Source organism: Scardinius erythrophthalmus, assembly GCF_964197995.2.
Source record: "Scardinius erythrophthalmus genome assembly, chromosome: 2".
In the NCBI taxonomy this organism is placed as follows: Eukaryota; Metazoa; Chordata; class Actinopteri; order Cypriniformes; family Leuciscidae; genus Scardinius; species Scardinius erythrophthalmus.
In genome coordinates, this window is record NC_138222.1 from 7,130,368 (window position 1) to 7,202,456 (window position 72,089).

The window sequence follows — 72,089 nt, forward strand, 5'->3', positions numbered from 1 at the left end:
AATTTAGTTACACTAACTAACAATATTTTCTGATGGGACTGAAAACAACCCTGTGATAGCCATTGGTGATATTGAATTTGTCCCGTGTTATAATTTCTGTGGCAAATGTTTATTCTGTTTTTAGCCTACTAGCCTAGGTTTTTTTTTTTTTTTTTCGTATTGAAAAATAAGGAAGTATTATTTTGTTGTTTAAGTCTATATGTTTTTTGTTTTGTTTTACTATTATCCTTTTTTTTTTCCTCAGATTTTTTTTTTAATTGTAATTGTGTTTATATGTTCAAAATAAAGAAATCAAATCAAATTAAATATCAAATCAAAAACACTTATCACTTCAGCTATTATGGCCCCAGCACATCAACAATTAGTACATTTTTTAAATAAGTAATTACTCATCAAAATATCTCTCAAAAAGCATAAACACAATTAACAGAAAAAAAAAAACTTACTGTGTACGTCTCGTCGTCACTTGCCATTGGAAGCTCATTGAAGCAGCATACGTTTCTGCTGAATCCTGCAGCTTATCTGGCAACCTCGAGTCAGGGGGGAGGGGGAGGGGATACACGGCTCTACAGTATTTTTAAAGTGATTGCAGTACCAGTTTGGCCACAATCCTACATACGGTACCTTTAACAATTACTTGTTTACATAAAACTAGATCTTCAACCCGCGCGGGGAAAAAATCAGCCCACAGCAACAACCTAAAAGTATGGATTTTTTGGTTGCATGTAAATGTAGCTAGAAAATGTTTGATATGTGCTGTATGGATTGGATGCTGACTGAATCCCCTGAACAAAAGGTGAAATCAGGTAAATAGGGCGACATTTTGACTGTAGTGTAGTCTCAGATGGCAAAAATGGTCTAATTTAGACACTGCATCTAATGGTAAAGCTACTATGGCCTACTATATACACTATATGGACAATATTGGGACACACGTCTTAATTATTGAATTCAGGTGTTTCAATCTGACATTTACAAACATTTGTGGAAAAAATGGGTCGTTCTTAAGAGCTCAGTGAATTCAAGCATGGTACTGTGATAGGATGCCACCTTCACAATATACAGTATGCTAGATATTCCATGGTCAACCATAAGTGGTATTATTGGAAAGTGGATGCATTTAGGAACAGCAAAAAATCAGCCACATGGTGCGTAAAAGTCACCAGTGTTCTGCTGATTCCATAGATTTCATGGAACGGGTTTCCGTGACTGAGCAGCTGCAAGCAAGCCTCACATCACCAAGTACAATAGCAAGCGTCGGATGGAGTGTGTAAAGCATGTCGCTACTGAGTGGAAATGTGCTCTGTGAAGTGACGAATCTGGGTCTGAGTTTGGCGGATGCCAGGAGAACATTACCTGCCTGACTGCATTGTGCCAACAGTAAGGTTTTGTGGAGGATAATGGTGTTTCAGGGGTTGTGCTTGGCCCATTACTTCCAGTGAAGGGAAATCTTAATGCTTTCGCATACCAATACATTTTGGACAATGCTATGCTTCCAACTTTGTGGGAACAGTTGGAGAAACCCTGGAGAAAACCACATAAAGACATGCTTGGATGAGTTTGGTGTGGAAGAACTTGACTGGACGGCACAGAGCCCTAACCTCAACCCCATCGAACACCTTTGGGATTGAACTGGAACGGATTTTGTGAGCCAGGCCTTCTCGTCCAACATCAGTGCCTGACCTCACAAATGCTCTACTGGATGAATGGGCAAATATTTCCACAGGAATACTCCAAAATCTTGTGGAAAGCCTTCCCAGAAGAGTGGAAACTATTATAGCTGCAAAGGGGGGACCAACTCCAAATTAATGTCATATGTATTTAGAATGCTGTCATTACAGTCCCTGTTGGTGTAATGGTCAGGTGTCCCAATACATTTGTCCATAAAGTGTATAGGTAAACTGCTAAATAATATAGCCTAATAATAATAAATATGTCCTTGTGTTAGAGTAGACAGTCAGTAAACTTGGAATTAGTTCTCAATGGTGTGAGTATTGGGGGTCCAAATGGCACCATGGTCTTCCTTGAATCCACACTTTCATGATGTAATGCTGCTTTGACTGTCAGGTAGAAGTCTGCAGAAGTGCCATTGTATAAAGGCCAAAGTATGGGTCTATCCCAATACCCACACTTGCGGTCTTGGCCACTTGAGAACACGTACATGTTGGGCAGTAAGTGCACAAGACTGTCCCAGGTCTGGAAAATGCCAAAGCTCAGTGCTCTTAATGCACACTGAAACTAATCCACACTATCTCTATTACCACTTCAGAGTCAGTTCTGTCATTCATCATAAGCACATGTGCCCTGAAAATGCAAGATTTCAAGGGAAACTTTCCAGTGTAAGTTGAATGTATTATAAATCAAACTTGGCAGTAAAGCATAAAGTGTTGCACATTTTATTGATGAGAATGTGTTTTTGGTAAAACATTAGCAGCTGCTTTTTATCACTTAATTAGAAACACCACAATGAGTAAAATGTGATGTCAGTCTGTTACTGTTACATAGAGACTAACAGACATAAAGTGCAAGACCGCAAGTATTGAGTATGTACAGTGCATATACTGTATATTTCATTATCTGCATATTATGTGCATTGTACACACAAGCACACAGATTTTTCTAAGCCCAAATAGTTTATTAGTAAATAGTAAGTACAGTTTTTATGCGTACACTAAAGCATCTCAGCTCCACCCCCCTTAGGATGCGAGGGGAGGCTGCAAGGAAAGAAAATGAGGACGGGGGAGTCGAAGGAAAGCAAAGCAAGTATATTGAAATATTCTTGAACACTTGAGTGTCACTTCACAGCGTCATCAGCTACTCTCAAGGGATCTGCACTAATGTTGTTAAGGTTTGGTTATTTAAGAAATTCATAATAAATAGTAATAACACAAGATGCCCTGTTAAAATTTGTGAGATGTATGGTTTATTTAAACTGCAAAGGAAAAGCATAAATTAAAATACAGTAGTCAACATCTGAAGTGGATCAAAAAAGTTAATCAAAGTCCCAAGACAAGAAAAGGGGTATTGTTAAAAAATGTATCTATAACTTTGATGAAAGGTTTTGTTCCACTTCAAATGTTGACTACTGTAATTGTGACAAATGTGAAGGTGGAGGAGAATTTACACATGTGTAAAGAAAGACTTCCGCGTAGGATACAGCTGTGCATCCTCGCTCATAGCTCCTCTGAAGCTTCCTCACTCCTCATTCCTGATGTCCTTCAAGATGGCTAACTTTGATCGGTTTCCAGGAGGTCACGGGCTGGAGGATGGAGGACAAGGAAATGAGGAAGCATCAAGAGTATGGCTATTGAGAAGCACCCAGTAAGTTTTGAATGCTTACATATCTTCTAAATGCAAATGTTGTCATTGTTTTGGAGCACACTAGCTTATAGATAACAGTAAGACGAACATATTCATACTAAAAGCCAAAAATTAAATGTTGATGTCATGGGGACTTTAAAGATTATGAAGGCACATGAATTCAAATAAATTAATTAAAAATATTGATGCGGACGGATAAATAATTTATATTAAACGCTGCAATATTCCATAAAAAAATAAGATTAGTCCATTTTGATTTCATGGTGACTTTAACGAAGTAAATGATTCAATGACTCGCTCAAAAGACTCGTCGCCACCTACTGGCGAAACGATAACATGCAGAAAAAAGACCACTGAACAAATCTCAGCGGACGGGCTCTAAAGACATTGATGAATCAAAACCACTACTCAGCATCCTAATTTTGTTTTGTCAAGTGTGTAGGTGCATTGAAACTTGATGATGACGTGCCATCCAGCATGTTTGACTCGTCCCATGAATAAAGTTGCGGCTGTCCGTGACGTCAGGTCACACAGTTCTCCTCCTCACACCGGTGCGGCCAGTTATCTCAAGGCGCACTGTTCCCTAACCATATTATTATTAACGTTTAAGTACAAATCGTCTTCTTTTCTCACCTCTTTTCTTTTCCTTTTTGGTAACCCACCATCATCAAAGCTGAAGCTCTTTTAGAAAAGGTAAGATGTTTCTGACTTGCATTAGCCAGTGGGTTGCTGCTGTAAAATGGCTCCGATTGCTCTCCTGTTCTTGCTTTCTACCTTTACTAGACTATAACCGCTTCCAGTCAGTTATCCAGGCGATCTGACCGACGTTACCGGGTTAAACCTAGAGGTTTCGTGCTGTATGTGAGATACTGTGTGTTTATATGTTAATTGTTCGGCTGTACCGACTCGCTTTATTGTCGCTTATGAGAAAATGGCGTCTGGTTATTAAATCAGCTGTTTTCTCGCACCACCCTGCCGGTAAACCGCACATTTGACCATAAACTAGCGTGTATTTTAACACCAAGTGAACCGTTATCAAACTTGATGTCTAGTTTAAGTTTCCACTTGTTTATATCGCTGACTTTAAACGTTGGATCCCCGATCGTGGCTGTTTTGTTGTGTGTGTAATAATTAGCCTCAATGCTAATGGCACGAGAAGAGCTCTATGACAACAACTCAGTGTGATTTGTCTATCATCATCATCATCAACGTCGTCATACAATGTTAATTATTTTACTGCTCAGATGCCGTCTCTCTTAATTGATCATAAACCTTTAAGTGAACACAGTTATAATGCCGTTCAAATGTGTTGTTTAATAAATCAAGAGTCTTTTGTGAAATCTGATCTCATGGCAGAGGCCTTGTGCTTTGTTCAGATTTGATGGCAGTTCAGTTCTTTACATCTATCCTCGTCGTTTTTCTCAGTAACTGAAGAACCCTTTAATCTCTGACATGTTTTAGTTGATGTTCAATGCGTGTCATTTTCCTTTATCGTGTAAATCTACTAAATAAAGTGTTTTTTTCCTCTCTTAGGCCGTGTTTCTACACCCCCACCCTTTCACTCATTCTTTTTGAGGATCTTTCATTGTCAAGCCGCCAAAGTGGAGAGTGTGATTGCAGAGGGGGGTGCTTCTCGTTTCAGGTACAAATTTCAATGTTTTTCATGTACCTTATGCCATTTGAAAAGACTGTTAACTTAGCTAAGGTTAAATTAGTGAAGAGGTAAATATTTGAAGCTTATTAATTAAGCTGAGAACATATTAAATTCACATTTATTTGTGTAGCGCTTTTCACAATACACATCGTTTCAAAGCAGCTTTACAGAAAATCCATGCGTCTACATTATAATTTAGAGTGATCTGTTATCAGAGGTGACTGTTCAAGTTATATATTTCAGAAATGTACACAAATCATGCGGTTAGCTAACGATATATTACTTTAAACAATGTGTTAAGGCAGAAACAATGAGCTCATTGAAGTAAAGAGTGTGTTGTTAAAGATTAGGATATATAGAAAATTTTAGCATAACATGTACATACCACTTTCTGGGGATATAAGGAGTTGCAAGCATTTCAAATAAAATCTCTCAACCCCAATTTTCACTTTTATAGTGCTTCTTCGGCCGGAGGAGGAGGTAGGGGTGCACCTCAGCACTATCCCAAGTCTGTCGGCAACAGGTTAGTTTCAACCATGTAAACTTGGTTTATTTGGAAATTATTGTGCTGTAGACATTGGCTATGCTTCCATCCATGTGTTTTATGCGCATTTGGGATATCACATAAAAAAAAAAACTGCTTGATGAAGATGCCAAGATGTGTATAAATTCAAAATGTGCATGAAAAAACATATGCGCTCGCTTGAGTCAGATAAATGTATCCGATAAGAAAACGTGCATAAACTACAATGGAAAAACATTTACCGAATAAATCCCTAAAAAAAAAATTTACTGTGCGATGGGACTGCATGACTGGACTAACCAGCGGACCGATCTCATTGCGCAACATCTGAAATGCTGTATTGGTCATTCTGAAATAACTGAGCAAAGTGTGTCATCAAAGTCGTTGGGTATTTATAATTCCTGTGACAAAAGGAGATGGTACCCATTATAATCAGTGATGCGACACAACACATTTCTGACAGTAAACTCAAGCAACTGACACAAAGAACAAATGTATTTGCAGCGGTCGCTTTGCCACGTCCAGTGTAGACCGCCTCGAGCTGTTGCAGCACATTGCGACTTGACTAGCTGTCACTTCCAGTGTAGAGACGGTGTCAGAGAGAGGCAGAAACCTTTCTGTGTTCTTATCTACATCTAAGGGGGTCATTAAAACGGTGCCAGATTTACGTTCGCAACCGGTCCATGAACAGTTTGAACTAATTTCCTAGTAAACAAATAATTTGTTTGGACAAATCATCACTTTGGTTATGCACATCACTTTTATGTTGGAAAACAATTTAACTTTGAAAAGCTCCACCTCTACATCAGTGACCATCAATTACACCTGTGGTATTTACTAGATTTGTCAGATTCATTGACTCTTCTGAATAGCTGCCAGCAATGATTAACTGCACAAAACAAACATTTTACTGTGGTATTTTCTTTTAGTTTGAAGCATAAATAAGATTCTTAAATTTGAAGTCACCATGAAACCAAGAATGACAGTGATTTATTTTCTACAGGATATTGCAGTATAAATGATTTATCCATGAACATCATTATTATAATTGTTTTAAATGCATGGGCCCTCATAATCTTTAATCAAAATAACTTCCCCTTCCAATGACACTTCTGATGGTTTTACTGACACAAATTCAGGAAGCGGTTTTACTCATGTCACAACAGGAAAGAAAAGATTATCAAACTTGTTTCATGCCAACTTGAAAGTGCCCCTATTGTGCTTTTTCAGTTATTACCTTTCATGTATTCTGTAATAAAGCTGATTGTAAATGTAAAATGTCTGCAAAATTTCAACGAAAAAAAGTGTACAATAAATGGAGTTATTGTCTCCCAAAAAAAGTCTTCAGTAATGCCCGCCGATGGTCTTCACTGGTTGCCCTTGAACAAAGTCTACTTTGACCCGCCCTCAAACACAAAAGAATGAGGACTCTGGCTTGAATTGATATGATAAAACCAATGCCATTGTTCCTGTTCATATCACTGTGTATGCAAGGAAGAGCTGAAATTCAGATATGGGAATGAGCATTTCATTTTCAAAACGTGTTGTAAGCGGTAGACCAATCGCGACAAACTGAGCCATCTGACCAATCAGAGCGGAGGATGGTCACGGCAAGGCTGGTTTTAGAGAGACTATGAGAAAAGGGGTGATTCTGCAATGTATATAATAAGAGATTGAAAGTGTTTTTTGACCTTGGATGCATGTAAACTCTTGTAGGAGACCTCCAAAACAAAATTAGGAACCTTTAAAATGGCATAATAGGGGCACATTAATGTCTTGTTTACTAAGTCACAAACATTATTAGTAGCTTGTGTGGTAAAATGGTCTCGACCCCATGTGATGATAAATAAGAGAAGGCATTTAATTGTCTTAAAGTAGAAAGTAGAATCCTTTCTGATTGGCTGTTTTATGTCAGGCATTAATAAGTCATTGAAGCCTTTTCAAAACATTAAACATGTGGTTTTGTTTTCTAGCGAGTTCCTGGGGAAAACCCCAGGGCTTAGCGCTCAGAGATGGGTTCCTTCACGAAGCACTAGACGAGATGTCAACTCCTCCAACGAAAAAGAACGACACGATGCAATCTTCAGAAAAGTGAGAGGGTAAGGCACTGAAATGAATCGCTTCAGTAGAGTTTGCCCTGATTTACCTTTCAAGAATGATGTATTACGCTACAGAAAGCAGAATGCGCTCCCTAGTCCTACTCTAGACGTGTATAAAGATAAGCGTCTGGCATAGCAGAACTTTTCCTCTTAGATTTGAATATCCTTGCTTGCAAACATACTTGAATTGGCTTTTTTTAATACTGTTTGCAACAAAAGTTTCTGAATGACTGACTGTTTTGCTTCTGTGTCTTTCTAGCATACTTAATAAACTGACCCCTGAAAAGTTTGACAAGCTATGCCTTGAGCTCCTGAATGTGGGCGTAGATTCAAAGCTCGTCCTCAAAGGAATAATCTTGCTGGTGAGGATTTGGTTCATTTATACATGTAGACTAGAGTTGTAATAATTACTGATTTAATTAATCACTCTTTTTGTCTAGCATTGATTTTTAAAAGCTCTAAATTAAGTAAACTGTTTTTCCAAGCAATTCAAGTTAACCATTTGTAATAAAGAAACTAAGACCAGTCATTATATTAGTATTATGATTAAATTGAACATGGCTTGTCAGTTTGGCTGCATTTTATAATTTGAAGTTGCTTACCTAAAAGACACATGCTTTCAAATGATGTTGACTTTTCTACTTGTTCGCTTCAACTAGATTGTAGACAAAGCCCTCGAAGAGCCGAAGTATAGTTCGCTATATGCTCAGCTATGTCTGCGTTTGGCAGAGGATGCTCCAAACTTTGACGGCCCATCAACAGAGATCCAAACATCACAAAAACAGAGCACTGTAAGAATTTCCTATTTATTCATTAGCAAGAAGCTTTACAACACAGTGCTGTATGGGTACATTCATTTCACTATTTCATCCTGCTCCTGCAGACATTCAGGAGACTTCTGATTTCCAAACTTCAAGATGAATTTGAAAACCGCACCAGAAATGTTGACAGTAAGTAGTGGAAGTGCTAAAATGATTACTGCTGCTGTGCTAAATTGCCAGATATTTACTTGTGTATTTTTATTTTTTTAAGTCTATGATAAAAATGACAGCCCTCTCACCTCTGAGGAGGAGGAGCAGCGTGCCATTGCCAAGATCAAAATGCTTGGCAACATCAAATTCATTGGAGAACTTGGCAAACTCGATCTCATTCATGAGTCTATCCTTCATAAATGCATCAAAACAGTGAGTTATTCATAAATCCTCCATTTAAATACTTGTGGGCCGCTCAATTTCCATCCTAATGTTGCTACATGTGAACTCTTAATTAAAGCTTCTGGAAAAGAAGAAAAGAGTCCAACTTAAGGATATGGGGGAGGATTTGGAGTGCCTCTGTCAGATAATGAGAACTGTGGGGCCAAGACTAGATCATGACAAGGCCAAGGTAAGCTACTTTTAGACTACCAGGGCTTTGAATAGGTTAAGACGCATGTATTTCCTTAACACCCCTTTCTCTCGTAGTCTTTAATGGATCAGTACTTCGGCCGTATGCGATCCTTAATGAACAACAAGGACTTGCCTGCTAGGATTCGTTTCCTGCTTCAGGATACTGTGGAGTTGCGAGAGAACAACTGGGTGCCTCGGAAAGCTTTCATTGATAATGGACCTAAGACTATCAACCAGATCCGTCAGGATGCAGTAAAGGTGAGTTTTGGGTGTTACCATAGACACTGGTGTTGTTTCAAAGCAACCTTGCTAATATCAGAATTTTCTGAAACCATTTCAACCTCTGATTCCAAGAAATTAAGGAGAAAAATTCCCAATGCTGACATTGACCTGCCGGCTTAATAGTTATTTTTCTCTCAGGATTTGGGTGTTTTTATTCCACCGATGACTCAAGGAATAAGAACTGACTTCTTTCAAGAAAGTCCTTTCTTGCAGACGAGAATAAAGCCTGATCGAGAAACTCTTGGGGGATTAGCGGATATGTTTGGGCAGATGCCAGGTATGTCCTGTAGTTCGTTGACATTTCTAGGACAAGTGGTGCATGACTGGATTTGCACTGGTTCATTGCGAGCTTAATAACTCTGTTGTCTGGTTGTAGGCGGTGGGATTGGAACTGGCCCCGGGGTCATTCAGGACAGGTATTCCCCCACCATGGGCCGTCGCACAAACCCTCTTTTCAACGGGCATGGTGGTCACATGGCCCCTGCAGCCCAGCCTTTCATGAAATCCAACCAGGTAAATGCCAATCTACTAAAGAACTGATGTTTCAAGGCATCAAAATATTGGTCTGACCTAAGTCTTTTTTTTTTCTCTCCTTTTTTTTATTAATCAAAGGGGCAGAATCCGCTTTTCCAGAACCAGACTCATTCATCTCAACAGCAAGCTCAGTCCAAGGATTTGCCACCACGTTTCATTAAGAAAGGACAGCTTAATGCTGATGAGGTATGAATGATTTTCATTTCAGATGATGTACTTGTATAGTTGTCATTTGTAATAAATGGTAACGGTTTTTATTAGTTTACACCAATTTCAGGGTTGGGTACAAAAAAAAGTCCAGACTTTGTAGCATATCAAAAGTAACAAGTCACAAAGCTTATTCAACTTACTGAATAGTAGGTGCCCTACAAATAATGTTCAGTGAAGTTTTGTTCGCGCATCAGCTGAAAGCAGCATACTCTAAAAGAACTAGGTTCAGCAAAATGAAGATTGATTAAAAAGGAACCGATATTGTCAACTAGTGCTGCACGATTAATCATATCGCAATCGCGATGTCAAGCCTACGCGATTATATGATGCAAAATGCTGCGATTTTATATTAAATAAACAAATTAGCGCCGTTAACGCACTTATTAATGCAAATGCTTTTAAACCATTCATGCGCGATAAGACATAAAAGAACGAGCTGCATGTGAATGTCCTCCTGACAGACATACACACACACACATACACACACACAGATAGACGCGCGCCAGTATCAAGTTCTCTTTCGCGGTAGAACGAACAACACACATGTATGCCATAATGAACGCGCTGCCTGTGAATGTCCTGACTGTGACAGACAGAAAGACTCGCGCTAATATCGTGCGGGCGCACAAAACAGCATGACAGAATACAGTTCTCTTTCGAGCTTGAACGAACAATAACACACACAGTTATGCCAAAATGTCTTTTTGTCGAGTGTCTTCATAACATAAGAGTAGTCTTATGATGAACATGAAGAGTTGTGATGACTCGTGAAAGAATGAGGCGCGTGTGAGATCCGCGTCTCAGACAGCGGCTGGTCTTCAAGGGATAGTACACAGTAGCCAGTAATTATATCTGTCGCTAAAGTTATTCTTTTTTATTTTTTTAATTTTCTATTTTATTTTTATTTATTTTTTTACCCCTGACATGTATGTTATATGTACTCTTGTATGTAAATTATGTTTTGTTCTTGTTAAAATGCAAAAAAAAAAAAAATTCTGTCGCTAAAGTTAATCAAAGAACAAAGGGAACAGAGAAAAACACTCACTGCTCTTGACTAAAGAACTTTTTCTTTAGGCTGATTATCACTAATCTGTGTGCGCATTTATTTTCCTTGAGAAGCAAGCAAGTTGACTCATGAAACCATTTGTTTATTATATCGCATATCGCAATCGTAATCGCAATATTGACCTCAATTATCGCAATGACATTTTCCTCAAATCGTGCAGCCCTATTGTCAACCCAGCGCTTGCGTCCATGCAGCTGACGTGTACCTGTTGTAGTGTGGGCTTAATTTGAAGAATTTTTTTGTGATCTCTGATTGATTGACTCCTATTAATTTATGTTTCAGATTAGCTTGAGGCCTGCTCAGTCATTCATCTTGAACAAAAACCAAATGCCAAAGTTGCAGCCGCAGATACCTACCATGATTCCTCCTAGTGCTCAACCTCCTCGCACATCCACACCACCTCTGGGACAGGTAATGAGTACTACATTTCACATAGAAATGGATTTTCTTTTCATTTTAAAGGTGTGTTTAACTCTTTTGGTTGTTTGCAGCCACCGCAACTTGGCCTGAAAACCAACCCGCCTCCAATTCAGGAGAAGCCACAGAAGACGACTAAGAAGCCACCTCCTGCTGAGGAACTGCTTAAGATGACTGTACGTACCACTCAACAATTCATTAATGAAAATTGTTCTCTGAAACTTTTGAGCGAGCTGGTCTTTAAATTTGTCTGTGTGACTTGGCAGGAAGCTGTTGTGACCACTTACCTGAGCAGCAAAAACATGAACGATGCAGTGAATGGTGTGCGAGAGATGAGAGCTCCCAAACACTTCCTGCCTGAGATGTTGAGTAAGATGATTATGTGCTCACTGGAGAACCCAGATGAGGACCGAGAGCATGTCAGCACTCTGATCAACACGCTCCGCATGGAGGGACTGGTCACAGGGGAGAACTTTATGCAGGTTTGTGTATACACAATGAAATTTGCCCTCACTGCGTTTTGACTCAAATTGGGACTCATCCTTTCCTTAAATGACATGTTTTTACAGGCTTTCCTCAATGTTCTGGACCAGTGTCCCAAGATCGAGTTGGATGTTCCCTTGGTGAAATCTTACCTGGCTCAGTTTGCTGCCCGGGCAATCATTGCTGAACTCGTGAGCATGGCAGAGTTGGCCCACCCACTGGAGAACGGCACCCACTTCCCACTTTTCCTCCTCTGCTTGCAACAAATGGCCAAGCTGAAAGATCGAGAGTGGCTGACCGACCTGTTCCAACTGAGCAAGGTCAACATGCAGAAGATGCTGCCAGGTTGGTGCTTTTGTGTCCTCCCCGTATGGAAACAGGGGTCCCATCAGTTAATGCATTGACTAACACTGATCAAATACATCAGTATTTATTGATCTTTGGTACAACTGAGAGATAAAACTGTTCCTTGTTAGTTCATGTCAGATCAGGTCCATTTAAATATTAACAAAGAAAACCTTTGATTTTAGTAATGTATTAGTAAATGTTGAAATTAACCAACAATAAAAAAATACTTCTAAAACGTTTATTAAAGGAGAACTTGGTAGCTTTTTTAACTTAATAAAACTGTCTAGAAATCATTTGGATGGTTAAACAACCTGTTCTGGTGATATTGGTGACTTTCCCCGCTCCCCCCAGCGTTCCCAGGCGGAAAACCAACCTTGCAACTTGTTCACTACCGTCCCGGCAAGATAGAAATTGGAAGTCTCGTGAGAAGCGAAAGCGAGAACGAGCGCGAAACACAAATTGCTTTACGGCAATTCGACATAAACACACACGCATGTATGATGTATTAACAGATTACCCACCTCGGTAGACATAGCTCCACGCGATACAGTTGGCTTGCTCCGATCAAAACAAACGCACATGAGCAGCGGTAGAGAGGGGGAGGAGGCTGCCGCAAGTGAGTTTTTTACGACTGTGTTGTGAAATATACGCCCCACCACAGCTGTAGGGGGAGCTCGTGGGGAAAACATGCAACAACAAAAGGGAAAATCAGCGAAGAAGTGACTAGAGTTCGCTAGAGTTGCCGAGTTCTCCTTTAATCTTAGGGGTGGGTTACATTTTTCAACTAAAAACGGAATGGCTGGTCATTCACACAACAACGTTTTGCGGGCCTGAATACGCAAACTTTTGAAAACAGGTTTCAACCTGCAAGTTTTTGAAAACGATAACATTTGTTGTCTCTGTGTAAACTACAAAAAAAGTGAATTTGTGAAAATGGTGGCGTCATGCGCATGAGTATTACGTGTTCAGTCTATTGGCGCGTAGTGTTTCTTTACCATGTAACATCACCAACTACTGGGCTGGCAGCAGAAAAGTATTTATAGTAGTTTTCGTGTATCCCTGTGAAAGGGGATCATTTTGACAACATTGTTTTCTGTACAAAGAAAAAATGCAAAGGAAACACTTTTTAGTACATTGAGTGCCTTGAGCACGGCAAGTAATTCACATTCTTATGCCATTCCAATGCACTGTTATGAATGGCCGTGCACATTTTAGTTTCGCTTTCAAATTAGTGCCAAATCGGGGGCGGATTGCCTGAATGGTGAGTTCATTAGCCTATTATTCTTAAAGGCCGTGTTGCAGGTTTTTTTTTTTTTTCATCGAATTTGTGCAATTTACTTGTTGGTAATAAACATTTAAACTGTTATCCATTGTATTTTATGTTGTTGGGCATCACAAAGCGGAATATAATACGAAAAAGTAGCGGTTTGCAACGATTTTCCTTTCCCCCGCAATGCATTGCATTACGTCATGTTGGGGAGAGAATTTACCAAAGCCCGCGGCCCGCATTGAGAGTGACTAGAGAGACGAGTAGCAGACGAGAGTATTCAGATAACGTTAGCGCAGCTTATAGATAAATACATAGATCTAGATAGACAGACAGACAGATAGATAGATAGATAGATATAGATATAGATAGATAGGCTAGTATAGAGAGATACAGACAGCCAGATAGCATAACGTTAGCATAGATAGCTAGCAGCTAGATAGATAAATATATAGAAATATATAGGTAGATTGACAATGGTGAACTACTGTGTTTGTGCTGGTGTAAAAACTCTGGATGCTGAGTGAGGCACGTCACATCTGGTCGCTGGGTGAGCTCCTCGACCAGCGACCAAAACGCACTCACTTCCCTACAGCACAAGCTTTCCAACGCAGTTCCCATGGGACGGCACCGCCGGCGCCCACACAAAAAAAAAACGTTAATACCAAAAACGTAAAAAACTGGTCTTTAAGGCCATTTTTGGGAAATTTTAAAAATGATATACATATCTTGAGTGATTATGTACCCATTCATCGACAGTGGTGGTTAACCTGTTAACCGTTGCCAGAGCGCGGGCGCACTGAAGCGTTTTTTTTTATAAATAGTTCAAAGTTACTATCAGATTTAATGTTATACCTTGACAAACTATACATCATTACAAAGATATAAGACTCAAGTTTCAGAATTTGACCACTATTGTATTCTGAGAAACTTATAGCGACAGTTATTTCTTAATTTGTGTCAGGAGTTATGAAATGAAAAAATGAGTCGATACCTTTGATATGAATTATGCGCGTCAGCCGCTTTCATTCATAAAAAAACTCCCGTGCCGTCGTCATGACAGCGATACACAAAACAACGTCCTTCCGGGCTTTTAGCTAAAAAATGTGCAGATTTGGAGAAATATTGATATATTCTCATAGGTTTACATCAGATTTCTATAGACAGGAATAATATTTATTGAATTTATACCCAAATGCGTCGATGTAATCATTATGAGCGTTTGTATACTCTGTTAATGTGTTTTCAATTCATACCAATAGCCTGAGGGCGCCCTCGCCGCCCTGTGCACAGTATTAGAACATGAAGAAGTGCCATAATCATGTGACAATCCAGGAAGCCTCGAACACACACACAGCTAACAAGAGATCGCGCTGTAACTAGCTATGGCTGTAACATGGAGATACAGTCGTTTTGAAGACAATAAACATGTTTGCTATGATATTTGAGTTACCTGTGTTTTTCAATCCATGCCAGGTATTTCCATAATAATAGATTATATTTATAATGTAATGCTAATCTATATAGACTATCATTGTGCAGAACAGTATACAATAGTATATTTTCTGTCTGATTTTTTTATCTGAAGCCAAATTAGATCACAGAAAATTATTTAAAATACTCGATTTGCTTTATAAAGTAAGTTTATAAGCACAAACATGGTTTTAATCTCATAAATTGTCGTGTATTGATGGTGTGCTAAGCTAACATGCTAGCTAGCCCTAGGTGCACCTGCCACCTAGAAGTTATATTTTTATTATTTTTTGAATGCTTACTGAAATGTTTCTTTATTCAAGAAATGCATTTGATACAGTTTAAAATGTAAGGGTGAACTTTGAGAAAAGAAATTAGTGACTGAAACCATATGAATAGCATGTGAATAGCCAGTCGTTAGTAACTATAATGCAGACAAAAGAAATGCATATTTAGAGCCATAACCAGTCTGGAGAAGTGTGAATGTGTGCAGGGGGAGACTGAGACTGAATGGGGCTCGTTTGCACCACAAAACAATAAAGACAATATACTGCATAGATGGTAAGAAGATGACAATAAATATCAGTAGCATTTTAGCATCAAATCAAAATAAAGTCACATGACATGGTCTTGAAAAATATTTCACTAAATACAGAGTTTTGGACTTATTATCTTAAGATTTTAAACATAAAATGTTTAGACATGTGGCATTAGCTGTAGTGCATTTCTAGATTGCTCCAGGGCCAACTTCAATTTTATTTTCATGAGGATGTTTCATAAAAAATAATTTCTAATAACTTTACAAAACTTTGAAGCTATTTATAACAATTTTTGTCATTATGACAATAATTAATTCTACATTACAATAAACTACCAGGTGTCAGCTTTCAAATGAGACCATACTTGTGCTTTTAGTACAAAGGGTTCATGAACTGTATCTGTTTCAGTTTGGGTATGTCATTTCTTGGGATTTTTCAAAAGTGGGGTTGCAGCTTAACAGGTTAACCTGCAACATGGCCTTTAAAGTGGTGGTAAAACGCCTTTTTTCAAAGGCTTGATTGTGTTTGTGGGGTGCACTGTAACATGTTCATGCTTCGTTTTTAAAAATTCGCATTATTTTTCACATATTTAACCATTATTCTACACTGCTCTGTCCCTCCTTGTAAAAACAGTCGGATGATTTCCGCGTTCTATGAAGCGCCCCCCCCCCCCCCCCCCCCCCCCAAAATACGCAATGGGCTCAGATTGGTTAGCTGGCCCAGTGTGTTGTGTTTCGCTAACCGCCAAGTGCACGTTGTTCGGAAACGTCACGCCCCCTTATCTTTACCGGTAGTTTGTGCTTCAGTAAACAACGGCGTCAATATTGCCATACCAGTTTGAGCCCGAATCAGACCCAGAGAATGTTAATGGAGAGGATCGAGCAGAACCTGTTCAAGAACGGCTGTTAAAAGGACGTTTCAGAAAGGTATGTTTTTAAGACTGCAGATCGCTATATGACACTGTTACTTTTGAATATTTAGAACGACCGTAGCTAAATATCTGTCGCCTGAACTATTAGCTGCTACAAAAAATTGGCTTTACAACAGTAGCAAAGTCAAACACAAAACCATGTTTAGAATGCCTGTAGTTAAACAAGCATGTAGATAAACAATACATAAAAGCTAGAATCAAAGAATAATTTACACTGATCACATAAACGACAACAACCACGAACATTCCAAGTTCGCTGCGCTGGTGATATTAAACAGAAGTTTGTATGTGTTTGTCGGATAAGTATGAATTAACGTTAGCATTTAACAAACTGGTTTGTGGAGCCAAACAGCGTTGTCCTTCGTTTACTTCCTTGCTACAACGTACAATTAACAATACGAACTATTACAGAAAAACACAACGACAAAAAATAAATCATACTTACAGGTTGTGGCCCGTAAACAGTTTCTGTTTTTAAAGTTGGAACTGATACATCTTTCAGGACTAGCCGTTGTGGGACTCCTTCGGAGGAGGGGTTTATGTAAATATTGGGCTTAGTGATGTCAGCAAGCCCGCAGGAATGTCGTGTAGTCCCTACTGGCCGTTTTTTATAGTTCTTAGAAATTGATTTCTTTAAAAGCAAATATCTCCCTTTGCTTTAAACTTTGAAAGTTGTAACTTTGCAGATGTTGTTTATATTCAAACAGCAACATTACACACTAACTAAAGTTAGAAAAGTGAAATCGTGTTTTACCACCCCTTTAATGAAAAATACAACAACAAAACAGTACAAAGGCAAGTTCGCTTCAATAGGTGCTTTTACATTCTGCCATCTTGTCAGTCAGCTCCTCACTCTTGCGTTTTTCACGCACTTTCATATGAATGCTTTATTTTGCCTAACTATATTCTACATCACTTAATCCTGCCCTATACCTAAACTTAACTTTAGGTATAGGGACTTTGGATTATTAACTTTTGGAAAATTAACTTTGGACTAATTTAATAATTGACACCTAATTGAAACAATCTGTATTGTAAAGAGCACTATATAAATAAAGGTGACTTGACTTGATGTAGGGTGTTGTGGTGATTTGTAAATGACAATGGCCATCGGGACATAAATCTATTGTTTTGTCATAGTGGATGACAACTGACGCCACGTCTCGACTGAAAGACTAGCATGTTTAATTTTATTTTCGGCTCTCCATGAATGGTTCTGTCACATCTGTGAAGTTGACCAATAGGAGCACAGAAGTTCTTCCTTACATGGGTTTCTAACATAGGGAAAGGAAGACAATGGTATTGGTGCTGCTAGATGAAATTTTGCAATAGAGGATTAGCATTAAGCTAACACGCTGCTTCTGTAGCCTGTTTTTGTTTCTGGACGTCAGTCACTAGTTCTGCCTTGAAGATGACATGGATGTCGTTAAAGATGGCAAGTGACGGTTGGAAAGCAACATGTAGTCTGACATGTTTCTTGTCCATGACAAGAATTTAGGAGTCAAAATTGCATAATCTAGTCTGAACCTGGCATAACATCATCAAAGCAAATCACTTTATAATAGAAAAGGAATGAGTTTATTTGGTATGGACTCCCATATTCCCGTCTCTGCCCGCAGAAATAGATCAAAACAAAGATCGCATGTTGGAGATTCTGGAGGGGAAGAGCCTGAGCTTCTTATTCCCTCTCATGAAGCTGGAGAAGGAGTTGCTTAAGCAGATCAAAGCAGATCCGGCCCCGCAAACCATCTACAAGTGGATCAAGGACAACATTTCTCTGAAACTGCACACTGATAAGGGTTTCGTTAACATTCTGATGACCAGGTATGATGATGATGATGATGATGACAGGGTTCCCACGGGTCATGGAATTTCTGGAATGTCATGGAATTTTAAAAGGTCTATTCCAGACATTGAAAGTCAGGGAATTTTATATATTTTTTGTCCAAGTCATGGAATATCAGGGAATTTAGTTTGTTGCTTTAAATTCTGTTTCCATTTATCAAAATGTAATTTTTCTATACCGTTTTTTTTTTTTTTTTTCGCACTGTTTCAGACATCTTTCTACGGAGCCCCTGAGGGGACCTTTGCAAAAATAATAAGACGGGCTTTGATTTGATTGTCTGCTATATATTCGCTTCTCATTTATTAAATACAGGCAATTGGTTGATGAAAAACATATTATAATTAAGATACAATTTATACAAAACGAAATTCACTTTAAAGTAAGGCTTTCCTACAAAACAAAACAGCTCGGTGATCCGCAAAACAGCAGCCTGTTTTGCCGATCATTATAGGTCATGGGTCAGGGAAAAGTCAGGGAATTTGACATTTGGTTTAGAGTGGGAACCCTGTGATGATGATTATTATGATAAAGGTTTATTCTGTGTACGCTTGATTAACCCCTCCAAATTCTTCTAGCTTTTTGCAGTACATCTTCCATGAGATGTATTCCACTGAAGAAGAAGAGCAATTATCTTCACCTACGAAAGAGCAGCTGGACCAGGAAAAGCAGCTGCTACTCGCCTTCAAACCGGTGATGCAAAAATTCTTGCATGATCACGTGGACCTGCAAGTCAGTGCACTGTATGCCCTGCAAGTCCACTGCAACGCCCATGCTTTTCCCAAAGGTGCGTCGAAAAATGGAGGAATATCAATTTATCCATCTATCAGAGAAAAGTTTTTTTTTTTTGTTTTTTTTTTTTGTTTATCATTTATTTATTTTAATATAAAATAGAAAACTTTTATATAAATATAATTTTATTTATTTTTAATATATTTTCATTACCTTTTTTATTTGAATTAATGATTGTTTTAAAAATGGAGGAATGTCTATTTGTCCATCTATCAGAGAAAAGTTTTTAAAAAAATTGTTTAATTTTTTTTAATATAAAATAGAAAACTATTTTATTTATTTTTAATATATTTTCATTACCTTTTTTATTTGAATTAATGATTGTTTTAAATTAGTTTTTTTATGCATTTATTTTTCGTATATATTTAATTGATTATAAACAAACTAAATACACTTTATTTTATAAAATTAAAACAAAGTAATAAAAATATATTAAATAAATAATAGAAAAATTATATATTTTAGAAAAATAAAGAGAAAACAAGAGAAAATAAAAACAAAATTGGTACTTATTTAGTTTGTTTAAAAACACACCTTATGTGTTTTTTGGGGGGTTTGTCTGTATAAATAATGCAGAATGATTGAAAGTCGTGGCAATGCATTGGTCTAAAGGTGTGGGAACCGTGGAGTTTGTTTACTGAGAGATTTTTGAGAGTAATAAGAGGAAATGCCTGTTTTCCTGCTTTTAATCGTCTCTCATCTCCTTAGGAATGTTACTGCGCTACTTTGTCAACTTTTATGATATGGAGATAATTGAAGAAGAGGCCTTCCTAGCATGGAAAGAAGACATTACCCAGGAGTTTCCAGGGAAAGGAAAAGCATTGTTTCAGGTAACGCGCACCACCATTATCCTATTGCAGTGAACAATGGCACCCTTTCATCGGAAGACACGCCACTTACATGATGTTTTTCTTCTCCTGTTGTTCAGGTGAACCAGTGGCTCACCTGGCTGGAGACGGCAGAAGAGGAAGAGTCTGAAGAGGAAGCCGACTGAAGAACCAGCCAAAGCCTTGACGCGTCATCTCTCCCGTTTAGTTTCACGATCTCCTGTATTAACCGCCGCACTGCTGTTTTCTGCAGTGTCAAGCCAACGTATTACGTCACGCTTCTCTTTGACCTCATCGTTTAAAGCATGTAATGACTAAGAACCACAGATAAATGGTATTAACAGCTTGAAACTGCATCGTTTTCTTTTTAGAAATTTAGCTTTTAAGAACATGCATTTGCAAGAGCCTTTTCTGCTGCTGTTCATTTCAGCACAAAACCATAGAAATGCACTTTTGCTCAGTGTCATATTTTGAGTTACTGCAATATTCACTTTTGTTTGTTACAAAGAATCCTCAGTAATCATTGGTTACCATCAATGCTTTGTTCATACCTCACAGTAGTGGGCGTAGTATGCGGTGTGTGTGTGTGCGTGTTTGAGTCAAATGAAAACTCTCCAGGTCTGCAAGGTGCTTGAGTCTGAAAAATGGTTTACTTTCCAGTTGTTATATGATTGTAAAATGTTAAGGTTTTTTTTTTTTTTTCTTCCTATGTCTTATAATAATGAACAAAGCCATGTGGGAGTGATGAAATTATGCGGCCTTTTTTTAAAAAACGTATCTTTTCATTTTATTTTTGCCTCAACCCATGTTCGTCCCCTCCACTACTTGTCAAGCTGATACTTGAATATTTTTTTTTTCTTTACAGCATGTTCAGGGATTACCAAAACACAGCCTGTTTAGATGCGACAATTTGATCCGAACAGAAATGTGTCTTTTTTTCTTTCTTTTTTTATGCATTTTAATTGGTAAAATAAAGATGAAGCGAGATGAGAAATTTGTTACGGATGTTCAATTTACAGTCACTGTTTTACAACCTAATGTTTTCCCATGATGTCTATGGATATTATACATATTTATTTAATCATGAGGGGGAAGTCGAAGCTTTATCATTAGGTAGGACGACAAACGGTGACCCACTCGTGGCCTCTGTACAATGATTTGCTGTTTCAAGTGTTACTGTACGGTGCAAGAGCTCAGAATGTTCAGTGTACCACTGTTGCTTTCAATAAAGTTACACACCAGCGTTTATCTGGCCTTATTTTAATGTGTGCTTGGGCGTGAATTTGTGGAACAATTAACTTTTGTCATCAACTGAAGGTCAATCTTCCAGTTTAAGAATAATTGGTGACTTGGAAATAGAAAATGCATTTTTCTTTCTTTTTTTTTTTTCTGGATGAAAGTTATGAAGACAAATTTGAACCTCTAGTACACTTATATCTGATAACACTTACAGGGCTCAATGTTCAGTTCTGTTTTTGTGCTCAATTCCAGTTTCTGAACACCGAGCTCAGCGTTTACCCGAATAACAACTGAATTTGTCACGACTTGTGTAATTTGATAATGTATGCTTGCGGAGTGATTCATAAATGTTTATTCAGGAGTGAACTAAAAACAATGGAAATATTGGACCTAATTGGAAATGCAATGTAAGATGATGTTATGGTTGAATATACTGTATTGGTATATGAGACGCCCCATAAATAAATAATGCTTTATGTACGTTTTTTAAAGATGTTAATTTTTATCTTGTTTTTCTGTAGTTCTTATGTATCTTTCTCATTCGTATTGTGCAATGCTTTTAATAGTTAGGCTATTATTGTGTTATTGATGCCATGTTGGAAACATTTTCTAATAAAGTATGAGGGAAAAAGGCACACTGGCAGACTAATTGCATCTACTATTGTTCAAATATATATATTTTTTAAAGAAATAATGCTTTTATTCAACAAGTATGCATTAAATGTTTTTAAAAAATGACAGTAAAGACATTATTAATGTTTGTTTAAACTTTCTATTTATCTAAGAATCCTGAAAAATCTATCATGGTTTCCGCAAAATATTAGTTGCACAAAGTTTTCAACATTGATAAGCAAAATCAGCATATTAGAATGATTTCTGAAGGATCATGTAACACTGAAGAATTGATTTTGAAGAGAATTGATGCTAAAAATTCAGCAATGCCGTCAACGGAATACATGACATTTTAAAACAGAATAGTTACTTAAATATTATTTTTTGAACAAATAAATGTAGGCCTATACAATGTACATATATATATATAGAGAGAGAGAGAGGAACTGGAGAAATATTTTTTTTTAATTATTATTATTTATCAATGAATAATTTAAATATTGTCGCTGTCAGGAACCTTTCGACATTTTCATTTATTTATTTCTCATAATTCCACTATTTGTCACTCATCACTTCAGTCTGTGGGTTTAACAAATATTTAACCAATAAAAAGTACTAAAAATAGCTTGTGACTCCATTGGCTCCTCATACGAGAGACATTTGGTCCTCACTAGCACTGGTTACGTTTTCATCACCTGCAAGTTATTAAGTTTATTGTAGCTATTCACTTATTGTGAAATATTAAAAAGTTAAAAAGGCTTATAAGTCGGCCAAAACATGTTTTTATTTAAATCCAGTGTTTTGCACGTTTCTGTGAGGGGTTGTGTTAGGTCATAGAAAATATAAATAACCTAATATACTGAAAGAAACGTGTGTGTGTGTGTGTGTGCGCAATTTGCCTATTTTTGTTGGCAAATTCAGAATATGTAAAAAACTAAAAATGTATAATAATAATAAAAAACCTAAACAAACTGCAATACTTCCAAAGAAGACAAAATAGAAAACATTTTCAAAATACTTTTTATTCAAAGGGATTTGATATTGTACACCAACTCTGAATCACAGTGTGTGATTGTCCCTTAAGATTAGTTAGCACAATATATGCCGCGATGCTCATCAAAAAAACGTCTGTTAAAGAGGTTTGAACATTTCTTACTCAAAAGACTAAACAGAAAACACGTTCTCATTTAGAAAAAGAAAAAAAAACATACAAAAAAAACCCTACAATCTGAGAAACATTATCCTGGATGACATAACTCCGTACGCTGTGATCCGGACATTACAAGAACAAAGGCTTTTGGTTTTCCCCTCATCTCAGTCACTGTCGTCATCAGATCCTCTGTTGGAGGCTTCATTGTTGGACCCCTCGGGCTCAGATTCGTTCTCGGTCCTCTGCGGAGAGCCCTCGTTCTCTGACGCCGGGGCCGGAGATCCGGCCGGAGACCCAGCCGGGGATTCATCATCAGAGCCTTCGGAGCGGCTCTTTTTGCTCTCGTTGTCCGACTGCTCGGAGTCGGATTGCTGCTGCGGTCTCCTCCTCTTCACCGGACGATCACTGCCGGACTCATCCTCGTCTGAGTTCGCGGAGCGCTGGGGGCTGCCGGCCTCGCTGCCGGATCGGTTCCGCTCCTCGTTGGAATCGCTGTCAGAAACGATGCGTTTCCTGTGGCTTTCGTCATCGTCTGAACCCGAGCCGCTGTGCCTGGTGTTCCTGGACATAAAATCCACAACATTAGGAAACTTCAAGTAGCGCTGATTGTGGACAACTCATTTTGCTATATGCGAGTACAACACAATGAAACATGCCAAATTGTGTGGACATAATTTTGACCAGGCTGTCATTCAAAGGAATGATGAAAACATGCAAAAACAAGAGAAAACCAATGAAATATTAATAACTGATTATGTTGTAGTCAATGTATGCATTTTTTCAGCTGTAGTTTGCTAGCCTGGCTCCGCCCTCCTACGTACTTCCACTCAATTTTCATTTAGTACGTCGTCTGGGTTTGCGGTATATTCGCGGGTTTTCTTTGGCCAATTTTTACCGGTCCAATCAGCGAACAGAGGGAGTGGCTGAGAACGATGACGTTGAGGTCGTGCACTAGCGACCAAGCGGCAACCTCCCTGTCTCTCTCTTGAAACCAACACGGAAGTGAATTCAACGGCAATTCATCGACTGGCCGCTTGAGGCTGGCTGCAAAAGTGAGTCAAATCTGCATCTCCTCCATGTTAAAATACCCAACTTTACAGCACAAAAAAACACGTTTACAGCCTGGAGCAGAAAGTGGCTTTGGTCTATATAGCTTATTTTTCCCTTCATGACAACTGTGAGGGGGATGAATTTTTTTATAACTCATCCGTTTACATTATATTAAGCCTTAAATTTCTGCATAATTAAGGGTGTCCACTTTTGAGTGACAGGTGGATTCCCGCTGCAGTGGTCATTAGTCATCATTAGCCGTTTGTCTGCTGTCTGTTAGCCGTCACGTTACCTCAGCTCATTGTCTGACTGTAAAAATAAATAAATTCGGGAGTGACGTGCTACCAAGATGGCGACGGTCGGCCACACCCACTTTAGGCTTCAAAAACGGTCTTCAGAAACCTACGGGCGACGTCACGGACACTACGTCCATATTTTTTTACAGTCTATGGTTACGACCAAACGTTAGCGATTGGTTATGGCAGATCCAGAGTGGCTCTGGGCAGATCTAGTAGTTTTAAACTTCAACAGAGTCCCCGTCTTCAAGGAAGTTAACGCTTGTCAATGGGGAGTGGCCAGACTCTCTGTACAAATGAAATGTACGAGAGTCTGGTAGGACCAGGCTAGTAGTTTGCATCTTTTGCCACATAATTTTGTCAGATAAATAACCAAGTTTAGGGTTTTGTTTTTCCTTCATATTTATAATATGTCTTAAAAAAAGAGAGAGAGACCAAAATTAGGTCGGTAATCCAAAGCATTCATGAATTACAACTAGAGCTGCACGATTCTGGATAAATCGAGAATCACGATTTTTTTTGTTTCAAAGAGATCCCGATTCTCCCCAGATGATGAACAGACAACTAAATAAAATAATGTAATTGGTTCTGACAAAATGTTAATTGCTGCAGTTTATATAAAACGTTTAATTAATCTGAATGACTTATTTTAAAAAAATTGTTTTGAATGAATGATTCAATGACTCCACTTATTTTGTTGCTGAATAATTGAGCATTTTTTTCACTGAATCAATGAAATACATTTTTTAACAGTTACTTATTGTCACCGTAATGTGTCGTAATGATGTAATGGATAAAATTTCAAAGTTATTTTCAAAGGATGATTTACTCTATTTTTTTCGCTACTGTAGACATCAGTGTTATATCCGACCTATAAACTTTTATGATAATATGAACATTTGTAACAGAAATACTGATAGTGTGATGTTGAAAAGATGTGTGATTGTGAAGCTGTTTAATGCCTATACATGACAACAGCTCTCTCTGGGTCAGCGGGATTTTAACGATTAATCGTGAAGCTCTAATTAATGCAAGCATTTAAGTTCAGATCTATGCATGACAGTTAACAGGTTCATTTAAATAATGAAACGCATACATGGAGGAAATATACAGGGTGGATTTCTCAAGTGACCGTCTCTTACCTGTCTTCTGCTATTTTCAGGCCATCCTCATCGGAGGAGGAATCGGAGGATGAAATGATGGCCTTGGACTTGATCTTCCCTTTAAGAGACGGCGGCATGCGCTCTGGCTTGGACTTAAAAAAAAGAAAAATGCAATTAGATGTAAATCTCTACATCCAGGAACACCTGCACATTAACCGGAGCATCTGTACCTTCTCGGCCCTCTTGCGCTCTCTGGGTTTGCGCTGCTTTTTAGGCCTTGAGCCTCCTTCCTCATCATCTGAACCAGCTGGTCTGTGGAGGCAACAAGACAAACACACTGAAACTCAACCTGGCCCAGCTTGAGTCGGCTTTAACTACAAATCACTAGGGATCAGAAAATATATCATTATTAATATTATTAACATCATTAAAAAATATTTGATTTATTCTAAAATTTATATAATTTATAACTATCCAATTAGATGACAAAAAAAAAACAAATACAAGTTCAACACAATCATATTTTGCACCTTTTAAAAGCAAAAAAAAAAAAAAGATTTTATAATTGAAATGTATAATCATTCAGTTACATAAATTAAACTAAGGTCAAAACCTAGAGTTGAGGATTTAAGAAAATGTCTGAGCTTGGTCATATTTTATTGCACTTTTTCGCCCATATGTAAAACTCTTGATCATATGGATTCCTATTGAAATTTTTATTAGCATGGGTAAATGTGTCCACCGTTGTTAAAAAAATTATTATTAGATAAAATAAAATTAGATTGTGTCAATTAGTTGCCAAGGCAGCATTTCTAATTTTTGTTTAGTTTAAGTTCAAGCATTAAAACTACAAACTAGAAATTAAATAAATCAAAACTAATGCTAAACTAAAACTATAACAGAAATAAAAAAATAAATTAAACCTAGTGATATAAAAAAAAACTAATAAAAATGACAAAAGCACATAAACTTAACGTTTTAACTATACTGAGAGTATAAAAATAAGAGCCAATTCACAATATTAATACAAACTATAAAGGTATATGACTAATGCTAAAATAACACCGCATTCCACCACAATCTGCTCTCATTAACGTTTACCTCCTCCTCTTCTTCCGGGGTTTCTTCTCTCCATCCTCTCCTGCATCCTCAACTTCACTGCCGCTCCCAACTTTCTTCTTCTTCTTCTTCTTCATTGGCAGGTCTTCATCAGAGTCATCATTGACAAAGTCATCAAAATCACCTCCTTTTTTGCGCTAATAAAAAGTTTAAATGAACATGTAAATAACGGCCTTGAGTTTTTTAATTACTAGATCCCAGCTCTCCAGAAAAGCTCACCCGTCCACTGCCTCCTTTCCTCTTCTCCTTTGCCGAATCCTTCATTCCCTCTGAGAAGGTGAGCAGGTTCTTGGTCTTCTCCACATACTGGGCTCTCTGCTCGAGCAGCTTCTTCTGCTCCTCAGCCACTCTGCTCTTCCTCTCCTCCTGTTCTTTCATCACTTGCTGCCGCAGTGTGTCTCTCTCCAGCTCCTGTTTGGCACGATGCTCCTTCTCCTCCTCATCTTGTTTACGAGCTCGGGCCACATGGTACTGAGCCTGGCTTAGCAAGTCAGAGCACTGCCTGAGAGACAAAACATACATCTACTAATCAGATCGCTGGAGATTCTGACATCATTTATTCCCTCTCAAGTCATTCAAAAACCTTCAAAAATCAACCTTTCTGTTCCAAAAAAAAAAAAAAAAAAACAGATCCATGGTTTCACAGATGAGGCTTAAGTCTTGTCCCAGACTAAAATGCATGTTTGAGCTGCTTTAACTGTATTGACAGATCTTAAAATACGTCAGTGTTGGTGTTTTGTCTCAAGATGCACACCAGTAATGTTTTTTTTATAAGGCACATTTATAAAAGTTACTTAAATGTCCTAATTGAACTAAGGTCTAATCCTGGCTTAATCTAAGCCCTGTCTGTGAAACCAAGCCAGAAAGAACAAACATAGAAAGGAATGAAGAATGGATCGAACAAAAGACCCATAATGGAAGGAAGGAAGGAAGGAAGGAAGCATTGAAGGAATGAACGCGCAATGATGGATGGAAGGAAGGAAAGAAGGAAGTATGGAAGGAACGAATAAACGAAAGAGGATGTATGAATAGAAGGATGCAAGAAACTAACAAATGAATGATGATGGATGGAAGGGAGGCCGAACGAAGGATGGATAGAAGGAACTAACAAACGATGGATGGAAGGATGAAAGGGACAAACGAATGAAAAAAGGATGGATGAAGGAACAAACAAATGCACGATGGGTGGAAGGAAGGGACGGACGGACGGACGGTCAGAATGGATGAACAAAAAATGGATGGATGGAAGGAATGAACGAACAAAGGATGGATAGAAAGGAGGAAGGAAGGATGGATGGACAGACAGATGGAACGAACAAAGGGTGGAATGAATAAACAAACGATGGACGGATAGATGGATGGATGAAAAGAACAAAGAAATGAATGAAGATGGAAGGAACAAACAAAGGATGGATGGAAGGAACGGACGGACAATCAAAGGATGGAAGGAAGGAAGGAACGAACAAAGGGTGGAAGGAATAAACAAACGATGGATGGATAGATGGATGGATGAAAAGAACAACAAAATGAATGATGATGAAGGAAGGAAGGAACAAACGAAGGATGGAAGGAACGGACAATCAAAGGATGGATGGATGGGATGAACGGATAAACAAAGGATGGAAGGAAGGATGGAAAGAATGAACAAATAAATGATGAAGAAAGGAAGGAACAGATACGCAAATGATGAAAGGAACAAAGGAACGAGCAACTGAAGGAAAGAATGAATAATGGAACGAACGAACGAACGATCGAAGGAAGGAATGAACAAACAAACAATGGCTGAAACAAACAATGGATGGATGTATATATACATAAATCTATATAAAAACATAAATACAAACATTAAGCATGACATATGTTCAGACTGGCTGGGATTTTGTTGTCCCGCAGTTCTGGGGAGTTTGTCTGAATCGTGCAGTAAGACGAAACTTCCAGAACAGAAGTCTGTGACTCTGTGAAAAGCAACTTTACCTGGCTTCACTCGCGGCCAGCGCTAGGTCAAACCTCATTTTGTCTCCAGCCTTACTGAGGTAGCTGAAGTACCTGTGAGAACAACAACAGAGAGTTATGAGTAGTGCGTCACAGGCTGGAGGTCATGGAGTTCACACATACACACACACACACACACACACACACACCTGTGAGCCAACTCCAGCTCCTTCACTGCGCTCAACACAGCCTTCAGATTACTCTTCTCATCCTTCAGCACCAGCGTGGCCAACCTCTGCAGAACCAGCGCCACGTTAAACAGCAGCACAGTGTCATTGGGAGCCACATGACGAGCCTGGAGGAAAACAAGTCAGGAACATTTACAATTAATGTAAGAAGAGCTCCTCGAGATCCTCCCGTCACATTTTAGGGCAAAATCGGGTCCATCGGAGACATCCAATAAATTTCTTTAATTCATTTTATAACTGTATCTTTTAATACCGTTTTAATTTTCCTTGCTTTCATTTTGTGATTATTTTAATTCCTTTCTGTAAAGCAAATAAACTTGCCTTGCCAATTAGGACTGCTAATAGATTCAAATATTTTAAATAATACAATCTAACTAATTATTCATACTTATAAATAATTAATAAAAAATAGTCATAAAACATTCTGGGGGCATTAATCTCATATCAATGTAATGAAAAACACCTTTAAAATTATTTTCTTTTCAAAATGTACATTTGTTTTATGAATTTGGTTCCTTTTAAAGGTAACTTAAAGTGTTAGTTCACTCAAAAATGAAAATTACCCCATGACTTACTCACCCTCAAGTCATCCTAGGTGTATATGACATTCATTTTTTTTGTTAAGTTTGTGTAAGAAAAATATTTATATTTAACGCGTTACAAAGATGCACTTTTATCATGGATAGATGCACTTTTATCATGGATAGATGCACTTTGATTGACTTTAAAACAGAAACGGCCATTCACTGCCATTATAAAGCTTGGAAGAGCCAGGATATTTTTTAATATAACTCTGATTGTATTCGTCTGAATAATGTCATATACACCTAAAATGAGGGTGAGTAAATCATGGGCTAATTTTCATGCAACACGTCAAATTAATTGTTCAATACTATGTACTGAATTATGCAACATATTGAAGTCCGCGTGAACCGGAAGTTGCAAACGACTTTTCTCCAGTGTTGTGACGTATTTCCCAGTGAAAAGGAATATCGAACAGAGGGCAGGGTTTTACTCTAGCGCTCCTCCTCTCCATCTCTCGCTCATAGCAGACTAATGGTTTGAGGGGAGTGGTTACGCGTTTCCCAAACCAAGCCGTCAAATCTACGTCATCAGGGAAGGTCCTCCAATGCAGAGGGGAGGGGCATTTTCAGATTTTGATTAAAGATTACGAAGCCAAATTTTTTTTTTGTGTGGATTGACTTGCATGGATTAATTGTTCACCACAAAACGATCAATTTAGGCAAACAAATATGGATAAATATGGTCAATTTTGATTTCATGTGGACTTTAAATAACAATATAATCTTATTCAGCTTAATAATATAGTCTATTTGACATAATTATATGAGGCAGCCTGATTTATAATACAAGACAAATACAACCTAGAGTCACTGTAATAAAGCAGAGATTCACAAATTCTTATTTTTTCTTAGCTAAAACGCTTCAACCTAAAATACTTACTTTTAAACTATTTCAATAATTCACCAAAATTTGCATGCTCACAGTTCTCTGAAGTTGGTTAATGGTCACATGACATGCAGGTAAACAATTTTCTTTAGCTTTTTTATTTTGATTGTTTTTATTTTAAAATTAGTTTATTTTTTATTTTATTTTTACATTTTTATAATTGAATTATTTGCTTTTCATAACTTGTGAAATCCAGTTTGGGAAACCCTGCAGTAAAGAAAATAAAATGCCAAGTTGCATGAAGATTTCCCCACCCTGAGAAGAGTCTGTTTGCACTCCTGCAGCTTTCCACATTTGAAGAGCGCTCGGGCCAGGTACAGCAACACCTCTGTGTTCTGATATTTGTAGAATTTCTTCAAGCAGTTTTCATACTGAAGAGAAAAACAGGCGGTGAGTACAGATCCACAGCGAACCCTTCCCGTTCAGAGGAGTTTTCCTTCAGTTTATTCTCTCACCATCTGCACAGCGCTGATGTACTGCTTCTGCTCCACATAGATGTGTGCAAGATTCAGCCAGACATCACTGATCTCTGCTGTGGCCTCTCTGACCTGGGCAAAGACATCCCGAGCCTCTCGGAAATAACCCTTATGCGCCAACACAGCCCCTGCGTCACACAGCAGAAACATGCTCACGATGAGCTGAAGCAAAGCGATGGGTAAACACAAGTGCACTTTAACCACGTCTACACCACGAAAGCAATCCGGTCAAATGCATTTTCAAATGCTCAAATTGTTTTAGACCCCGTTTACACCTGTATTTAGCGTTGTACACTTGTGACCCGATCGACCAAAACGCAAAACGCAGGATTAGTTCACTTTAAAAAAAAAATTTGCTGATAATTTACTCACCCCGATGTCATCCAAGATATCCATGTCTTTCTTTCTTCAGTCGAAAAGAAATTAAGGTTTTTGAGGAAAACATTCCAGGATTTTTCTACACAGAATGGACTTCAATGGCAACCAACTATACCAATCTTCAAAGAAGGTTCAAATGTCCGTCTCAATGCAGCTTCAAAGTCTCGACACGATCCCAGTCGAGAAATAAGGGTCTTATCTAGCGAAACGATCGGTCATTTTCTAAAAAAATAAAATATATATATACTTTTTAACCACAAATGACCGTCTTGTACCATTTCTGAGATGCGCCACGTATAAAGGTCACAAAAAAAAAAGTATTATACAAATAAATTAAAACAAAGATGTCGGACGATTTTGAAGTTGGAGGAGAAAATGAGATGACATTTTTCGCCCTTCCCTACCTTTTTGAACCGGAGTACACAGACAAATAATGCGTGGCACATCTTTTCTTTTTTTTTATGAAAATGACAGATCGTTTCGCAAGATAAGACCCTTATTTCTCGACTGGGATCGTGTCGAGACTTTGAAGCTGCATTTAGACGGACATTTGAACCTTCTTTGAACATTGGAATAGTTGGTTGCCATTGAAGTCCATTCTGTGTAGAAAAATCCTGGAATGTTTTCCTCAAAAACCTTAATTTCTTTTCGACTGAAGAAAGAAAGACATAGATATCTTGGATGACATCGGGGTGAGTAAATTATCAGCAAAAAGTTTATGAAAGTGAACTAATACCAGGTGTAAACGGCCTAAGTGTATACTGCTAGTTACGGGTCTAGCCTTGCCAGGCTAATTAAAAAGCAGATAAAGCACCTATTCCATTGGCAGCATATAGATTTTTGGCATCATTCCTCAGAACTTGTTTGTAAATCGCCAAAGCTCGATCCTGGTGCCGCTTTTCCTGTGAAAAAAAAACAAAAAAAAAACAAGAGTAAATAAAACAAATTCAGGAAACACATGATGGTTTGTCAACTGAATAAGGCAAGGCACCTTTTCTCTGTCTCTAGTGGGCTGATGCAGCGTCTGAAGCCACACGTTTCCCAGCGCCAGCATAGAGTAGGTGTCATTCTGAGTTGAGGGCTGTTTAAGGATGCGTTCAAATTTCTTCTGGCCGGGTCCCCACTCCTGTTTGGCCAAGTGCAGGTTACCAATCAGCGACCAGGCGTCAGGGTGGTCCTACAAAACACATATTATTAATACAGATCTGAAGAAATCACCAAAAACTCAGTGCACCTAAAAAAGGACAAAAAGTCTAGGTGCGTAAAGACAACAAAAAAGCAAATACTTATAAATGTGTATATATATATATATATATATATATATATATATATATATATATATATATATATATATATATATATATATATATATATATATATATATATATATATATATATATGATATATATAGATGTAGAAATTATATGTATAAAATGATTAGTTATAATAATATAATATTCAACTGAGAATACAAATGTTATACTAGACAATTCATCTCAAACCATACAGAATTCCAAGGAAAGGTGACTGTTAATTATTGTTTTTTCCATGTGATTTTTGGTGCCGTTAATGTGCCGTTTGCAACCATGTGATTTTTTTCTTGCACCTGGCGTTGTAATTAAGCACTGAATTACACTGTGGTTTTTCTCACATTTGCTTTTTTGTTGTTGCTTGCAGGCCTTTTTTGCAACTTTTCACCTTTTTAGATTAACACAGATCCAGAAGAATGACAATATATGTAGGCATATGTATGACGGCAAGAACTATCTACCTGATTGATCTGAAGGGCTTCTTTAAACCAGTCAGAAGCTTCGTAGAAATTTCCCTTGTCACGTGCCATCGCTCCAAGACGCAAGTAACCTGTTACAAAATCAAATAAGACAAATGAGTGGACTGTTTCCTGAAAAAAGCCACACAAAATCAACACTCTGTGATGATGCATACAGTCCACATAGTTGGGATGCTCTCTCAAGATGTTCTTGTAGAGTTTCTCAGCCTCGTGAAACTCGCACATGGCTTCATAGAGTCTGGCCAGGTTATAGGAGGTTGTGACAGAGATGGCGTTGTAGTAGTGCTCATCATGCTCGCCCTCAGCTTTTGCCCTCTCCAAAGAAGCCAGGAAGTATTTCTACAAAGAAATTGAGATGTGTGATTGACTTATTTAACGCATTCCTGATGCTTTTTTTCCACAACCAAATTGTCCAAGACATTCCATTCCAATAATTTCCAAGTCAAATGTAATTGCAAAGGGAATCAACAGCAGAACCAGAACATTAATTTAAAGGTGAGGAACGTAAGATGTTAAATACATTCCCTCAATTCAGTTTATTGTCCATTGACTACTATTAGTATGCTATTTATTATAGGTTTATCTCCCTCAAAAGTATACACATTGAGCCTCCCAGGCACCATCAAAACACTGAGATTGACAGATCTGAGCAGACCATCTCTTTCCAGCTCAACCTATAGCAAGAGTTTGGAGGCGTGGCTACTGTAGCAGGCGGAGCCAGAGGGCGTTTAGCCAATGATGGACCATGACTGATGAGTTCCAAGGGAAAATAAATTTAAATTCGGTTAAAGAAATGCAAGACAAAATTCAACCTTCAAAGATTATACGGGTCAAAGTGAACGGGGCATTGAGATGCAACACGCTACAATGGACACTTCAATTCCATACAACATCATCATGCACCCGTTCAGAAAGACAATTGTACAGTTCATAATGTTTACTTTGATGTGCCCAGTGTAGACAGAAACAGATTTCTGCTCATTCTAAAAAAGATACAGGGAGTAGCACCGTAAAGATTACATTTATGCATGAATGCATTATTAAGAGAGCGACTGAAGAATGAATTAATTCTTCCTGGCAGTGTCTCTCTACTAATAGTGAAGCTGTGGGTTTTAGTTACTAAGAAATATATGCTCGAACCTTTCAGTTTCTAAGCTATTTTATTGATAAATCACAGAACAGTGTTGGCTAATGATTCTGTGTGCGGATGTGTGAGCTATAGTTAGTTAGCATTAGTTCAGAACGGCGATTAACTTACGTGTACAATAAGATGTTTAAAACGTGCATTCACCCAATTTTGAGCATCCTGATGGTGTAATTAAATGTCATGTGGAGCGCTCTCGGATTATGCATTTATTTGTCACTTTAACTGTTCGGAAACGATTTCTTATACCCGTACAACACAGCTAAGAGTATTCCTAGGGCCCTATTTTAACGATCTAAACACATGGTCTAAAGAGCAGGGCGCAAGTTCACTTAGAGCGTGTCCGAATCCACTTTTGCTAGTTTAACTACGGGGAAAATGGTCGGTGCTCCCGGCGCATGGTCTAAAGGGTTGTCCCTATTCTCTTAATGAGTAATGGGTGTGTTTTGAGATTTACGTGCATTAAACCAATCAGAGTCTCATCTCCCATTCCTTTAAATGCCAGTTGTGCTCGCGCCATGGCAGATTCACTATTTATATGACGGAATTTGATAGTGGAAAGACCGAACGCGTCTCCAGAGCGCAAACGGAACTGCTCATGGGCGAAGTAAAAGTGCGCAAGCAGACCGTCTACGGGACAAACCGGATTCCACCATATCTTTATGTACACAATAATAATCTTTTACATTGCAATCCTTTTATTTTAAATATTTGCCATGTTTGTGTGCTGCTGTGCGTCCCTGTGTGTTTAATAAGCAGAGTGTACGCGCGTTGTGGACCCGCCTATAGGCGCACATTACTAACGTGCTCTTTAAATAACAAAATAAATATTGCGCCATTGACTTTAGACCAGGTTTCACTTGGTCAATGACGCAGTCTATTTCTGTTGCCTCAAAATAGCAACGCGCCAACAATGCGCCAGAACACACTTCGTTTTCAGACCAGCACGCCCATGGGCGCACAAATGGGCGCAAATGCATTTGCTATTTAAACAACGTGGCGCAGGACGTGAAAATGATAACTGCGTCGGACTGAAACTAGCAAAAAACACTTGCGTCGAGCCTGGCGCTGCATTGCGCCGGGTGTAAGATAGGGCCCTTTATGTGTTGGACCGTTCATTAAAGTAGCCTATTTTTACCTGTTCAGACATGTCTTCCCAAACCCAGTAAAAGCTATTTGTGATATTTTGAGTATGGAGAGGCGTGACACATGAAAGGGGTGTATGCAAGGTTGCTGGAAAATGTGTTTTATTTTTGTAACTCCGCTAAGTGCCACTAGTGTCGCAGAAACAACATACTTCACCTTCACCAAAATTTATTTTTACCTTGGCCTCGCCGAGGTTTCCCAATCTGAAGTGTAAAGCCCCCAAATTATTGAGGATCTCAGGGGGAACATCAGCCTGGACCTTCTCCTGAAGGATGCGAGTGGCAGTGCCATATGCGGATAGAGCACCCTGCAGGAAAGATGGGCGATTCACAGTGAGAGAGGTGTATGTTACACGAGTCAAAACACAAGCACGTGTAGAAATACTGTTACCTGAATGTCTGTTTGTTCCAAAATTTGGGCGAGCTCAATCCAGGCTTCCACATCATCGGAATATTGTACTGTGACTTTTTTCAGATGTTCCTATAAGTAAAAAAAAAAAACAGACTTATATATATCTCTGAGAAAAGCATTTTTTGTAATTCAGTTTTTGATATGTAATGTCATACTTTAGCAATGTCTCTCTTCTCCTGGTCATCCGATGTGGCATAAAGTGACCCAAGGATTTTCATGGTTTCATAATTGTTGGGATATGCTTTCAGGACCTTTTCAAAGCACTGTGCAGCGTTCTCCTTGTCTCTACGATACACATACATCTGGCCCAGGCCAAAGAAGGGCAGTACAAAAGTAGATGAAGCAAACTGAGTGGCCTGATAGTAGTACTGGAAGGCTTGGTCGTAGTCCTCCTAAAAGCAAAGATGTGTGCAAGTTTATTACCAATGGTCTCTACGATTAACTTAGGCTTTCGATGCTTTTGGGAAACGCAGCCCAGGTCAATTCATGCTTGGCCTCGGTACACATTATCATTTTTCAAATATTTAAAAAGTAAATTTTAAATTAATATTACACTTGATACTTTAGTTTGTCTAAAATTCTATCTATCTATCCGTCTATCCATCTATCTATCTATGTCATGCCTATTTATTTGTTTATTTATTTGCTATATAGCCATGTTATAGGTGAGATAATATACAGTTAGTTAATAGTGCAAAATAATGACCGTTCAATACAAGTGATCCCAGACCTCAACACTCCTGATCATCCTTTTGGCATCAGCGTTGTTATTGTTAACTAAAACAAACTACAACAAATCTGTTTTGGAAACTGAAATTGAGCTGAAATAAAATAAGATTAAATATAAATATTAGATGAAAAATGTAAGCATTAAAATTAGAAATGTTGCTTTGACAACTACCTGAAATAAATTAAAAATATTACTATTACTACAATTGAGATTAACATTAATTAAAAGCTATAAAACCCTTATAAAATCAATAAAAGCAATAAACAAATTTACTAAAACTATAATATAAAAAAAATATAAAATAAAAGTCAAATTCAAAATATGCATTATATTTAGTGGTCGACTGATATATTGCCAAGGCCGATATATCGGGCGATGTTTGGCATTTTTAAAACATCGGCATCGGCAGATACATTTTTCTGATTGGCCGATGTGTTGGAAGCGGGACTTTTATTTTGACTGTGCTGTATGTAAAATTAGCGTTACCTTGTCTTTATTTGAAAAAAATATGATTACCAGTCCGCACGAAATTACCAGATTACTGAGTGCCCTGTTACAGTGTTAAATTCCTTTTTATTTACATATTCATACATTTTTAAACAATTACGTTATTTGTGAAAAATACTGTAATACGATTGCAGATTCAAGAAGTTGCCATCTAAAATATAAGTATGTTTATTTTAAAGATTTGTTTTCTAATTTATTTCAAATGTATTAAATATTGATTAAAATAAATATAAAGTATATATAAAGTATATATATATATATATAAATTAGAGGTGGGCATATATTAATTTTTTTAATCTAGATTAATTTTGAAATTAATCTAGATTAATCTAGATTAAAATGGCTCATTTGAATTCTGCCGAAGGCATTCAGAATATGTGTGCTACCCAAATAATGACTATAAAAGTAAGTCTTTGAGAACGGGTTTCTCAAGTCAGGTGGCGCATTAGACCAGGGGCTCATCTCCTGTTTCCAAAATGCATCACAAACTGCTTGAGAAAGCTGTTCTACTCTCATAGACTGTAAAAAGTTACTACTGTACTGTTACCGTCCGTAGGCAACATTAGGGAGGCCTATGTTATTATCAACTACTATAGGCTATCAATTAGGGATGGGCGATATGGCCTAAAATCCATATTGTGATATACATTGCAGCCTCTTGCGATAACGATATTATAGTTACACAGACCCTGCTAAACAACTGCTAAAGGTTTTTTTTTTTTTTTTTTTTTTTAAGGGTGCATGTAGTTTTGAGAACATATATTGTGCAAAACTGTAAGTATACAACATAATTTTGCAGATAAAAAAAAATTTAAGTACACTAGCTGCAGAGACTTGAGTAGGTCTAATGTTTATAATGGCTTGGAGCTTATGAAACCCCAAATTTAAAATTAGAATATTCTAACTGATGTCTTTTCAGTTAAAAAGAAACACAACAACGATTCTTTAAATCGGGCGCAGACAGAGATTATGTTCTACACCACTCAGATATATTGGGAATAATACGCGCGCGCTGGTATTCAGTGATATGTTTCGTTTTGAATTTGAGGTGGTAGAACGGATTAGTCGTGTGTTAACTTACCGAACTGTTACACCACACAGTCTACGTCGGACGGCTTAAATTCGAACCAAGTCCAAATAATGAATGTTGCACCGATCTTTTACACCAGCTTTCACTTTCAGCCGTGTTCACTTAAGATGACGACGAATATGATGCGTTGCAGGCGGGTGTTCCTCGCGGCCGCGGGTAGATTGCGTCATCATAGCTGGTGTAGCTTGAGCCCGCTCCCAACCCAACTTGGAGAATAGATTAACGGCGATATTTTTTTTATCGCGCGATAAGAGTCTCGCGTTAACGCCGATAACGGCCCACCACTAATATAAATATATATATATATATATATATATATATATATATATATATATATATAGGCCCCCCTGCTCTCTAAGATATCGGCATCGGCCATCAAAAAACCAATATCGGTCGACCACTAGTTATATTTCTCATATATGAAATATATACCCATACTGGTTATTTACAATTTCTCAAATGAAATAAGTCCCATTCTTACCTGGACATGGAAGGAGCGAGCTAACTGATAGCAGCTCTCAGCTTGCATAGCCTCCACCTCTGTGTTGTGAAACGCATGAAGAGCCAGATGCTGCACTTTGCTGTAGTCCTGAAAACCACAAAGAGCATATAAAGTACAAGATCTCCACTTCTACACTGTAAATCTCAAGAGGGATCTAGCTTTACCTTTTTGAAGAAGAAATGATTGGCGAGGTGATTGAGCACCATAGGGTTGCTGGGGTCAATGGTGTAGGCTCTGGAGAGCAGCTGCACGCCGTTCTTGATGGAGTCGGCCTCTTTATTGTTGAGCTCCAGCACAGCCAAACCCACCAATGCTCCCACACATTTGGAGTTGAGCTCCAGAGCTCGCCCAAAAGCCAAGCGAGCTTTCTCTAGTTTGCTGAGCTTGACAAAGCAGTGGCCCATGCCTAGTCTCACCTCAGCTGCAATAAGACAATCACACAGAAATGAGCTCTGTCAGTCTTGACCAGATAAAAGGTCAACCCGTTGACCGGCACTTTGGAACACAGACTTTTAAACAACATACGATAGTACGGTCACTAATAGAGCTGTCAAAAACAAAATGTTGATTATTTTAATAGTTATAGGGATAGTTCACCCAAAAATGAAAATTCTGTCAGTAATCACTCACCCTCATGTTGTTCCAACCCCGTAAGACTTTCGTTCATCTTCGAAACACAAATTAAGATATTTTTGATTAAATCTGAGAGCTGTCTCACTCCTCCATTAGGCTTCTATGCAATTGAAACTTGCCGGCCCAGAATGTTAGTAAAGACAATGTTTGAAATATTCCAAGTGACTACAATGGCTCAACCATAGGACGTAGGCTCACTATTGGCCGACGCTGGTCATGTGTGTGATGCTGGCCAATAGTGAGCCTACGTTCTGACGTACAACCCAGAAGCACTGCGCTGTTACACTACGTGAACTCACTCAGAAGAAAATGAAGAGTTGAATAAAGTCATTATTTTTGTTTTTGTTTTCTACACAAAAAGTATTCTCGTGGCTTGATAAACTTAAGGTTGAGCCACTGTAGTCACTTGGACTATTTTAAACATTGTCTTTACTAACTTTCTGGGCCGGCAAGTTTCAATTACAGAGAAGCCTATGGAGGAGTGATCCAGCTCTCAGATTTAATCAGAAATATCTTAATTAGTGTTCTGAAGATGAACGAAAGTCTTACGGGGTTGGAACAACATGAGGGTGAGTAATTACTGACAGAATTTTCATTTTTGGGTGAAATAACCCTTTAAGCTTATGTCTCCTCATATTGGCTAGCATCACAGAATATGATCACGCTATTGATTCCGCTCACCGGCTCAGAGAAACGAGAGAGAGCGGCCAAACGAGGATGGTCAGCATCTAAAACTATCCTATGATCAGGTCAACAAGTAAAGGATAATAGTATTTTCAACATCTGGCAAACTCACCTGGACAGCCAGGGTTAGTGCGAAGAGCTTTCTTGTAGTAGGCTAGAGCTCCCCTGTAATCCTTTTTGTTGAAGGAGATACACGCCTTACCTGTTGAAGGACATAAACATAAATTATCATTCGTAACAAGACAATATCTATCAATAACCATGAAACAGCATTCACATCCAATCTAACTTCCCTATTACGCTTACATAATAATGTGATTAATGTGGACTGATAACTGCACATAAAGACCAGGAACATGTATTACAGGATATCATACTTTTTAAGACCTTCACAAATAAAATTAATACAGTATATCTGTACAAAACAAACCTAAAAACATCTCAAAATAAATCATGTACACTATCGGTCAAAAGTCTGGGTCTCTTATTCTCACCAAAACTGCATATACTTAATCAAAAGTACAGTAAAAACAGTAATATTGTGAAATACTATTACAATTTAACAGAACTATTTTCCATTTTAATAATTTTGAAATGTAATTTATTCGTGTGATGCAAAGCTGTATTTTCAGCATCATTACTCCAGTCTTCAGTGTCACATGATCCTTCAGAAATCATTCTAATATGCTGATTTGATTTCTTATTATTATCAGTGTTTAAAACAGTTTTTGCTGCATAATATTTTTGTGGAAACCCTTATTTAAAACTTTGGAGTAAGTAAAAAAATAAAATAAAAAGATACTTTTATTCAGGGAGGATGCATTAAATTCATCAAAAGTGACAGTAAAGACATTTATGTTACAAAAAAATGTATATTTCAAATAAATGCCTTTCTTTTGAACTTTCTATTCATCAAAGTATCCAGAAAAAATTAATCGCATTAAGCAGCTCAACTGTTTTCAATATTAATATTAAGAAATGTTTCTTAAGGTCTCTGTTTTAAGTTGTAATGATATTTCACAATATTACTGTTTTTACTGTATTTTTGATTAAAAAAAATGCAGCCTTGGTGAGCAGAAGAGACTTCTTTCAAATACATTACAAAAAATCTTAATTATCACAATTACTTAATTATTATTACAAGAGCACTGTGTTTTGAATTTGAACGTGCAGCGCTCACATTTATTTAATTCAATGAGCTCATATAGTATAAAGTTTAATAATCACATTAGGTGATATCATATTTTATTGTCCCCACATTTAACATATAATCTAAGACCTCTTAAAATTATCATTTATAACGTTAAATCAAATCAAACTGGAATTAAGAAATATTAAAGGTAAGCAAGGTGGATTTTGATTTCATGTTGGCTTTAAATCAGACTTTTAAAGTATGTAACGATCATGTGACTTTTACCCAGGAGTGCAGGGATGTTGTTTGTCGACTGGTTAAGAACAAACTGGAACTGAGCGTCTGCTTGATCCATCTTATCTCCTTCCAAGAGACAAAAGCAAGCTCTTCCCAGCAGATGGCTCTGTGGAAATGAGAAATAGCATAAGGCTAAACGTCCTTATAGTAATAAAAAAAATAACAGTGATTTCTACAATATGACTATGAACACTAGAACCTTGATTTACCTGATCGTACATGATGATCTTGTCTGCCATGGTGTACAGAAGAGTGGACTGGTTGATGAGGTCCTTCTTTGCATCCTTGTTCTTCTCCTTTCGAGCCTGTTGGACATAATAAGCAGCGAGTGTGTCCAAACACGTCATCTGGTCCTTCTCGTGGTCTCTGTAATCGAGGTTTCCATCAATGCGTGCCGCCTCCAGAAGCTTGACAAAATCTTCTGTCTTGCCTTGTTTGTAGTACTCCAGCTGAAAAAAGCAATAGTCGTGAGATTTCTGTGCACCAGAAAACCCAAATGAAGTCATCGCACACAAGCTTGTCACTTACAGCGAGTGCAATCCATATGTGGAGCTGTGTGTGCTCCTGTTTGAGGATACTGATGACTTCATCTCCTTCTGGAAGCTGGTCGAAGTCAAGCTCAATGACCTGAGAGAGAAAAAACATATATGAACTCAGTAAGGATGCATGATATATCAGCAACGGCCGATACATGTTCATTTTTAATGTTATCGGCCTGATAAGAAAATTTGAGATATATTAGAGCCGATAAATATTGGATTATTTCCCTCAGATGCGCACTGTTCACCATGATAGTTTTGAATTGCTTGAAATATGATTGAAATCATTTAAAAAAAGTAACGTACAGCACGAGTCTGTCATATAAGCTACATAAAATTATAATGAGAACATTATTATTGTGTGCTTTAGGGCATTGCTTTTAATGGTGAGACTTTTGTTTTTGTAATCAGGCTCTCAAAATTTATATACAAATTTGGATTTATCAGCCAATATATCGGTTATTCAAATATAAATATTAAATATTAATAATAAATTATAAGTAATAATAAATATATCAAATATAGAGAATTATCAGTATCGGCCAAAATGTTCATTTCCGTGCATCCCTATGTGCGAGCCGTTACTGAGGAAAATATGATAAAATTCCACCAGTGAGTTCGGCTGAAACGGACAGTAGAGCTCAAATAGCTGCAATAAATAATACAATAATAATTTAAAAAATGATATAATAATATCATATAATAAATATCAGTTCACATGGAAGATGTTTTTGGTAAAAGAAATTCCCCTGAGACATGTTACACGGCATGACAAATTAATAATAATGATGACAAATATACAATGATATGAAAATAATATAATTATTATCTTAAATTATATATTAAGATAATGATTGTAAAAATATAACAATCATATAATAAATGTAATTTTTTGTTGTAAAATGCCTATTAGTCACTTACTATTGAACAATCTTTTAGATAGAATTAAAACATTTATTTACAAAAAGAAGTGAAGATTGTAATGTAGATTGTAAATCAAGTATTTATATTTGATTTAATTATTATAATTGTGCGTTATTGTAGTCAAATGGAATGGAAAAAAATGTCAATGTTTGAACGATTTTAAATTTTACATTAAAACGCATTTGGAAACAGTATATAAACATAACAACTTACGAACTACAGAAACAATGCAATATGTACAATGTTGTTCAGTTGTACAATTACAAATGTTGTTATTGTTATTGTAAATACCCCTGGCATATTTGATTATATTATATGTACTATATATATATATATATATATATATATATATATATATATATATATATTGCTTAGTTCTAAATAATTACAAATTAAATAGCACAAAATATATCATATAGGCTAGACATAAACGTCCAATAGGAAAGGCTTATAATATGATTGGATAATGTTTCTTGGCAGAACCATAAACTAAAAATATTTTACATCATTGCATAAGTATTGTATAATTATGACTGAGTAGCCCAAGCCTCGCGGAAGTACTTCTGTCATTCACCTTTGTTAGTTTATGTAGCAGTACACTTATCAAAAGCGCGTAAATGATAGCATGTTAGCAAATGATAGCTATTCATAGATCTGTAATAAAAATACACTCAGCACCACACAGTAATAAAACGAGTCCAAACCTCATCAGTGTCCCTCAGAGGGATTTCAATAGATCCCCGAGACATAGTTGCGACTCGAGCCTAAAACCCAATATTGCAGGTTTCGGTTTGTACTTGTTCGTATCCAACAGTGATCAGAGATGCAACAGCAGCCTCTCAAACACACACACCAACTGAACCTGAACAACAAAATACGCTACACTTCCGGGTTAGCGGTCAGACGCTTCAAATTAAAAGTCCTCAGAAACTCCTCATACATGCGCTTGACTTGTCCATCTTTAAATCGACAACATTTCAGTGACCTTTCTGTCTTTACCACAGTCTATGGTCTTTACTAGTTCTTTTTCTTTTTCTTTTTTTTTTTTGTCATCGCGATTAATCGCATCCAAAATAAAAGTTTGTGTTTACATATGTGTGTGTACTGTGTATAATTATTTTGTATATATAAATACACACACATGCATGTATATATTTAAGAAATATTTGCATACATATACTGTATATATTTGTATATAATATAATGTTTTTATATATAAATTACAAATTTTTCTTAAATATTTACAAGCATGTGTGTGTATTTATATATACAAATTTAATTATACACAGTACACACACATATATTATATAAACACAAACTTTTATTTTGGATGCGATTAATCGCGATTAATCTTTTGACAGCCCTAAATAATAATAATAATGATAATAATACTAATAACAAATATACAACGATGTGATAATAATATAATTACATCTATATTATATAGATAAATAATAATAACCACAACAAAATATGCAATATGATAATAGTATAATTATATCTAAAATTATAATAATATATATAATATGACTAGTAGACATACTGCTAATAATAATAATAATATACAATGAAATGATAATGTATAATTTTATATAGAAAAATTAGAATAACCGCAACAAAATATATAATAATCTAAAATTATAATATTATATATAATATTAGTAGTATTACTGCTGTTGCTGCTACTAAACTAATAATAAATATACAATTAAATTATAATGCATAATTATATCTAATATTATTATATAATATTAAATAGATAAATAATGCTAATAAGAAATATACAATGAAAAGATAATGTATATATAAATATTAATATATTATATAGATAAATAATAATAACCACAACAAAGTATACAATATTATAATCGTATAAGTATATCTAAAATTGTAATATTGCTAGTAGTACTACTGCTACTAATAATGATAATATATACATATACATAAATATGATAATAGTGATATCTAAAATTATAATATTATATTATATACAGTAGATACACAATAATGTTGTTGTTGTTGTTATTAGTATTATATTTAGAAATGATATTTTCCTGAGGTTGGATATGTTTGAAGAAATGGACAAGGACAATGAGTGGGTGGCGCTGATAGTGATGAGTGCTGGCCTTGATTCATTTGATATGGAAAACTGCCGAATGTTAATGAAATGGTCCACTACAACATTGTTCAGTCCTGCTAGAGGCACACGGGCGGTGAATGGAGGGTGTTTGGGGGAGGTATAGCATGTCATCTGGTTTTGATGTGTGTCAGTGTGTGTCTATGATGAAAAGAGGCCAAGGCTCTCTAAAGATCAGCTGTTGCTTTGAGATTTACAAGCAACACGGATGTTTCACACACACAGCAGTGTTACTGTATGTTTGACTGTGCACAGATCAGCCATGCTGTTTAATGTCATTCTTAAACGGATTACGTTCAGCTAAAAAGGTATGTCGTTTTCCAGTGCATTATATGAGTATACATATTCATCATTCTATTATTTCTGATGTCTCAGTTGTTGTCTGTATATATTTCAGTAGAACTATGGAAGAGTTAATATTGACTGGTTCTGGAAAATGTATGTTTCTTGGTATTGCAGATATGATTTGTGTAACAGTATCAGAAGAGTGTCTTTTCTCTGGTTGTCAGAGGCTATGGCCTCAGAGAAGCCGAATGGACAACAGGGGTCTTTAGAAGAAGACGTTGTGTCCCGTCTCTCCTCTTTCAGGCCCGTGTCACAGAGTCATGCATCCAGCGTCCCAAGCCTTTCCGTTGACTCCGGGACATGTTCACTGGAGCGCTGCCATATGCTCGAGAGCTGTGAAGGTGATCTGATGCTTTACTAGCATCTTTTCTTAGTGTGCAGCGATAACTACAGCCATCTTACCTGTGACTTCTCATTACTTTCCATCAGAGAGTGCTCTGTGTGATTGTGCCGAAACAAATGGCTTTTCAGAGGAAGAACTCCTGAACATTACTTTTGAAGCATGTGACACTTCTGGCAAAGGTGAGACCTTCTCTTCCAGCTCTTCTCTTACAAAATCTTATACAATACTGTTCAAAAGTTTGGGCTCGTGTTACTTAAAAAAATTGTTTTTTTATTTGATCAAAAGCAGTGTTGGGGAAAAATACTTTTAAAAGTAATGAGTTCCACTACTCCACTACTCCCTAATTGCATTACTTAGTTACTTTTTATGGAAAGTAATGCATTACATTACTTTTGCGTTACTTTTTTATCACCTGGTCTGGGCTTATTTGTTTGTTTTTAATAACAAAAAAAGTTATATTGTTGGCAAATGTAAAGGCCATTTTACAACAAAAGTGAAATGAATAAGCCTCAGACTGAAGAAGATGCAAATTCACACCTGTACAGCAGAGGGCGCCGCTCAAACAAACCTCTCAGCTGTGCTGCCATTCTGGGTCGCAGAAGAATAGGACGCGGGGGAAGAAAGTTCTAATACTTCAGCAATAAAAATGAAAAGAATTAGCTCTATGCACGATCGCTTCCGCGTTTTGTCTCAGCCCGCCCAGTTACATCCGGTGCTGCGTCAGAAGCCGTTTTTGCATTAGGTGGAGTCTGGAGATAATGGCAAATTACACTCTCTGTTTACAAGAACTTCCAGCGGTTAACGTGAATGATGTTAACAATATTGTGAGGCAGTTAACTGTCACACATATGAGTAAGAAAGAGAAGTTCTTTAAATTAAAAATTTCGAGCTACATCGACAACTTTGAGGGTGAGTATTCTCTCATATCACGCGAAATCCGACTAGCGAATCAGTTTCTAAAATCGTTGTCTCCGTTTCTGAGAAAATTAATTTTATTAAAGTGAATTGTCCAATTGAGAATGAGGACATGCGTCACTGTCGCTTGCTGTCACGTGACAAATTGAGCCCGTCCACCATTTTGGGAGGATACGCTATCGGTTGCTAGGGGCAACAGTGTAAGAGCTCACAGAGACGGATACAAATTGTAACGGATATGGATAGAAATTACGAGAAAATTAATAAGAAATGGATAAGAATGTGGCAAAAGAAAAGGGTCCTCCTTACAGGGAGAAACTTACTACCAATGTCAAACAGAGGTATTTGAGAAGCTGGCTGATATTAAAAACGTCGACTCATACGAGCTGCCTGCAGCTGAATGGAACAGAGACTAGACTCTTTACCACCTTGCACTTATATGGAAATAGCTAATTACTTGGTTTTTGGCATCAGCTATAACGAAAAACTGTAACAAATGGTTCCTACGGTTTCCACGACAATTGTGTGAGACACTGGAGCAGTTTTTTTTACACAGCAGTGTTTTCCAGGCATTCTAAAATAGTGCGACAACTCTACTACCAATACAAACAATGCACGGTGCTGCCGCGGGTATCCTCCCAAAATGGCGGAAAGGGGAGGAGACGCAGTCTCTGGGGGCGGGGCGCTGTGTCGTGACGACATCTCCTCATTCTCAGTAGAATGCGCTATGCGGAAGTAAAGACGCTGGCTGAGATCCTACCGGAAATATGTCAGCAGCGTTCGTGCATAGAGCCTATTGCATCATCAAAGGTCAGCAGCAAAGACTGTGGTTGATAAAGTGAGATTAAAGACATATTTGCACTATTTAACATAAATTATTGCAGGTTTGTGTAATATTCTGAGCACTGTTTTTATTCAAAGTAACACAAAAGTATCGTGTCACATTACTTTACATTAAAAGTAACTAGGTAATGTAATTAGTTACCTTTTAGGGAGTGATGAAATATTGTAACAAATCACTTACTTAAATTACATGATTTTTTTAAGTAATTTTCCCCAACACTGACAAGTGAAAGGAAAGACATTTACGTAATGTTTTAAATAAATGCTTTTCTTTTGAACTTTCTATAAATCAAATATTCCTGAAAAAAAGTATCTTGATTTACACAAAAATATGAAGCAACTGTTTTCAACAATACTAAAAAGAAATGTTTCTTGAGCGGTAAATCCGCATATTAGATTGATTAGGGGGATCATGTGACACTGAAGACTGGAGTAATGATGCTGAAAATACAGCTTTGATCACGGGAATACATTACATTTTAAAACAGAAAACAGTTATTTTAAACAGTTATTTTCTGTTGCCCACAGGAGAGGTTCAGGCCTCCACCGTGGTGCAGTATCTCCAGGCCATGACTCTCCAAAGCTCCGGTCAGGACAAGCTGACCCATTTACGACACATGTTGGACCCAGAGAGCCAGGACCAGCCTGTTAGCAGAGATGTGTTTCATGCCACCATGAGAGAGTGGATCCGCCAGTGCTGCCGAGACGGGTGAGAGAGACAGGTGAACGTGATCTCACCAAGTACCACATGTTCCTGGATCAACAACTTTGTTGATCCTGGAACAACTCTCCAATCAACCAATCAGATTTGAGGGACAAGTTTACAGTTTATGTCAAGTTTAGGCTTAGAACCAGGGTGAGGTGCTTCAACATCAGTGTTATTCATCTGTCATTTCCCTCTGATTTTAAGGAAAAGTTATGGGATAGGGTAAGGACTACATTTTGGGACAGGAATGTTATTGCAGGATCAACAAAATATGTTGGCAAAATCACGGTGACCGTGAGGGTTACGGGCAAACACGATGCCAGGGTTGTGACTATATATATAATGTGATATTGCTAACTTTAAGTGTATAAACATTGCATTTCATGTACAGAACTCCTGAGGATAAAAACCAGGCAACAGGATCAGCCTTAAGAAAATTATCTAGTAAGTGAATAAAAAGTTATTTTAAATTTTTTTATGTGAAGTCTTCTATGCTCACCAAGGCTGCGTTTATTTGATCACTAAAAACAGTAATATTGTACAATATTATGACATTTTTAAAGAACTGTTTTCTGTTTGAATATATTTTAAAATGTAATGTATTCCTGTGATGCAAAGCTGAATATTTAGCATCATTACTCCAGTCTTCAGTGTCACATGATCCTTCAGAAACAACTTGTTGAAATATTTTTGCAGTTTTTGCTGCTTGATATTTTTGTGGTACCCATGATACACTGCATTCAATAGATTTTTGTTTAAAGGGGTGGTATAATGCCCTTTTCGCAAGATGTAAAATAAGTCTTTGATGTCCCCAGAGTGTGTATGTGAAGTTTTAGCTCAAAATACCCCACAGATATTTTTATATAGCATGTTAAAGTTGTCACTTTTTGAGGGTGAGCAAAAACACACCGTTTTTGTGTCTGTTCCTTTAAATGCAAATGAGCTGCTGCTCCCGGCACAGGGGGCGGAGCTTCAACAGCTCATGTCCTTTTACCTCACACAGACACGCACTGAAAATTTCAAACACTTTTAGCCTTTTATGTTCAAACCGAAGTCAGACAATGATAGAGAGATTCAAGAAGTGACAACATATAGAGGCAACAGGACATTTCTGAATGGTTAGTTGATTAATTTATGTAGCTTATGTGTAGTTATCTTCTAGTCATTGATTAGCATATTCTGCCTTGATAATCTATAAATCACATTCCGGGGGCGGGGTTTATGTAAATTTTAGCAGGAGGAATGTCATGTAGTCTCTACCACCTGTTTGTTGAAGTCCTTAAAAAGTACTTTCTTTCAAAGAAAATATCCCCCCTTTGCTTTGAACTTTAAACGTTGTAACTTTGCAGATAACTTTATGCTCCTCAAACAGAAACATTACACACTAAATAAAGTTACAAAAGTGAAATCATATTCAACCATCCCTTTTAAGAAATAAATACTTTTATTGAGCAAGCATTAAATTGATAAAAAGTGACAGTAAGGACACCTATAATATTGCGAAAGATACTATTTTAAATAAATGCTGTTCTTTTGAACTTTCTATTCAGCAAAGAATCCTGAAAATGTTGAAAACATGCTTGTGGAAACTTTTCTTTGCTGAACAGAAGGTTTGAAAGAACAGCATTTATTAAAAAATAGAACTCTTTTGTGATATTATAGATGTCTTTACTGACACTTTTGATGTGTTAATATGTAAGATTTGTAACTGACATTTTAAACTCATACTGTTCCATAGGGACTGAATATCATCTTCCTTTAAACGAGGCCACGTTCACAGATGGAGCTGAATGTCTTTGGTTAGTTCAGTCCTTTCATTGCATCTGTCTTTTTACTCGTTTTGATTTGATCGAGTCTTCACGAGCATCTGCCATTTCAGCACCAGTCTCTGATTCTGTCTGATTTCAGTGAGTCTGGAGATCTGTCAGCTTTAGTGTCTGAGCTCACACACATACAGCACAGGTTGAGTGAGCAGAACATCAGTCTGCTGAGGAGTGTTTCCCAGTGTGAGGACACCATCCTACAGCTCAATCTCGAGGTGTCAGAGCTGCACACCAAACTGGCCAGGTATATCCACTCCAACATGCACCACAAAGCAGAGACCACTGGATCTCAGCATATGCATGTTAGATATATGTGACCCTAGACCACAAAAACCAGTCATAAGTCGCACGGGTATATTTGTGGCAATAGTCAAAATTATCGATTTTTATTTTTTTTGCCAAAAATCATTAGGATATTAAGTACAGATCATGTTCCATGAAGATATTTTGTACATTTCCTACCGTAAATATATAAAACATTTATTTTTGTGAGTGTATGCAGCAAAATCGCGAACACAAATGGACAACTTTAAAGGAGATTTTCTCAATGTTTAGTTTTTTTGCACCCTCAGATTCCAGATTTCCAGATTTCAGTAGTTGTATCTCGGCTAGATATTGTCCTATCATAACAAACCATACGTCAGTGGAAATGGATTTATGGCTGAGATACACCTATTTGAAAATCTGGAATCTGAGGGTGCAAAAAAATCGAAACTTTGAGAAAATCGCCTTTAAAGTTGTGCATTTGTGTTCGCAATTTTGCTGCATCCACTCACAAAAATTAATTTTTGATATATTTACGATGGAAAATTTTCAAAATATCTTCATGGAACATGATCTTTACTTAGACTAATACCCTAATGATTTTTGACACAAAAGAAAAATCGATAATTCTGACCCATACAATGTATTGTTGGCTATTGCCACAAATATACCCGTGCGACTTATGACGTCCATATATATGACGTCCTTATGACGTTTTTGTGGTCCATATATATATATATTATATATGTATGTATGTATGTACAGGTATGTATGTATATATATATATACAGTGAGGAAAATAAGTATTTGAACACCCTGCTATTTTGCAAGTTCTCCCACTTAGAAATCATGTAGGGGTCTGAAATTGTCATCATAGGTGCATGTCCACTGTGAGAGACATAATCAAAAAAAAAAAAAAAATCACAACTTATGATTTTTTAACAATTTATTTGTATGATACAGCTGCAAATAAGTATTTGAACACCTGAGAAAATCAATGTTAATATTTGGTACAGTAGCCTTTGTTTGCAATTACAGAGGTCAAACGTTTCCTGTAGTTTTTCACAGGTTTGCACACACTGCAATTTTGGCCCACTCCTCCACACAGATCTTCTCTAGATCAGTCAGGTTTCTGGGCTGTCGCTGAGAAACACGGAGTTTGAGCTCCCTCCAAAGATTCTCTATTGGGTTTAGGTCTGGAGACTGGCTAGGCCACGCCAGAACCTTGATATGCTTCTTACAGAGCCACTCCTTGGTTATCCTGGCTGTGTGCTTCGGGTCATTGTCATGTTGGAAGACCCAGCCTCGACCCATCTTCAATGCTCTAACTGAGGGAAGGAGGTTGTTCCCCAAAAGCTCGCAATACATGGCCGAACCTTCCATGCCATGCATGATTTCAAACCATGACGTCTTAGTGTATTACCAACAGTAACCTTGGAAACGGTGGTCCCAGCTCTTTTCAGGTCATTGACCAGCTCCTCCCGTGTAGTTCTGGGCTGATTTCTCACCTTTCTTAGGATCATTGAGACCCCACGAGGTGAGATCTTGCATGGAGCCCCAGTCCGAGGGAGATTGACAGTCATGTTTAGCTTCTTCCATTTTCTAATGATTGCTCCAACAGTGGACCTTTTTTCACCAAGCTGCTTGGCAATTTCCCCGTTGCCCTTTCCAGCCTTGTGGAGGTGTACACAGGGGCGGGTCTACGTGGTGGCCAGGGGGGGCACCGGCCCCCCCTGAAATTCGATTGGCCACCCCAGGTGCCCCCCCTATAAGATGTCTTGTGATTGGTTCATTTTACGGCCATCAGTTTATAGACTCTACTGAAGTTCGCGATTCAAAAAGTGCAGCGCCAGAAAAACAACGGTCGTCGCGGACTTGGACTTTTACTTTATCAATCAAGAGTGTGAAGTCAAGACACCAAACAAAGAGCTGCCAGTCAGCCCCGAAACAGAAGTTTTAGTTCCAGAAGTTTCAGCTGTTTTAGTTGAGGTCTGCCTTCCTTCTTTTTCGACTGTTTTCCTCTCTTTCTGCTACTGTTACTCCAGAGCTGCCAACTCTCACGCATTCACCGTGAGACACACGCAATTTTCACACTCTCTCACGCCACATCCATTTTCTCACGCACAGAAAAATCGCGAAGCAAAGAGGACACGGAGACCGACAGACTAGACAGAGCAGGTTACTTATGATATAAAAAAAATCTCAGCTCTCATATTCTGTCAATTTTATTACGAAATTCAAACGTTTTGGCGCTTGTAACGTTAAATGTGACGTGACAGATCCCTAGCGCACGTGAACCGATCATCTCTACTAGCTAATAGTAAAAAAACATGAATGAACACTGAAGATACAGTACAACTTACCGAAATGTATATTCCTCATACATAATATCGATCAATCAGTGTTTTTCATCAGTGTGAAGAGGTCAATAACATAGCTGGAGAACAATTATGTCCCATTTACCTCAGGAAAGCCATTTAATTAATATAATAGGCTATAGTACATTGGCAAGAAAAAAATAGCTATAGAGAGTATTTAGCTAAATATGTGTTATATATTACATATTTATTATAATTTTACTTATTTCATTAATTAAAGTTATTATAATTTTTTAAAAAATGTACGCATTATATTTAATTTGAGTTATTTTTAACCTTAAATAATAGTCTACTACCAGCTGATAGGGCTCTCTGTATGTTTACAGCATCAGGTGAGTTGTTTTTTTCTTGAGAAAAAACGCCTATCTTTTGTAGCCTACCTAATATTTATCCAAATGAGTCAATATTAAATCAAATCACAATAATTGAATTGAAATAATAAAAAAGTGTAGCTTACCAGAAATTGTACCAAAACATTGTAACATGTCACTAAACCTAATAAATTTCAGTTTAGTTACTAAAATGTTAGTGACAATCACAATACACTCCAAGCTAAACTCAAAAGTTGTCAGCTATTATTGTTTCTAAACTAAAGACTGTTCTTTAATATATTAGTAGAGCACAAATGTAATGGTTCCATATTTTATTTTTAAACTGTGGTGTTTTCATTTGAAGTGTTACAGTGTAACTCTGTGTTACTCAGCTTTTTTGTAAATTAATCTGAAAGAAATGTTGAATGAAACACTATGATGTTTTGGCCAAACCATTTGAATTATTACAGTGGGGGGATTTTTTTTATTTTTATTTATTTATTTATTTATTATTTGAAAGAGATTGTGAATAAAACTACTGTATATTGTAATGGCCAAACTACTTATTAAAAGAAAATAACTGACATCGTTTCTGCTTCTGGGATTTTAAAGTTGCTCATTATTAAAATTGCTTTTATTTTATAAACTTGTTAGTTTTATGGAAACACTAAAAATAATAAACACTGGCTCTCAAATTTAACTTAATGGATATATAGGGAGGATAACAAAAAACTAAATTAATCAAAAATGTGCTTTATTACTACATTTGTTTACAAGTAACTTTATTCAAGTTAAAAAAATAATAAAATCAATAGGATTTACGTAATATAGGCTACTGTAGAATTTAGCTTCTTTTTTTTTGGTCACTGGCGGCCACCCCGTTTGGAGGCAGTGCCCCAGCATGGCCCCCCCACTGAAAATGCTCTAGACACGCCCCTGGGTGTACAATTTTGTCTCTAGTGTCTTTGGACAGCTCTTTGGTCTTGGCCATGTTAGTAGTTGGATTCTTACTGATTGTATGGGGTGGACAGGTGTCTTTATGCAGCTAACGACCTCAAACAGGTGCATCTAATTTAGGATAATAAATGGAGTGGAGGTGGACATTTTAAAGGCAGACTAACAGGTCTTTGAGGGTCAGAATTCTAGCTGATAGACAGGTGTTCAAATACTTATTTGCAGCTGTATCATACAAATAAATAGTTAAAAAATCATATATTGTGATTTCTGGATTTTTTTTTTAGATTATGTCTCTCACAGTGGACATGCACCTACGATGACAATTTCAGACCCCTCCATGATTTCCAAGTGGGAGAACTTGCAAAATAGCAGGGTGTTCAAATACTTATTTTCCTCACTGTATATGTATATAGTCAACATACATTGTACTCAATCAATCAGTCAATCAATAGTAAACAATGTTATCAATATAATATAATAAAAATGTTTACATGTGTTCTTTTGTCTTGTTCAGTGCGCAGCTGTATGTGGCGCGAGCACGGTCCCTCTCTGAGGAGCTTGATGAAACCCAGTGTGCGCTGAGGGAGAGCCAGGACGAGGCCGCAAGAGCACAGGCCAGCAACTGTGTATTAGTATGAATCATTCATGCTCATGAACTTAATAATAATGATTTGGTTTTATAAATGACTATTATGCAATGACTTACGCAATAACTTGACATTTGTCTTTTAGATAAAGGGAAGTGAATGCTTGAAAGCTCTAATTCAAATAACTGAAGAAAAGGTATTGACTTTGTCTTTGATAAATGTTTCTATTTCACCAGTACTGGGGCACAGGCCCCCATCAGAAAAGTGTGTCCATATTTTGATACTTTTATATATATATATATATATATATATATATATATATATATATATATATATATATATATATATATATATATATATATATATATATATATGTATACATCATATAAACATAATTTTTTTTTTTTTTTTTACCTCATCCTGCTTTATTTTGGTTTTCTTTCTTATAAAATATCCCTTTTATTTCAGTTTGAGAAATAGTTGCAAACGAAACTGTCCAAATTAATCACACTGAAACCTTTTTGCAAACACGTTCATTTAACGATCAGGTTAAAAAAGTGTGAATGAAAACTCATTTCCACCACATAAGGGAGAAAAAATCGTTCTTTGGTAAATCTTAATGGCATAAAAAGTTCTGAAAAAAAAATTGAATAGCAAATTAGGAAATTATTAAGTCATAACATTATGATAAAAAGTTTTAATGTCTAAAAAAAGTCACAATTAAGACATTAAAAATTTGAAAATATGAGATAAAAGGCGAAATTCTCAAAGTCATAACATATAAGTCAAATCATGAATTAGATAAAAAAAATCTAAATTATGATCCATTTTTTGTGATAATTTCGACTTTTTATGTCATAGTTTTTACTTTTTAAGTCATAATTTCGACTTTTCATCTCTTAAATATGACTAAATATGTCATAATTTGGACTTTTCAACTAAAATTATGATTTACAATAGTATGATTTCTTTCTGATGAGGTGGAAATGGGCTATATAAGAGATTCATTCACGAATAGTTCTGTTATTTATTTAGTCACAATATCTTCCACAGAGTGAAAAATTAACCCTTGAGAAGAACCTTGCTGAAGATCGACTGAACAAACTCAGAAGAGAAAACTCTGAGTTAAGGGTGAGAGAATCCTCAAGTGTGCAGTTACTTTACTGGCCACAGGGGGAGCTATATGAATACTCTCTGATGATGTTTACAGGGAAAATTAGAGGAATCTCATATGGAACTGGCTGTGAAAAACAGGGACCTTACAAAGGTGATATTAAACTTGGTGATGATTGATTTTAGTCCTAGAAACAGAGTTGAGTACATTTGTGTCTTTCTTTATGGCATTTGTTGTTTATTTCACATAGAAAAACATCCTGCTGGAAAAGCTGAAGGACACTCACTATGAAAGTCACAAAATTATCGAGGTATTTCAATGTCGAGTCCATTTTGAACATGTGAAATAATGGTTTGACTATTCAGTGATGACGTTCTGTTGTCTGCTAATGCATCTGAAGGGCTTGCAGTCAGAGTTGATGAGACTACAAGAGCACTCACAGCAAGCACTCTTCAGGTAAACTCCACGGACGCAGCTCTTCGTCGCTCTGTTGTTTCATTTGCAGGAAAATTCAGTAGGTACTTGTGAAAAGCAGCAAAAATGAACCATTGTTTGTGCTCTAAATCAGGGGTTTTCAAACGTGTATGGAAAAGTCTAGAGAAAAACTGTAAAAAATAAATAAATAAATAATAAGATTAAAAATAAGTAAATAAATTAGATTAAAATAAATATAAAATGTGATTCAAATTACGTTACATATTAAGTAGATTCAATTGGATAAGAATAAATAAAATTAAATAAACAAATTTATTTATTAGAATTTAATTTATTTACAAGAATTAGATGCTTTGTTTCCAGTCAAGACTTAGAAAAACTAGTGCATGCTTTCATCACCAGCAGGGTGGATTATTGTAATGGACTCCTCACTGGCCTTCCCAAAAAGACCATAAGACATTTGCAGCTCATACAGAACGCTGCAGCCAGGATTCTTAGCAGAACCAGAAAATATGATCATATCACACCAGTACTCAGGTCATTACACTGGCTGCCAGTTACTTATAGGATTGATTTTAAAGTATTATTACTAGTATATAAATCATTCAATGGCCTAGGACCTCAATACATTGCAGATATGCTCACGGAATACAAACCCAACAGATTACTCAGATCACTAGGATCACATCAGCTAGAAGTTCCAAGAGTTCACTCTAAGCAAGGATAGTCTGCTTTTAGCTATTATGCCAGCCACAGCTGGAACCAGCTTCCAGAAGAGATCAGATGTGCTCCTACATTAGTCACATTCAAATCCAGACTCAAAACACTTCTGTTTAACTTTGCATTTAATGAATGAGCACTGTGTCACTGTTTGTCCGACTGTTTATACTGTGTCTTATTTTAGTCTTTATTCTAAACTGTTTTAATTATTTTTAGTTCTTTCTCGTTTCTTTATTTTAAACTGTTCTTTATTCTAAACTGTTTTAATTATTTTTAGTTCTTTCTTGTTTCTTTATTTTAAACTGTTTTGTATATTCTTATTTCTTCTGATTATTTTTAATAGTATGTAAAGCACTTTGAATTACCGTTGTGTATGAAATGTGCTATATAAATAAACTTGCCTTGCCTTGCCTTGCCTATTATACAATAATAAATACATTATGATTCATGTTACAGTACCCCCTGTAGCTTCCATATTTTGAGAGACAAAGCATTTTTACATAATTTTACTAGTCATTTTTCCCTGTGATGATAGTCAATAGAGTATTGAACATTTAATTGTGTGATAAAAATGTAAAAAAATCCTATGACATAACATGTCTATACATAGTTTTGTCTCAATGCTTTGTTTAAATGTTAATCATTTTTGGCAGGTTAAATAAATACCACTTCAGCTCTGATGGTCGACAGAGGACAGGTGTGACGAACCATCAGTCTCTTCACCGTGAGATTCAGGATGCTCAACCGGTAATAGTACATTAGCTCATTCACATACAGTAAACTGCTTACAGTACGTACAGTACGTTAACCCTCTGATGCATGAATTATTACATTCCTGAACTCTTTTAAATGATGTATCTTTAAAGTAACTCATCTGTTCACCCTAGTGGATAACTTGCATATATATTATAAAGTATCTCTTATACAACTTAAGTACAACAATTGTTTTAAAATATTTTAAATAACATACTATGATTTTCCTAGAAAATACAGATTATGTTAGTTGCTGAGCTGTTTAAAAGACTGAAGAAAGAAACCCTTGTGGAAAAAGAAGTGTATATATATATATATTTTTTTTTTTTTTAACTACATGTACTTGCAAATAATATAATATTAATGAAATAAAAGGCAATGTAAAGAGAGAGTAGCCTACACTTGCATGAATATTTCTTAACACACTTATGTACACTTAAGTAATTATGAAAAGTACAAATAAAGATGTACTTGAGTGGGCCAAACGTTTTCTAAAGTTCAGCTAATTGTATTTAATATAACTTTAAACTATGATAGCCTATAATTACTTTGCAATTTAGTGAAACATTACATTCAGGTCATAAGTATTCTTTTAAAGTATATTGTTTATCTAATAATTACTCATTTAAAAAGTATTTAAAGTTTACTTCTTTTTCACAAGGGAAGGCTGCAATAAGTTTCAATCCGCTCATCTCTCTATCTGCGTTACATATTTTTGCCAGTAGGTGGCGATATGTGACTGCCTTTATGATCATATACCCCTGTTATATAATCTGTTCAAAAGGGACTAATCCATTCAGAAACGAAGCAACTGAATAGATTCTGTTTTGTCTCAGCTTCGAACAGTTCTTGCTTGTGGCCCAAAAACAGACCAGAAATAGAAGGAACTAGGAATATGTCTTTTAAATGTAAGATACTTGACTTATTGTGTATTGAACTGTTGTTTAAAAGCAATATAAGTGAAATGTGACGTGAAGTATGGTAACCATACTCTGCATTTAACCCATCCAAGTTAGTGTACACACATTAGGAGAAGTGAGTAGTGAACACACACACAGCAAACCATGGACACACTCCCCCGGAGCAGTGGGAAGCCATTTTTGCTGTGGCGCCCAGGGAGCGATTGGTGGTTAGACCTCAGTCATTTCCTGCAGGTATTGAGAATCAAACCTGCAACCTTCAGGTTACCAGTCTGACTCTCTAACCATTAGGCCATGACTGTCTCAGACAAACTTTGATGTTGGCTTGAGAAAGCCCTGACCTTGGAACGGGATTCGAACTCGGGTCTGCCCACAGTGCTATTGCTCCGATATATATCACACATAATCGTGGCGTTGGTCTGATTATCTAGTCGGACATATTAAACTTCCAAACGGAATCGTCCATGGTGGTTTCCATGCAGAATCTGTAAAAAAAAGCCATTTGGTTTTAAACAGTTTTACATGTGGAAGTAAAGTGCTAGCTGTTTATGTCCTCTTCTACTTTTCTTTCAGTCCCAGAATGTGGCCATGGAGTTGATTTGCGGTTCTCTCAGCCAGATCTTACCCACCGTCCCCCAGAGAGGAGACATTCAGAACCTCCAAAAGATCAAGCCTGTAGAGATGTCCCATGTCCTGCACGCACAACTCTCTGAGACTGTGAGAAACACACACACACACACACACACACACACAACACCAAGATCATATACTGCTGGGGTTTTCTCTCAAATTACTAAAGTAATAACAGAGAATGAAAGATATTGTACAGTTTATTAATATTGTTATTCAATCATACCAGAATTTGGACTTTTTCTTATTTTGGGACTTGCTGGTCAAGTCACCTTTATTTATATAGCACTTTATATAACACAGATTGTTTCAAAGCAGCTTTACAGTGATAACAGGTGATGAAATAGTTGTGTTTTCGGCTGTTGTTCAGCTGAAGTCAGTTCAGTGTTGATTCAGATCTGTTGTAAAGATCATCAATTATTAAATTAGGGTTAGATAATACATTTTATGGTTTCAGCCATAAAACAGTCCTGCAAAAATGTAAAGTCATCATCCAGCTCAGTTCAGTTCTCATACAACAGCGTCAGTACAGTCAGTTAGTCACATTAAGAGTATAATCACCTGTCATTTTTGTGCATAATTACTGAAATTGTGTGACACTGGTTATACTTTACATTTTAAATATGCTTTTACAATTTATTAATTGTAATTGTCATTTTCAAAATTATATAATTGTCAATTCTTGTAATATTATTTTTGCATTTATTTTAAATTGAATATTATTTTTACAATAGTGGTATCAGTGATTGCATTATTTGATATTAAAAAGTGCACACACAGTAAAATATATATATTTTAATATAATCTACTGGTGAAATCAGGCATTATGAGGACTATAGGCTACATGATATTCAATAATATATATATATATATATATATATATATATAGTATCATTAAACCTCTAGAAGCTTTTATTTCGTCCCACATGCTTTACATATAAATATAAAAGGAGGTGTTCAATGGCTCGTTCATGTTAAAAAATGTTCGGGAAAAATGACAAAAATACAAGCTCTGTGAATAATGCAGAGTTTGCTTGATTTTTTGCTAATTTTGTGATTGCAAAATCCTGGAGGGACTGAATTATGTGTGTATATATACAGTATGTCACAGGGGTGGTTGTATAAACACACACGAAGATGATGGCAAATAAGTAAGATTTAATAAATTCAATGAGTAATCCAAACAGGAACAAAGCAAGATACAACACATCCACTAAAGACGACACCAGACACTAAACGGATAGAGAACGAACACACATACAGGTGATGTTGATGGTGATTGATGAGCGCACAGCTGAACATAATAAGTGTATGTGATAACAAATGAATGATTAAGGCCAAACAAATGTATTGGCAATATATGTGTTAACTAAAACTAAAACCATTAAAAAAAGTGTTTCTTGAAATGAAATCAATTTTGACTCAAAATAAAATAAAATACACCAAAAATTACTTATTTTATTTCACCCAGTTGCCAAGGAAACATTTCTCTTTTTTATTTAATTTAACTTAAAGGTCCCGTTGCATGCGATTCCATGTTTCAAACTTTAGTTAGTGTGTAATGTTGCTGTTAGAGCATAAATAATATCTGTAAAATTATAAAGCTCAAAGTTCAATGCCAAGCGAGATATTTTATTTAACAGAGGTTGACTACAAAAAACGGCTCGATTGGACTACACCCCTCTACTTCCTGCATTAGTGACATCACCAGAACCGTTTCTTGACTAACCTCCGCCCACAGGAATGCTCCCTCAACTCTACTGGCTACTTGCGCACTTCTTATAACTTAGCCTACTGTGTTTACTCAGCTCTTACAGTGATTTTCTGAAGTAAAACTGACGCTTCATCTTTTGTGTGATGTACAATAAACTTTATTAAACTCATCAGTATATGTTTGATCATCATTCAGACAGCAGACTTGTAGGCTATTAATAAATAATGGATACATAGCCTACAAGCAGATGACAAATACGTTATAATAACCGTAATTAAACTACTAAACTATACCTGTTTCATCTCTATACAGCACTCTGACTCTGTAGGCATTATTGTCCGACTCGAAATGAACACCGTTACTGAGAGTTTCTGATATTATCATCATTCCGTGAGATGAATTTTTCCTGACAGACTGAGCGCGAGCTCATGAAGCTCCGCCCCCTGTGTCGTCCAGCAGCACCTCATTTGCATTTAAAGGGGACACACTGAAACGGCTCGTTTTTCTGAGCCCCAAAAAATGTCAATTTAAACATGCTGTAAAAAATGATCTGTTGGGTATTTTGAGCTCAAACTTCACATACACACTCTGGGGACATCAGAGACTTATTTTACATCTTGTGAAAAGGGGCATAGAACGGGACCTTTAATGTACTAAAATAGCTAAAACCAAAACGAAAATTATAGCCATATAAAAAAAAACGAATAAAACGACACATATATAGCCTACACACAACCAAGTGACTAAAAAAAAGTAATAATAATATTAATAAAAACTACAATATTATCTCAAAGATGCTAGAATAACACTGTAATCGACCCTTAAAATGACCTGTTGTTCCAAACATGCTGTACTTTCTTTCTTTGTATTATCTGCTCTTCAGGACAAAGTTGGCAACAGTGCGAGTGAGAAGTTACAGAGACTCTCTCTGCAGGACCAACAACAGCATGGAAGTTCAAGACATCAGCTGGTGACACTGTAATGAATCATTTCCATTATCCTCCTCTTTTAAAGGGATGGTTTGGAGTAATTTCAACCTAGGGTCCTTTGCACCATGACCTCGAGCCAAACACCCCCCCAGAAGCTTTTTTCCCTTGGTCGAACATTATTAAAGTTAGAGCTTATTTAGAGATATCAGCCGAATGGCTTAGTGCAGGCGCTAATGGATCCATGGTTGTATCTCATAATTTACCCCACTAATAATGCCCAGAATGGTACCAAACTTCTACAGTAGTACAAATAGGTTCTGTACTCATAAAACAAGGCATTGGAAAGTTTGTAAGTACACCATGAGTTTATTTAAATAACACTTGCCTGACGGCTAATGCTAGTAATATTTTGTAATATTTAGCAGTAATATTTTGTTGGTAGTACCAGTTTGCAACAATTATTAGTTAACACTAAGTTGTTAACACTTCGGAAAAAAGAATAATTCGTCGTTACACTACATCCTTATGCATCGCTTTCTGCCAGGACTTTTATGTGCTTTTCCCAAATCACGGAAGTGACCTCGACGTCTGGGTTAGCGGTAGCATTAGCCGTCAGGCAAGTGTTATTTAAATAAACTCCTGATGTACTTACAAACTTTCCAATGCCTTGTTTTATGAGTACAGAACCTATTTGTACTACTGTAGAAGTTTGGTGGGCATTATTAGTGGGGTAATTTACGAGATACAACCTTGGATCCATTAGCGCCTGCACTAAGCCATCCACCTCTAAATAAGCTCTAACTTTAATAATGTTCGACCAAGGGAAAAAAGCTTCCTTTGGCTCGAGGTCACGGTGCAAAGGACCCTAGGTTGAAATTACTCCGAACCATCCCTTTAATGTTGCTTTGTGTTGCATGATGAACATGTTGTCCATCATTCTTTCCAGTCTAAAAGAGCTGGAGCTTCTTGAAGCTCCACTGGCAGCGCGAGGACAGCTCAAGGCCAAGCGTCAGACACAGGAGGCTCACATAGCGGCAGCCATCACCTGGTGGAGGGGTCAGACTGCCCGAGATCCACAAGAGGCTGTGGCACACATGCAGAAACAGATCCAAAGCCTGGAGGTCGATCGCACGGAAGCCCAGGTGGAAGAGATGAAGCGTGGCGTGAGGGAGCTTCTCAAAGACCAGGGAACCAGCACACGGGAAGATGCTCACATTCAGTTCAGAGATGTGGCTGTGATCACGGATTCATCAGTAGAAGAAGACCTGCTGAAGTCCCTGAGGAAAGTGGAGGACATGGTGAAGCACATGGGCAGCGAGAAGAGGATGAAGGAGAGGATAGAGGCCATCAGCATGAGGGTGGAGAGAGCGTTAAGCAGAGCTGAAACCACTGAGAGTCAACTCAGTGCCCTGGAGGACACACAGGTCTCTGCGAACACACAGGTGTGGACTGACACAGTGACTGGAATTACCAAATGCATTTACACTGCCAGTCAAAAGTTTAGAATAATTCAGATTTTTTTGAAAAGGCTGCATTTATTTGATTGAAATTACAGTAAAAATAGTAATATTCTGAAATATTATTTAAAGTAACTGTTTTCTGTTTGACTATATATATATGTCATTCCTGTGATGAAAAGCTGTATTTTCCGCATCATGTGCTGATTTGGTTGTTATTGGTGCTTCATTATTAATTATACATATAAATGTCTTTACTGCCACCTTTGATCAGATTAATGCGGAATAATAGTGTGTGTATATACTGTATATATACATAAACATACATATATATATATATACACACACAGACACATTCAATCTTTCTTACCCCAAACTTTTTAATGTATCACAGCTTACACAAAAATATTAGTCAGCAAAAACAGTTTGACAAAAACATTGATCATAAGAAAACTAGAATATTAGATATTAGAATGATTTCTGAAGGATCATGTGACACTGAAGACTGGAGTAATGATGCTGAAAATTCAGTTTTGCATCACAGGAATAAATTACATTATAAAATATATTCAAACAGAAAACACTTATTTTAAATTGTAATAATATTTCACAATATTAAAGTTTTTACTGTATTTTTGATGAAATAAATGCAGCCCCGGTGAGCAGAAGAGACATTCCAAACTGTAGAATGGTGATTTATATGAAGTTTGTTACCTGCATACTATGGCTATAATTGATCTAACATGTTCTTTGTTTTGTTCTAGTTGTTGTGTATGTCTCAGTCTGTGGCTAATGGAGTCCTGGATTGTAGTTCAGCTGACATACCGTCCTTTTCCACACCACAGCCTCTCACTCAGGAAAGCGCCCTCACTCCATTTTCATCCAAAAACGGTATTGACTACTTCTGAAGATATCTTTGTCATACTTTGTATGTTGTTGTTCCAGTTGTGACATTGCAGAAATAGAAACAATTTCTAAAGGGGCTTTCGCACCGGAGGAACATTTTCATAGTTCCTATAACTATTGGCAGAAGTAGCCGCTTTTTGGCGTGTTCGCACCGCAGAAATTGGGAATGATTTTAGGATTTTCACATGGGCAGTTGTAGGGACTAGCCACCAGGGCCGTCCCCTGAGAACAAAATTTCCCCCTAGGGCCATTTTTCTGGTCACTTACGTCCTGCCGTTCTGGTTGTTGTGCGGGACTTTTATTTTGACGGCACTGAGAACGCCAGAGCCTGAGCACACAGCGCTCCCATTCTCCGTCTTCATTAGTTTCTAATGTTTAACAGTCCTATGTAATATGATATTAGATAGAACTGTTAAACACAGAAAGTAAACTGGACACTCAAGGGCATAAAAAATGGGACAAGCCCAAAATGGCTTTGCAGTTAGCACTAAGCTTTTTTTGTCTTAACCACAAATTTAACAAAAAATGTAAGCAAATGCCCTACTTTTACACATATATTTATATTAGTAGTATTCTATTTTTAGGATTTTTCAGTAGGACTCTACTGGTTACATCATGATGCCAGTTGCGAAAAATGGCGGTCCTTATGAGTGAAACACTGAATTATTTAATCACTCATTTCTTTTAAAACCACTAATTCATTCAGGAATTAACACGTTTTTTATGAGTGAATCGTTGAATCTTTCACTCAACCGAGTTCATTCATTCAGCCTCTACTGTATGTTGTTTAGAGTCGCAGAACTATTCATTCTGCTTTGCTTTTCTTTGGAAATATTTTTCCAAATAGTTGACATAGCAAAAATACATACAGTAACTGGCAAGATTGTTTAAAATTTAAGCTGCTCAATATCAAATTTTTTATTTAACTGCTCAATAAAAGCAATATCACAAATTCGATTCATGATTAACACTGATTGGCAGCAAACGGAAGTGCTAGAATAATGATAATGATAACGCAATCTTGTTATCCATTGTTTTTTAACTAAAAATAAAACTTAAAAAAAACACTGAAATAAAGATGAAATAAAATATAATTATTAGATTAAATATTTCAACTTAAATGAACTGAATGCCAAATTAATACTCAATATAGAAAAATAAAAAACAAACCAATAAAGTTGACAAGCACATAAAAAATTACTAAAGCATAAACTAAAATGAAAATTAAAAATATAATATTCATTAAATTTCATTAAATTCACTAAAAATATTCATATATAAATAAAACTAAAATATATATATTTTTAAAAAACAGAAAGTATTCTTACACAGAAGTGACACCATTATCACCTCATCAAGTACTTTATGAATTATTAATCCATGTTTTCCTTATAAAAATTTTGCTTTACAGCACTTACAAAATGAGATGGGGTGTCTAAAAACAGAGAACAAGCAACACAACAGATCAACAGAAAAAAATCATAAACCACCACCAACCCTTCACAATACACTATTGCATCTGCTTTTTTAACATAACTCAATGAGTTTTTCTTTATGTGCGGTATTTGTGTGTGTGTTCTCTCATGGTGTAACCTCCTTCCTGCTGTGTCTGTAGGGAGCTCTGTGGCTTTGGCCCAAGTGCAGATGCTGTTTCGAGTTGAAGGAAATACAGATTCTCAGTTCACACATGCGATAAGTGTAGACTGTTTGTGGAATAGCAAGTTGCTTTGCTTGTTTGCTCACTAAACAAAAGCAGATGTCTGTGTAAGTGTGTGTATATCACAAGCCTTTTCCCTCTGGATGATGAAAAGTGTTGCATTTGCTTATCAAATGAGTAGTGCGAAGTGACGTGAAATATGCACGATATAATACGGCTGACCGTCTCGCATATGCTTTGTGTTTTATGGCTGATGTCGACTGTTTCACGGAGATAATAACACTGCGTGCCAGTGTGTTTCAAAAACAATCACACTCTCACAGCAAAAGATCACAATGCCATAAAAAATTTTGCATAAAATTGTTTTGATAAACCTAACTTTAAAGACAAGAGTTATTGTAAACAGTGGTTCGATATTAAAAATATACACTACCGTTCCAAAGGTTTTGGGGTTGGTTGGTCTCTTCTGCAGTTGTTTGATCAAAAATACAGTAAAAGCAATAATATTGCGAAATATCATTACAATTTAAACTGTTTTCTATTGTAATATATTTTAATTTATTCTGGTGATGCAAAGCTGAATTTTCAGAATCACTCCAGTCTTCAGTGTCACGTGATCCTTCAGAAATCATTCTAATGTATCAAGAAACATTTCTTATTATTAAATAATGTTGAAAATTATGAAAACCGTAATGCAGTTTTTCTGTATTCTTTAGTGAAGATTCATAAGAACAGCATTTATCTGTAATAGAAATGTTTTGTAGCAATATAAAGGATTTTGCTGTAATTTCTGGTCAATTTAAGGCAGAATTTTTTTTTTTTTTTTTTTTTTTTTTTTTTTTTTTTAAGCTGTAGTCACCTCAGACCGACCCATGCATGGAATCTCAATAAACCTGTTTGACTAGAAATGTTTCTAGATAAGTCATTTTGTACAATAAAGTAAAACAGGTTTGGAACAACATGAGGGTAAGTAAATGCTTGATTATCTATTAAAGGTAATCAGAGGATGTTTGTTTGGTTTTATAACTTGCAAATGTTTCAGCATGCAATAAAGCACGTACACAGAACTGAAGACTATTCTAGAGAAGTTTATAGCTGAGCGGCGCAATGCAAAGCATTTACTAGATTATTTCACCGTACAGAAAAGCCTGTTCCTCTGGGAGAGGACATTTGCATTTGGTGTTTAGCTGTTGTGGTATGGTTAAAAAAGTTCTGTGATCTTTAATGAAGTTCCTCTTTTTAGTTTTAGTTTCTTGGTCAGGTATTAAAGAATTGCACATTGATATTCATCCATCTAGCAGGCACTTGATCCAAAGCAACATTATACAATTAGATCAATATGTTCATTCCCAGCACAAGCAAAAATATCATGCATTGCTGTAGTCATTGTCAACATATCAGTTCTCATCTCATCGCTGTACATCACAGTCTTTAATAAAGATCCAAGCAGCAGAAAGAATGACGGTCAGTATTCATCATCCCCTCCTCACAACACTCTGAATAAATAACAGCTGCTGGAAGTCCTTCAGCTTGTTTTCTTCTCCTGAAGCACTAAAAGTGGAGATGTCCGTGATAATTGTTGAATGGAAGTGAAGGGGCTCGTTTAACCCAGGCAATGTATTATACACTTGGTTACTGCATTGACTGATTAGATGTTTTAAGATGAAAAACTCGTTTCTGAGCTTAAATTATTGTTATTTGTAGAGAATCACTGAACCTTTTACGACTGTTAGACTGTTGTCCAACTGATGCACGCGTCTAAAGGAAGTGAAACAATGAGTCTGTGCCTCGCCAAGTGCTTTCAGTCTGAGGATCAAGCTCCTCATGTAAATGGTTGCCAGGTTATTGTTGCCCTTAGATATGGAGGCAGGGAGGGAGGGAGCGAGAGAGGCTGAAAGAAGTATTGAAAACTCTGCTGTCAATCAAGCGCTACGCCTCCTTTAGTGCGTCATGCTGTTAGATGGACGACTATTTAATGTGCATTTTAACACTTGTGCATTTGCATGACAGACCCGTGACTTGCAAATAAGCCTGGATCTCTTCAAACAGGTGGATGGCTTCTATACACGCGAGCAGAGGACCACAGCAACGAGGTAAAAAGAAAAAAAGCTCTTTATTTTTATTATACTGGTTTTCATTATTGTCTTTTCAGTTTTGACTGTGGTGTTTCACGTTAAATCTTCAAATATCCCAGAGTATCTCCACAGCAGATTACTTGTGTTTTTGTGGCATTTGTTGTGCTTGCTAAGGCAAACCTCACTGTTACCATGGGTAATACGGACAGGTTCAGGGGTTGTTTGTAAACTATGGATAAATGATACCAAAATGCTGCCTAAAATCATGCTGATCATTGAAGATAGATTTTTATTTTATTTATTTTTTGCCACCCAGAGATATTGAACTAAGTGTCCGAGCCATATCTAGACTAGAGACCAAAATATAATGCAGGCCTATTTTGACCGATTTCGACCAATTAGCAAACACCCAGAAATCCATAGTAAGCATTGTTGTGAATGACTGAATGTTCTTTACGGTTTAAACTTTTATCGCCATTGAATCACTTTTTCACTTGAATTTTAGTTTTTTTGGGGAATTATGGGGAATTTTTAAAATACAAATAGCTTGAGAATAACTAGAAACATGTATATTCATAAATGTTTATCCACAATGACTTTTCCAGGTCTAGAAACCACACTTTTAAAATTCCTGCATAGGTTTTACAAAATTATAGAAACCCTGATGTAAATAAAATAAAATAAAATACAAAACAAATAAAAATTTCAGTTTTTGAAGGAACAAGTTAAAATAATAAATATGATGCCAGATAGCTGTTTTCGTTTGTTTTAAAGGCACAATATGTACGTTTTTTTTATTTATTATTAAAATATCCAAAAACCACTAAAACAATGTTATTTGTTTTGTTGACTTTTGTCCAACAATGTTTAAATCCAGAGAAATCAGATATTTAACCAGTGTAACGGCCCATGTCATTGCGTTGCATGTCAATGACGTCACGTTAGCCTCGATTTCCGGGTTTACTTTGGAAACACCGATTTTAAATATTATTTGTTTTATTAGACAGGTGAGCAACTGTTTGAATACCTTTATCGACAGAAAACGAATTGTTTTATAGCTCAACACTGTTAGTCTTATTGTTTGAATCTCTTGTTTTCTTGATTTATCCCGAGTACCATGTTTGTGTCACGAAGTGCTCCGAGACACGAAGGTTGAGGATCCAAATGCAGTTTTATTGAAAGGGTAATCCACAATCGTAGTCGAAAACAGGCAAAGGTCATAAACACCGGGTAATCAGTCCAAACAATAACAGGGTCAAAGGGGCACAGGCAAAAACTGAGGAAACCAAGAAAACCGAACAGAAGATCGAAAACCAGGAGAATGCTAGGAATTGCAGTGTAACACTAAACAAGACTTCGCAGGGAATGACAGAAAGAACCAGGCTTATATAGGGTGAGCAAACAAGAAGATGAGACACAGGTGAAAACAATGAGTGCTAATGAGTCCAGGCAGATAATTATGGGAGATGTAGTTTGTGAGGGAATGACAATACTGCCGTGCAAAGGCAAAAGACCGTAACTTCGTTTTTGGTCGAAAATGAGTTATTTATATTTTTGGCATATTCAAGACCTCCTTTATCATGTGGATAAGTATCTTAAATCAATTCCGTTGTTTTTTAGAGAAAATAATGAATTGTCTTAACAGTAACTTCCAAAAGCCCATGAGAAACAAAGGCAGAACACCGTAACATCAGTTACGGCTCTTTGGCTTTGTTTTGGAACGCTCGAAATGGAGTTACGGTGCTCTGCCTTTGTTTAGCCGCGCGTCAATATGAAGTTACTGTGCCGGTGTTCTATCAAAAAATGCTACCTACCAGATTGTATTGTTATCTGCCTTTGTTTTAATGTTAAAATTACGGTGTAGCCTGTGTACTTTGTACAGCTGTCATCAGTCCCTCTAACTTCTGATGTCCTCAGAGCTTTGTCCTGCACAACTGCGGTCAGAACATTTAGTATGGTCTGAACCCGCCATCGACAAACGTGCGATAACGATCGCGAGGGATTATGCAGAGTTGACAGAAAAACGTTACGCATTGCCGTATCAGATGAATACAACCAAGAATTAAAGCCCCGCCTCACCCAGTTCGGGTACAGGACCTGGTTGAAACACTCGTGCATCTATTCTGGCAGAGTGCCAAAACTTCGCCTTCAGCTCCGCCCTAAACACGGTCGAGCCAATGCTGGACTAATATATCAATGGAGGTATTTTGTCATGTCAAATGCATTAATAATGCCATCAGAATGCAACCAAAGCCCAGGATAGCAATAAGTAGATGGCTATAAATAATTGTATTATCATACAAAATAAATGCCATGGTGACTAGATTTTATACAGGTGTTACTATAATGATTTTGTTAATCGTGATCAGCAACCAAATATTGAGAATGTGGAAGTTACTGCCTTTTGCCTTGGCATGACTTCTCACTTTTTGCTGACAATACAAAGGCAGAGTACAGTAACTTTAAAATAGTGGTCAAAAGTCAAGTTTGAGCTCAAAATTTTTTTATGTATATAATTTCCATTACTAAAACATCTATTTGCCAGATTTCCAGTGTCCTACCTATACTTAATTTGACGGGACAACTAAAAATCTTTAAAGTCATTTTTCTCAGTTCCACACTCTAGCGACTTAAGGTCTTTTGCCTTTGTAGGGCAGAATAGTCTGATGGAGTGCCCTCTGGTGGCTCTCAAGGGCACTCCAGCTGGTGACCATTACAGTTTGTACCCATGTCTCATGGTGCGTTCTCACCGGACGCGAATAGCGCGTCAGGCGTGAGTGATTTCAATGTTAAGTCAATGCAAAGACGCGTTACGCGCATAAATAATTCCTGCGGCGCGAATGAGGCGTAGAGTGCAGCGCGGTAGACGCGAATACGCCTCATTCGCGCGTCAAGTTTGCGCGGATGGCGCGAATTGAGCGTCTGGCGCGTTAAGCGCGTTACGCGCAAATGATTTTATTAGTGCTTTTTGTGCATTCACGCGTTTGACACGAATTCGCGTCTGCCGCCCGAGTTGAAAAATCTGAACTTCTGCGTCAATTCGCGCCGCGTTAACCAATCAGGAGCCTGCTGCTTGCTGTTGTCACGTGGTGAAGTGACAGTTTATAATGTTATTTTATGTTTGGCCTCAATAAATTATTTTGTAATATGACTGAAATGCACAGCAAAACAAATCTTTAACATAAAAACTCGATTTCATGAGAGATACTCATTTTGTATTGAATGCTATTTATTCCATATTTATTCTAGATTAATATGAAACATTATTAATCTAATGTAAAGACAACAGATAAAAAGATAAAAACTAATAAAAATAAATCCCAGGGCAGGTTTCACTTTTGGAGGCTGGCTCCATTTATTATCAAAACAAAAATAAATGACAGATTAGGTGGGTGCGGGTGAGGGTGAACCTCGCGCCGGGCTGTAAAGCGCGGGCTCGTCAGGCAGCAACCACTCGAGGCCGAGGCCTTATACGGCCTACACTGTCCTCGTCAGCGTCCTCACCGTTAGGTCCACCAAACCTAGCTCCTGGAGCAAATTGTGAAACTCCTGAAACCCTCCGGAGGCTCTGGTGGACCCGAGTACAGCGACGATGTCCCCTACGCAGCTGTTTCTGCTCTCCAGAGCATATACGAGCGGTGACTCTCTCGATTAATGCTAATGCTAATGCCGATTAACATCTAAAAAAGATGGCCGCCAAAGAGTTTCGAAACTTTCGCCTCCGGATTTCGCCTCTGACGCGCGTAAATTTCGCTTCAAACTTTTGCTCTTGACGCGCGAATTAACACAAAGTGGTCAAGCGTATAACTACACGCGGCTGGCGCGAATTTGACGCGCTATTCGCGTCCGGTGTGAACGCACAGTCAGAGACAATTGTATTTAGTCAAATGGCGTAATCAAAAAGTGCTGACAGTAATACAGAATTTTCTCCACCATGCAATATATTTTAAAATTAATTGCATGACATTTAGCTATTTTAATTTGTCAAATAAAGTAACATGTATGAGTATTACTTCAGAACTCGTGACTGTTTCATTAGAATTAAATAATATTATGTGAATTTAAGTGATTAGACGTAACTGTAACAAAGTTCAAGTTCAGGGAAGAAGGAGATAGAGATTATACGTAACTTTAATCGCTAAATGAACAAGCAACAAAACGAAAGGATCGGCAGCAGCCGAATACGGCAAGCATAATAAAACGTAAAATGTCCCACGGCTCTCGGCCCCACCCTGCTTCATACCACAGTAATGTTAATAAAACTTTAATATATGAGCTCATCCATGAACATGATTTCTGCCTATGACTCCCGTCGGTTGTGGAGGTGAAGGCAACAACTCCCATGATTCCACGCTCATTCACTGCATAATCAAGCTGCACCTTTTGTTATTGTTTTGAATAAGATACCTCTAGTGGAAACTTACATACTGTGCCTTTTAAAGTGATCTTGAGGCCCCCTAATTGGTCCCGTCTCCTTTTAGCAAACTGGCTTCACAAAAAAGTAAATAGTTTATCTTTTCTTGTTACTAATGAGAATTAATTTTCTGGTAGATAAAATTCAAGACTTGCATGAAG

At 37.0% G+C, this 72,089-nt stretch overlaps 3 protein-coding genes across 4 annotated transcripts in view; 2 read left to right on the top strand and 1 right to left on the bottom strand.

Moving 5' to 3' along the window:
- The first annotated feature begins 3,828 nt into the window (after positions 1–3,828).
- On the top strand, positions 3,829–21,867 carry eif4g2a (eukaryotic translation initiation factor 4, gamma 2a). The gene is made up of 21 exons (XM_081358900.1): positions 3,829–4,014; positions 4,855–4,963; positions 5,433–5,498; positions 7,472–7,597; positions 7,857–7,959; positions 8,257–8,388; positions 8,481–8,547; positions 8,630–8,781; positions 8,870–8,980; positions 9,058–9,240; positions 9,403–9,541; positions 9,641–9,777; positions 9,877–9,984; positions 11,357–11,485; positions 11,566–11,667; positions 11,758–11,973; positions 12,061–12,319; positions 18,152–18,356; positions 18,954–19,162; positions 19,876–19,997; positions 20,096–21,867. Exons 8-21 carry the CDS (start codon positions 8,698–8,700, stop codon positions 20,159–20,161), a joined length of 2,070 nt encoding a protein of 689 aa, XP_081215026.1. The 5' UTR covers positions 3,829–4,014; positions 4,855–4,963; positions 5,433–5,498; positions 7,472–7,597; positions 7,857–7,959; positions 8,257–8,388; positions 8,481–8,547; positions 8,630–8,697; the 3' UTR covers positions 20,162–21,867.
- A 980-nt stretch (positions 21,868–22,847) lies between these two features.
- ctr9 (CTR9 homolog, Paf1/RNA polymerase II complex component) lies at positions 22,848–43,481 on the bottom strand. The gene is made up of 23 exons (XM_081359442.1): positions 43,300–43,481; positions 41,661–41,759; positions 41,342–41,581; positions 41,121–41,238; positions 39,816–39,905; positions 38,551–38,807; positions 38,366–38,473; positions 35,713–35,949; positions 35,537–35,626; positions 35,325–35,453; positions 33,012–33,195; positions 32,839–32,927; positions 32,059–32,244; positions 31,882–31,969; positions 30,669–30,817; positions 30,468–30,584; positions 28,705–28,850; positions 28,538–28,609; positions 26,783–27,065; positions 26,546–26,700; positions 25,675–25,756; positions 25,484–25,596; positions 22,848–23,556 (listed from the first exon to the last, which is right to left on the bottom strand). Exons 1-23 carry the CDS (start codon positions 43,342–43,344, stop codon positions 23,160–23,162), a joined length of 3,474 nt encoding a protein of 1,157 aa, XP_081215568.1. The 5' UTR covers positions 43,345–43,481; the 3' UTR covers positions 22,848–23,159.
- Positions 43,482–67,389: 23,908 nt separating this feature from the next.
- mrvi1 (murine retrovirus integration site 1 homolog) overlaps positions 67,390–72,089 on the top strand; it is a 55,031-nt gene continuing 50,331 nt past the window's right edge. The window contains exon 1 of one of the 2 annotated variants that reach the window (XM_081357501.1): positions 67,390–67,532. The gene's annotated coding sequence lies outside the window, so the exon portion shown is untranslated. The remainder of the gene's footprint in view (positions 67,533–72,089) is intronic. The other variant, XM_081357499.1, reaches the window with a different exon arrangement.

What these genes read in the sequence shown, in the direction of transcription:
- eif4g2a (XM_081358900.1), top strand. Translation starts at nt 8,698, where the DNA reads ATGCTTGGCAACATCAAATTCATTGGAGAACTTGGCAAACTCGATCTC. An exon ending in TCCGTCAGGATGCAGTAAAG is followed by an intron (nt 9,241 to 9,402) that starts GTGAGTTTTGGG and finishes TTTTTCTCTCAG; the next exon opens with GATTTGGGTGTTTTTATTCC. An exon ending in CGCCCATGCTTTTCCCAAAG is followed by an intron (nt 19,163 to 19,875) that starts GTGCGTCGAAAA and finishes TCATCTCCTTAG; the next exon opens with GAATGTTACTGCGCTACTTT.
- ctr9 (XM_081359442.1), bottom strand. Translation starts at nt 43,344, where the DNA reads ATGTCTCGGGGATCTATTGAAATCCCTCTGAGGGACACTGATGAG. An exon ending in TGGAACAAACAGACATTCAG is followed by an intron (nt 35,454 to 35,536) that starts GTAACAGTATTT and finishes TCTTTCCTGCAG; the next exon opens with GGTGCTCTATCCGCATATGG. An exon ending in GAGCTGGAGTTGGCTCACAG is followed by an intron (nt 28,610 to 28,704) that starts GTGTGTGTGTGT and finishes TTGTTCTCACAG; the next exon opens with GTACTTCAGCTACCTCAGTA.